The sequence below is a fragment of the Oncorhynchus keta genome, chromosome 27 (assembly GCF_023373465.1).
Source record: "Oncorhynchus keta strain PuntledgeMale-10-30-2019 chromosome 27, Oket_V2, whole genome shotgun sequence".
Classification (NCBI taxonomy): Eukaryota; Metazoa; Chordata; class Actinopteri; order Salmoniformes; family Salmonidae; genus Oncorhynchus; species Oncorhynchus keta.
Genome location: NC_068447.1, coordinates 46,029,269 through 46,090,216, shown reverse-complemented (window position 1 = coordinate 46,090,216; position 60,948 = coordinate 46,029,269). Strand labels below are relative to the sequence as shown.

Here is a 60,948-nt window from a genome sequence, read left to right as displayed (position 1 = left end):
GCAGAAATTTGACAAGCTGACTTGTTGAAAAGGTAGAATCCTATGACGGTGCCACGTTAAATGTCACTGAGCTCTTCAGTAAGGCCATTCTACTGCCAATGTTTGTTTATGGAAATTGCATGGAGCTGTGCTCGATTTTATACACCTGTCAGCAACGGGTGTGGCTGAAATAGCCGAATCCACTCATTTGAAGGGGTGTCAATATACTTTTATGTATATATAGTGTATCTTCATTATTGCCTAGTCATATGGTCAGGTGCTGCAAAGAAGTACATAAAGAAAAACGATGCTGGCCCAGAGCAGACTGGCGCGTGTTGCTCTTCACTGTGATCAGAGGTCTATATCAATACTATGCATGCAAGTCTCTCTTGGCTAAAAGTATCGGAGAGATTGACTCCATCACTTCTTATTTATATAAGTAACGATGTCTTAAATTCAGAATTGTTTTCATAGTCAATTTACACACAGCTCTGACACGCACCTACCCCACCCGACATGGCACCAGATTTTCACAGTCCCCCAAATCCACAACAAATTCAAAAAACTCTACAGTATTTTCTAGAGCCATGATTGCATGGGAGCTCCTATTCATTTGAAGGTAGCCTAGTGGTTAGAGCATTGGGCCAGTAACTGAAAGGTTGCTGGATCAAATCCCAGAGCCGACAAGGTCAACACCTATCGTTCTGCCCCTGAGCAAAGCAGTGAACAGCAAACCTGTTTTCAAAAGACTGAAAGCAACACCTCCCCTGTTTGACCTAGATATATTGTGTGTATGTGTTGATTTGTAGGCTGTGACATTTTAAATGTATGTAGTTATCTTCTTGAGCTTTTCTTTTCTTATTAATATTCTGTATTATGCAATGTTTTGTGTGGACCCTAAGAAGAATATCTGCTAATGGGGATCCTAATCAAATAGCAACATTTGGAGAACATAGTCAAGGACTATGTGTGACATAAACGTAAACAGGTTCATGATTATGAGGTATGATATCGGACACTAGGAAGTACAGTGATATTAAGTGATATTAAGGAATAATGTTGTTCATAAAGGTTTTATTGCGTGGTCAAAGTGACATATTAACATAGGAGTCAAGGGTTCCACTTTCATTTCAGACTATTGGGACAAATCGTTAGAAAAGCAGTGATTTCAAAAAGCTTGTTACAATATTTCCATGACGAACTACGAATGGAATGTAGATCGGTGCTGATGTTAATTTTAAGGTGTCTGTGTCCTTGTGTGTCTCTGTGTGTGATCGCTGCAGGAGACATACCAGTCGGTGTATAACTGGCAGTTTGTCCACTGCCTGTACCAGACATGCCACAAGAGGTCTCTTCACAGTCCCCAAGTCCAGAACAGACTATGAGAAGTGCACAGTACTACATAGAGCCATGACAACATGGAACTCTACTCCACATCAAGTTACTGATGCAAGCCGTAAAATTGGATTTTAAAAAAACAGATTAAAAAACACCTTATGGAACAGCGCGGACTGTGAAGGAGCATAAACATAGGCACAGACACATGTATACACACACACACACACCATAACATGGGAACCATACACACATCTTCACATGGATTTAGAACTGTAGATGTGTGGTGGAGTAGGGGCCTGAGGGCACACAGTGTGTTGTAATGTTCTGAACATTTTTATAATTTTTTTGCTGGACCCCAGGAAGAGTAGATTCTGCCTTGGCAGCAGCTAATGGGGATCCATAATAAATACAAATACCTGTGGCGTCGTTTTCTCAGCACGCTGCACCCCAGCAACGTCCTGCAGCCCCTCATCTACCCACTGTGCCAGGTCATAGTGGGCACCATCAAGTGGGTACACACACACACACACACACACACACACACACACACACACACACACACACACACACACACACACACACACACACACACACACACACACACACACACACACACACACACACACACACACACACACACATATAAATTATGTTTGGCCTGCTATAGAATTTCTTAATCTCTATGTGGCTCTCGAGCCTAAATGTATTGCCCACCCCTGCCCTAAAAGCAAGTTGTACTTCACACTTCAACCAGCAGGTGGTAGTGTTAACCACTGAATCCGTGTCTGTCTTGCTGTGCAGGCTGGTGCCCACGTCATGCTACTACCCTCAGAGGATGCACTGTGTGCGTGGCCTCACCCTCCTCTCTCGCAGCACACACACCGTTGTGCCTGTTCTGCCCTTCCTACTGGAGGTAAAAAGCCAAATCCATCCATCACCATCCTGAACCTACCTTATTTACCAGATATTCCCAAACTGTGGTACACAATGCCATCTGGCCAAATAAAAATGTGATTCACATTTAACTTTTTTTTTAAAGAACATATAATTTTTTCACATGTTCAAACAGTCCATTTATATTTTCCAGCGGACTATACATTTGGGTAAGTTATTTTTTCTCGCCTGAGTAGCTTCGTTTCACTTCCAAAATAAAATTAAACCATCTAGTTTTTTTTTTCTTCTTTTTTTTAACCTTTAACTAGGCAAGTCAGTCAAGAACAAATTCTTATTTACAATGACGGCCTATCAAAAGGCAAAAGACTTCCTGCTGGGATTAAAAATAAATACAATATAAATGTAGGACAAAACACACATCACGACAAGAGAGACAACACAACACTACATAAAGTGAGACCTAAGACTACAACATAGCAAGGCAGCAACACATGACAACACAGCATGGTAGCAACACAACATGACCACAACAAGGTAACAACACAACATGGTAGCAGCACAAAACATGGTACAAACATTATTGGGCACAAACAACAGCACAAAGGGAAAGAAGGTAGAGACAACAATACATCAAGGCAAAACAGCCACAACTGTCAGTAAGAGTGTCCATGATTGAGTCTTCGAATGAAGAGATTGAGATAAAACCGTCCAGTGTGAGTGTTTATTACAGCTCGTTCCAGTCGCTAGCTGCAGCGAACAGAAAAGAGGAGCGACCCAGGGATGTGTGTGCTTTGGGGACTTTTAACAGAATGTGACTGGCAGAACAGGTGTTGTATGTGGAGTATGAGGGCTGCAGCAGATATCTCAGATAGGGGGGAGTGAGGCCTAAGATGATTTTATAAATAACCATCAACCAGTGTTCAGTGAAATAACACAATGTCAAATACAGGTAGCCTAGTCAAATAATTAACATCCAATCACATTAACCGCTACTCTCTCGGGGGAATTCCACTAACGGTCTGTATGTAGCCAAACGTAGCTGCTGCTCATGTTGGTATCTGTACTGATGGCGCAAAAGCCATGACAGAGAGACAGAGTGGTATGGTAACATTCGTGCAAGCAGTTGCTCCCGATGCCACTTGGGTACACTGCAGCATCCACCGAGAGGCTCTTGCTGCCAAAGGAATGCCTGACAGCTTAAAAGACGTTTTGGATACTACAGTGAAAATGGTTAACTTTGTTAAAGCAAGGCCCCTGAACTCTTGTGTATTTTCTGCGCTATGCAATGATATGGGCAGCGACCATGTAATGCTTTTATATAACATACAGAAGTGCGCTGGTTATCAAGGGGCAAAGTATTGACACATTTTTTTTAATTGAGAGACGAGCTTAAAGTTTTCTTCACTGACCATCATTTTCACTTGTCTGACCACTAGCATGTTTCTCACACGACTGGCCTATCTGGGTGATGTTTTTTTCTCGCCCGAATGATCTGAATCTAGGATTACAGGGACACTCCGCAAGTATATTCAATGCGCTGGACAAAATTGAGGCTATTATTAAGAAGTTGGAGCTCTCCTCTGTCTGCATTAACAACACACAGGTCTTTCCATCATTGTATGACTTTTGTGTGCAAATGAACTCAAGCTTACGGACAATGTGAAATGTGATATAGCGAAGCACCTGAGTGAGTTGGGTGCGAAAATTACGATGACACAAACAACTGGATTCGTTATCCCTTTCATACCCTGCATCCAGTCCACTTACTGATATCTGAACAAGAAAGTCTCATCGAAATTGCAACAAGAGGTTCTGTGAAAATGTTATTTAATCAGAAGCCACTGCCAGATTCTGGATTGGGCTGTGCTCAGAGTATCCTGTCTTGGCAAATCGTGCTGTTAAGACACTGATGCTCTTTGCAACCATGTACCTTGGAGGCACGTAGCCTAGTGGTTAGGGTGTTGGGGCAGTAACCTGAAAGGTTGTTAGATCGAATCCCAGAGCTGATAAAGTAAAAATATGTTGTTCTACCCCTGAACAAGGCATTTAACCCACTGTTCCCCCATAGGCTGTCATTGTAAATAAGAATTTGTTCTTAACTGACTTGCCTGGTTAAATTGAAATAAAATAAAAAACCTATGTGAGAGTGGATTTTTGGCCCTCACTAACATGAAAACAAAATACGGGCATAGACTGTGTGTGGAAAATTATTTAAGACTGAGACTCTCTCCAATACAACCCAACATTGCAGAGTTATGTGCATCCTTTCAAGCACACCCTTCTCGTTAACCTGTAGTGAGTTATCCACAATTTCCAATGGACAAATAAGGTTTTATATGTAAGATGGTTAAATAAAGAGCAAAATTATTGATTATTATTATTTGTGCCCTGGCCCTATAATAGCTCTTTGTCCCAACCCAGCTTGTGGGAAGTGACAAACTCACACTCATTCATATGTTTAATAAATGTATCATATAGTGTGTGTGTGTGTGGCAGGTTTACAATGAACCACTGCTCTATACTAAGGGTCCCCCACCTTCCCCCAACAGCACTGCCCTCTTAGGCCTTTATTCACAAAGCGTCTCCCTGTGGAGGTGCTGATCTAGAACCAGTTTTGCCTTCTTTACTTTATAATGAATACGATTATTACATGGACAGGAGGGACCTGAACCTAGATCAGCACTCCTACTCTTAGATACTTTGTGAATACGAGCCCTAAAGGATTTCGCTCCAACCCTAATCTAGGTATCACACCTAAATGAACTGGTAATATGCTCACTGGACCATGCTCAGCGGAATAACCAGTAGCATTGCATAACCAGTAGCTCACTATGAGGAGGGTTGGCCACCCCTGCCCTTAGCACTTGTGTAGCCTTGATCTGAAGGGGTTGATTAGATGTGAGAAATACAACAAGAGGACAACATTTGGCAACAAACCCAATGGAAACAAACAACTTGGGTGGGAGTTATGCAACACTTTCTCAGGTATCAGTGGAAAACACAGTCCAGTGTATCAAGGCAGTTAGCGAGGTCTCAACGGCTAACAACTGCATAGGCTCGGAACGATGAGGGGGAGGAAGTACATCTGAGGGTTGTGTGTGTGCGCGTTACAAACCTTTGTTATCAGGGTAAGGTCGCAAACTGTCAACATGTTTGACTGTGTGCGTGTGGGTTTGGCTTTGAGTATATGTGGTGTGCAGACCCATATATGTCTTAGTGAGTGCTAGCCTCCTGTGGTAAGCTAACAGGAGAACGGCAGTGTGGAGGCGACAGCTTGGTTTTGTGGGAGTGGTCACCGTGATGGTCTGTGTGTGTGTGTGTGTGTGTGTGTGTGTGTGTGTGTGTGTGTGTGTGTGTGTGTGTGTGTGTGTGTGTGTGTGTGTGTGTGTGTGTGTGTGTGTGTGTGTGTGTGTGTTGATGGTCTGACCAAAGTGATAAAGACCAGGCTGTGGTTTACTCTACTCCTAACGTGCTCTGCAGACCACATCCTCTCTGCCTACGGCACAGTCGTCCACCCTCCAGCACACACACTCCAAGAACCCCTCACAGCGCACAGTGTTTATTCATGATGCACCCCACTGCCTGTTTATTCATTTTTTTAACTGTTCCCCTCGTTAAAGAGAAAAAAGGCTGAGGTGCGCGCTGCTACTGTTTTAATTAGAGCAGCAGAAAAGCACCCCCCTCGTCCTCCCCTGTTTGTGTGTGTGTGTGTGTGTGTGTGGGTGGGGGGGTGGCCGGCTGCTACATAGGCAGAGAGGATGTGGTCTGCAGAGTGCATTAGTAAACCTGTCAACCTGCACGCATTTTGCATACCATGCACACAATTTGAGGTCAAAGTACGCTGGTACGAAAAACTACCCAAAAATAGGCTTCTAGTTGGCACATTGTGGTAACTGTAACTGTCTGAAGTTGGAGCTGAGCCATTCAGAGGACTCGGATGAGGAGAAAGAAAACTCTAGTTCTCTGCTCAGGCTCACTCCTGTAGTCATAGTACTATTATTGCTTTTCCTCCCTCTACCTGGATGGCAGCTCTCCACTTCATTCGTTGATACCACAGGGTATGTCAAATGGAGAACAAACTGGTTGCCAAATACATTTTCCAAAATTATATGTGTTAGTCAAGCACATAACCACTATTATTTTGTAGTTAGTGCCTTAGCTAAGGCTTACCCTGGCAGGTAGACCCTGTAAAATAGCACATTTCATATGCTTTGATGTCTGTAGTAGGTGCGAGCGCATAGACAAGCAATGAAACATGCAGTGCTGTAGTAGTTCAGTACGCATCGCTGTGTAGATGGAAGCAGACATACAGTAGCAGAGAGCTGTTCCGCTAATATCATCCTTCACAAAAAAATGTATTTAGGCTATTAAAGATTAGCAGGCCTACGTTAATGAATCAGTTCATCTGTCCTCTTCATATAGCTAGCTATATGTCAACAGTAGGCTGCTAATGGTGTGATAATAGTTTGCCAATTACGACAAGGCATGTTGAATGAATGGTAGTCTAGTAGTCAGTTTGATTTGATGGATTAGGTCCGGGATGGAGAACTGAAACAAGCTCCTATAGGCCTAGTTCAGTTGTTTCATTTTACACAAAGCCTACAGGAAACTGTCTTAATTGAATCCAGTAATTTAATTATTCAGAATTTTCTCCCCAAAAACAATTAAGCCAGTTGACATTTTCAGTCGACTATCCACATAAATACGCCTATTATTTAGAATAATCATTACCCCAAAATGTAACCGACAAAATTTGAAAGCGTCATTGAGACACTTCAATTTAATTTAGGATCAAAAAATAATTCTGTCTTGGTTACAATGTTTGATATATTTGAAGACGCTAGGTTTCAGCGAATGTCGGTTAAAGGTTTTTCAAAAATGCTAAATGCTACAACTTGCCTGACCCCATCCGGACCTCCCCCCTAGCAAACCTTAGGCCTACAGTCGTGGCCAAAAGTTTTGAGAATGACACAAATATTAATTTTCACAAAGTTTGCTGCTTCAAGTGTCTTTAGATATTTTTGTCAGATGTTACTATGGAATACTGAAGTATAATTACAAGCATTTCATAAGTGTCAAAGGCTTTTATCGACAATTACATGAAGTTGATGCAAAGAGTCAATATTTGCAGTGTTGACCCTTCTTTTTCAAGACCTCTGCATTCCACCCTTGCATGCTATCAATTCACTTCTAGGCCACATCCTGACTGATGGCAGCCCATTCTTGCATAATAAATGCTTGGAGTTTGTCAGAATTTGTGGGTTTTTGTTTGACCACCTGCCTCTTGAGGATTGACCACAAGTTCTCAATGGGATTAAGGTCTGGGGAGTTTCCTGGCCATGTACCCAAAATATCGATGTTTTGTTCCCCGAGCCACTTAGTTATCACTTTTTCCTTACGGCAAGGTGCTCCATCATGCTGGAAAAGGCATTGTTCGTCACCAAACTGTTCCTGGATGGTTGGGAGAAGTTCCTCTCGGAGGATGTGTTGGTACCATTTTTTATTCATGGCTGTGTTCTTAGGCAAAATTGTGAGTGAGCCCACTCCCCTGGCTGAGAAGCAACCCCACACATGAATGGTCTCAGGATGCTTTACTGTTGGCATGACACAGGACTGATGGTAGCGCTCACCTTGTCTTCTCAAGCTTTATTCCGGATGCCCCAAACAATCGGAAAGGGGATTCATCAGAGAAAATGACTTTACCCCAGTCCTCAGCAGTCCAATCCCTGTACCTTTTGCAGAATATCAGTCTGTCCCTGATGTTTTTCCTGGAGAGAAGTGTCTTCTTTGTTGCCCTTCTTGACACCAGGCCATCCTCCAAAAGTCTTCCCCTCACTGTGCGTGCAGATGCACTCACACCTGCTGCCATTCCTGAGCAAACTCTGTACGGGTGGTGCCCCGATCCCGCAGCTGAATCAACTTTAGGAGACGGTCCTGGCGCTTGCTGGACTTTCTTGGGCACCCTGAAGTCTTCTTCTAGTTAGCTAGATGAAGAGAAGCCAATTACCAAGTACCCATAACAGTCTATAAATTACAATTCATACTGAGGCAGTCTTCTGCCAACATTATTAGACTAAAAAAGGGCCTAGGCAAATGTGTGCATTGTGGGATCATAAAAATGTGTCAAGTTTGGTATGTCTGAGTTAGGAGCAGAGCGTAAACCACAGCCTGGTCTTTATCGCTCTGGTCAAACTGTGCACATGCACACGGGAACAAGCGGTCACCTCCCATACTGCCTTTTTCGTGCTAGCTTACCACAGGACGCCAATAAACGCTAAGACACACTCCATATACAATAACAAACCACACCATCATACATACTTTGTGTGTGTATGTGTGTGTGTGTGTGTGTGTTGGGGGGTATACGATTTGGAGCTTCCTGCTACAGTGGCCCCCTCTGTGTATCAGGGCTGGCCCATACCCCCCACCCCCAGGCGACCACCACCACATCCGATGTCTGTACAGACAGACCTGGCCAGGAGTGCTTCCGCTCGCCTGGTGTCAACGACCTCACATGCACACACACACAGATACACAAATGAAATATACAGTTTTTGGTCAATCCAGTACACATAAAACACACAATGTGATATGCAACATGATATCAGTAAAAATACAGAAATATAGCACTGGCACATAATGTGCTGATTCTGAAGGACATGCACAATATAATTGGCATTTGTTCATTTGGATCCCCAGTAGCTTTTGCAGAAGACACAGCTACTAAAGGGTCACATCACCAGGGGCACAGAAAAACTCACTCAAAAACCACCAAGCATATAGTGTTTGATGGGTTGTAGTTTTTAATTATATGCTTTTTTTACGGACTGTAACCTTTGGTCATATATTTGCATTGATCATTTATTAAAATGTCTGTCGTCAGGAACCTCAATTCTTTTTCCATTGTACGAGCCCCGAACTAAAGGATGGTGACGTCCTGGCTTGTGTGTTTTTGAGGGCAGGAACTGTCACTGGTGTTTTGATGATGTCTAACGTGTGTAACGTTTTTGCTAATTTTAGCATGATTTCTGAAGGCACACATTTTTCTGTTCTTTTGTGTGTCCTTTAGATCATCAGTCAGGTGGACCTTAACAAGAAGCCTGGTCGGATGAGTGTGAAGCACATCAAATTTGATGTTATCCTGAAGCTCAGCAACACCAACCTGAAGGAGAAGGCCTAGAGGGAGGGTATTGCTAGTTGAGCATGTTAACTAAATAGGCTTGTATTACAACAGGAGAAGACTTCGACTGGGTAAGTATTGCTAGCTTAGCATGCTAACTAGGCTTGTTTACCACAGGGAAGACTTAGACTGGGTGAGCACTGCTAGCTCAGTTAGCTTGTCTTAGCCATGGTGGGAATTAGGCTTAGTACTACTAGATTCATAGGTTGTAATGGCTAGGAAAATGTATTTTTAACTGGGAGGCCTAGTTTTGTCCTCAAGCAGGTCAATATAGTATCTTCTCATGACACTTGACCTCTTGATACTTGAATCATCTCAATTAGTAATCTAATTAGGCTACCAGTAATTAGGCTATAAAGGAGAATGTTGCTGTATTGTTTTATTTAAATGGCATGGCATTTGTTGTTGTTGTGATTTCACTTGTTTTGGAGAAACTTACCCCAACCAGCGACTCAATTCCTCATTGTGCAGTACGGGGGCTCTAAAAAAAACATGAAATGCTCAAAAATACCCAAATACGTCCTTTAAGAAAGGGAAAAGCTCCCAGTACAGGTGAAGCATGTCTTTTAGATCAGTGGTTCTCAACAGGTTTTGCCTCGGGACCCAACCGGGTTGTCTCAGTTGCGACCCAAAACTCACATCGCGAAAAAATAATAGCCAAAATACAATCAGGAAAACAATGTTGATGCTATATTGATGGTAAACGTGGCAAATATATGACAAGGGAACAACATTCCCACCTCTTTCATTGTCAATAATTAAATGTTACCCATATTCTTGATGAAGAATGTTAAACTCACTGGTTTGAGACCACAAAAATCAACCAAAGTAGTGCTGCTACCCAGCTAGCCATGAGGAATCGACCCAGAAGCGGCCCTCTTCCGGGAGGCCGGAACTGATTGAATTGGCCTGGAATCGGGTGTCGGACTTGGCCCGGAATCAAAATGAATGACTGCCCAGAATTGGCCCATGTACACTGGGCCATTTCTGTCGGCATCTTACCAGAATGCACCCAGAAGCTGCCCGATGCAAATTTAAATAAATGTATACAAAATTATCCGTTTTAGTCATTTTAAATAGGACTATTTTACATTTTATGCATACAAATTATAATCATCCACCCCCCCAAAATAATATATGTTGGAGGAAACATCATACACCTGGTGACAGTGTCAGCATGCATGCACCTGGCCCGCCACAGCGCGATCAGACAAGGACATCCGGCCAAACCCTCCCCTAACTTGGACGTCGCCTCATGGGTCTCCCAGTCGCAGCCGGCACGAGTATCGAACTAGCATCTGTAGCAACGCAGTTTGCACTGCGATGCAGTGTCTTAGAGCACTGTGTCACTCTGGAAGCTCCACCCACAAGGTTTTTAATGCTTATTGTCTTGCACAAAGTATCAAAATACGAAAATACAACTTAAACAGGACTCTTAAAGAATTCAATTTAAATGGTAATTGTATTGTTTGATCACAGAAACAATGAGAAAATATGGAAAAATGTATAAATAATTAAACATTAATTATATAAAACAGCCAATGTAATCATCTGCCAGAGAGTAGCCCCAATCGTCCTGAGACCCAAGTAATACATTTGGGCCAGATAAATCGCACCGGAATCGGCCCGAGCCTTAAGTAATACATTTGGGCCAGATAACTCACACTGGAATCGGCCCGAGCTCAATCTCCGCATCCTAGCCATAAGTAATACTGCCTAAGGCGGCACAGACTCAGGCCACATGACATCGGCTGAGTCTGACTCTCAGCCGAGTTCCCCGAAACTCAGCTGGAATCCACAGTGCAAGCTGGGTAATAGCTCTATATTGAAAATATGATTGAATAATGTTTTTTTTGGGGGGGGGGGTAAATTATTTGACAATTTTAAGTTCGTTATGACTTCTACTGTCACGTTTTATCAAGGTGGGTGGAGTCAGGCGCAGAGAGCAGGTTTCAGATATTTGACAGTTTATTCTCCGGCGCACAAAAAACACGGTCAACCCAACACACAGGGTGAATAATCCAACACAGGATCAAAAATAGACCGGAGAATAAAACACAAGCACTACACCAAATGACATGAATACAAAAACAATCCCGCACAAAACAAGGGCGGGACAACCTACTACATATAAGGACGTTAATTAAACTAAAATACACACAGGTGAAACTAATAAGACAAAACCAACAGACAAACAAAAATGGGATCGGTAGCGGCTAGTAGTACGGTGACGACGACCGCCGAGCACCGCCCGAACAGGCAGGGGAGCCAACTTCGGCGGAAGTCGTGACATCTACACACATTCTATCTGGTTTAGCTATTAAAGTTCAGACCGGAGTATTATTTTTTCATCAAAAATAATATATATTTTTTACTCAGACACCTATGACCCACTCAAAACCTTCCGGGATCCACACTTGGGTCTCGACCTACCAGTTGAGAATTGCTGTTTTAGATGTTGTACAAATGAAATGGTGTCATTAATAACTTTATCTGCAATGTTATATTTAATTTTGTTGCGACTCGAGTGATACCCTTCTGTTCATTCTAGCTTCATGCTACTCAGAGAATGGAACATCTGGATAGGGGAAACAGCTCGAATCGCACAAAATGGAATATACTGTCAAATTGATGCACCTGTTTTATATTGTGGATAAAGTTCCGAATGACACAATTTCATATGTACAACATCTAAATGCCTGCATCACTATACTGAGAGTGTTTCCGTTTCTAAAAAAAAAAGTATTTGGGAGTTTTTGTTGTATTTGTTCATGTTCCTTTCCTTTAACTGGGTTATTTCTATGACTTGTTCTGACAGACCACGTGGAGATGCACCTGTTTTATAATGGTTGCTGTCAGCGATTGGGTGCAGAGTGAAAGTGGAGTCAGGTGCAGGACACAGGTATTTACTCAAAGAATAAAGCAAAATTCCAAAAATGGAACATACAACAAAACTCTAACACGAACACAACCACTAACGACATAAACAATCACAGACAGAACAGAAATGTATGTCAGATGGTTAAATAGGGAATGTAATGAGGGAGTGTAAAACAGGTGTGTATGTAAATCAGACAAAACAAAACGAAACAGAAAAATGGATCGGTAGTGACTCGGAACAAGGAGAAGGGCCGACTTCAGCGGAAGTCGTGACAGTTGCAGACATTGTGGTGCCTACAACGGCTTGGTGCCTTAGTACAAGAATTGATAGTCTGATAGGTCATTGGTCAGGAGCTCAGGTATTTCTCTTAGCCCTAGCTATTGTAGCATGTCTACAGGGAATGTGCAACTAGCTTAAGAGATGTTTGTTGGAGTAGCCTAAATCTACAGGATGAGAGAGGATGTCCTTTTATGTTCAACCTACGGGCATTTAGCGAAAATAGCTCTCGCTGTCCTGCATTGTCAGGTAGTTGAGTTTCATATTTTTACTGTATTAGTTGTTCTGGACTTCCTCATGAAAATCCAGTCAGATTTGATTCATATATGACCATTATACAATTCCTCACAATTCCACCCTGCTTTAAATTTTAAAAAAATGTTGGGAAAGATTCCAGATTAGATTATGGTGCACTACTCAACCTATTGTCTGTGTCACTGTAATAGAATAACGATGGCATTTACAAGGCAATAAGAGCAGCTGATGAGCTCCATGGCTCAGGCCTTAACTAATGTCTTTTCACACTCGTCCCCGACACTGTGGGTGTTAACCTCCATGTGTGCATAAGAGGATTAAGGGCAGTGGGCGAAAGCGGATGTCAGGGGCTCTTACCCGGGTGTAAATCGCAGTGCTCGTCGTCGCTGCCAAGAGGATTGCCTCAAGGCCCTCTGGGATTATCCCTCGCACTCCTCTCGTCAGGGCTGGCTTCGCTGCTGTCGCCTGGGGCAACCAACGCCACCGGCTCCACCGATTGCTTCGACCATGCAGTCAGTGTATCATGACTCTACCCTGCTACTGTCAGACCTGGCTAAACGAGCACCTATCTGCCCAATAGACCAAGTCGAGAGTGACCAACTACCACAATAGACTATGCGACAATGGGTCTTAGCTTGGCCTACAGTACAGAAATTAGCGTTATTACCATAATAGAACTCAAATGGATGGAACAGTCGGTCATACCCTCTGTGTTGTATTTCATGTATAGCCTAACTGCCGTGTTGACGGACCCACGCTAAATAATTTGGAAAAGAGGACCATGTCTTTGGATAAGCTGGTGGTAATGTGTTATCTTAACGAGGGCTGGGCGACCTGTAAATCCTATAAAAAAAACTATTGGGCCCATGTGAATGGGCGATTCACAATAATTATCGCTAAATACGCTTTGTTGTACAATAAAAGGTCAAATACACTGCATTTCAAACAGTCAGCAGTAATCTAATGAATTCCGGGCTTGTGAAATTATACCTTGGCTAGTGAAATTATACCTTGGCTACATATAAGCCTTTCACAATTAAAAATAAATACTTTTTTTACTGTCATATACACCAGGTAGGTGCAGTGAAATGTGTTTTACAGGGAGAGCCATAGTAGTACTCCGCCACTGGAGCAAATTAGGGATAAGTGTCTTGCTCAAGGGCACATCAACAGATGTTTCAGCTTGTCGACTCGGGTATTCAAACCCGTAACCTTTTGGTTACTGGCCCTGTGCTCTAACCGCTAGGCTACCTGCCAGCCACACAAAACACAATTTCTGTCTGTAGCGTCCGAACGGTTTGGTCTACAAACTATTATATCCATTTTGCTCTACAACCCTAAAAATGTCAGGGGACTTGTCTGAAGTCGGTAAAGCTGATCTGACCATTTCTGTCTATAGCGTCCGACCCGTTTGGTCTACACACTGTTCTCGGTTTTGCTCTAGGACACCCATGGAAGTATGTACATACAGAAGTAGTTAAGTGCCTAAAAAAGGGTTAAATATTTGTTAAAAATCCTGATCTTATATCTCTCGGATATATATATCGGACGGACATGGATTTTTTTTTCCATGTATAAACCAGTTATTCAGTGTGTTTCTATGGGCTTATGGCAGTATGGCAAAATTAAATGTTTCATCAAAATATGTAAATAAATGTATTTCTGATACCTAAAGGGGTACTAAAATTCTAAATCAAATAGCTAAATGATCCTTGGTATGGCCATCATAAAACAATTCCATATGTATGATGAGTCCAGCCAACTTGGATCTATTTGCTACTGTAGCTCACAAGGTAGAACAGTTGAATTGTTATGAACACACCCTTCTGTCCGTCTCCAACTGTTTTTACAGCACGCTAGCCTGTCGACTTTGCCAGCATGTCCACCGGGTGGTCTTTCATTCTATCGGTTACGTTGCCAGAGGCACGACCCAGTCGTGAGGTCTTTGTGTTCTAAAATGTTCCTTTGCCATGCAGGTTGGCAAAGTTCTTATCTAGAGGCGTAATGGTACACATATTCTTACTGGTCCGTTCGGTACAGGGTCCTCTGTTCGTCCGCACTGTGATCCCAAATTAATTTTTTTTTAAATAAGAAAAAAAACACCATGCCTATGCCTCTTGAGTAATTCTGAGCTGAAAAAAACTCACATTTCAGGTTATACAGCTAAATCAAAATTCACATTTCAAACTGTCCTTTTGCGAGGCGCAGCCCAGAACTAGTTCTGTACGATGGCGAGTGGTGGCGTCGATAAACAAGAATTAGAGGATTCTCCATGCATCATCGTTTATCTCCAGTTTGGGAACATTTTGGCTTCCCAGTAGATTACGGCGATGGAGAGTTGAGGATGAAATATTAACAGTATGTCACAACACTCAACGAGAGTAGCCTATGCAGCTGCCAACACCTCAAATATGTTGACACAACAACATCACTCCAGTAAACCGGAGCAAGATGCAAATGCGAAGAAACAACAACACAACAGTTTCTCCCTTCTGCATTTATAAGCAGCCCTTGGCAGCTGATTCTGACCCGGCCAAAGAAATCACAAGAGCGATAGGTAGGCTGTGTTTATTTTTACAGTCTTTTGGTTTAAAGCTGCGGATATGCACCCATTCTCATTGGTTGAGAATAGGGGGTTTCAGCACCTTGTGAAAGTGCTCGAGACACGTTACAAAAATCCCTCTTGCACCCATTTCAGCAAACAGGTAGTACCGACTCTATAAGCAAGACAAAGTTGAAGTTTTCAATGAATTGGCCAATGCACCATGTTGCGCTTACTAAACACTAGAACCGCCAAGATGGTCAATCTGACAGTTTTCAATTTCAATAACTTAACTTCACTAAAAACCTTTAACCCACCAGTCCTTGACTTTCCTAAATATGTGCATTTCATCCACAAAGCACAATGACGGTCAAAATGATCGTATGCATATTTAACACTAGAATAGCCTGGCCTTGAGGAGTACCAATTGCCTCCAGTCTAATAAATCCATTTAACTAGAAAAGCTTGGCTTTGTTGGACCCCTCCTTGATATGATCCTGTTATTGCACATGCTGCACATGTGTGTGTGCACATGAATCTATCAATCCAATTTTATCATGATTCGTTATAAGGGATATTATTCTTTAGTAATCCACAATTACCTGGTGATGTAAAAGTATAATGACATTATCTTCCGTATTCCTACAGATACCTTGTAACTGGAGATTCTTTCAAAACGATTACCTACAGTTACTGTGTAGGTCACTGCAAGGTTGGTTGACAAGGGCCATCTGGGACTGCCTCCTGGAGGAATTCAGATGTGTGAAGGCTACCTATTTTTTTTTAAACATTTTAACCTTTATTTTACTAGGCAAGTCAGTTAAGAACAAATTCTTATTTTCAATGATGGCCTAGGAACAATGGGTTAAGTCCCTGTTCAGGGGCAGAACGACAGATTTGTCCTGCATAACTTCATGAGGATGGACATGAGGACCAGGAGGGGATATGTAGCTTGCTCTGCAGGATGTTTCAAGGATGGGGTCCAACAACGCAGCAAGAGAGGCAATCCGTCTGCGGGAGATCTTTTACGTCACCATAACAACACCCACCCGTAGCACGCGCTCCAGCAGGTATACCTCACTGGTCATCCCCAAAGCCAACACCTCTTTGGCCGCCTTTCCTTCCAGTCTCCTGCCAATGACTGGAACGAATTGCAAAATCACTGAAGTTGGAGAATTATATCTCCCTCATTAACTTTAAGCATCAGCAATCTGTGCAGTTTACCGATCGCTGCAGCTGCACACAGCCCATCTGTAAATAGCCCATCCAACTACCTCATCCCCATATTGTTTTATTTACTTTTTTGCTCTTTTGCACACTAGTATTTCTACTTGCACATCATCATCTGTACATCTATCACTCTAGTGTTAATTTGCTAAATTGTAATTATTTCGCTCCTTACCTCCTTACGCCATTTGCACACACTGTATATAGACTTTTCCTATTGTGTTATTGAGTGTAAGTTTGTTTATTCCATGTGTAACTCTGTGTTGTTGTTTGAGTCACACTGTTTTGCTTTATCTTGGCCAGGTCGCAGTTGTAAATGAGAACTTGTTCTCAACGGGCCTACCTGGCTAAATAAAAAAATGTAAAACATTTCACCTCCTACTTCTTCGAAGAGGGTGCTGTTCCCTGGCAACACCATAGACTACACTATGCTCTATTAAGAGCCATCTACATTGCAATAAGAGTATACTTCCATTTACTTAGCTATGTCAACTGCAGTTATTCAATTCCCAGATTCTCTCCCTTTGATTTCTACTTCTCAGGTGAGGGTGCTGTTTAGGTAAGGGTGTGATATCTGTACAAAAACAAAACAGGCTACATCGTCCGATGTGATTTTTAACAGGCTTTTTCGTTGCGATGTCGCTGAAGACCCATCTGCCAGCCCTGGCCCGCTAGCTTTCTGAAAGCCGTGTCTCCCGCTCGCCTAGCATAGTAGCGAGACTACCGAATGTCTCCCTGACTCACCTATTGCTGCTCATTGGACCCTATGATCACTCGGCTACACAGCTGATGCCTGCTGGTCTGTTCATTAACACTGTATCTCATTTTGTTTATCTGTTGGACCGAGCCTCAAACTCAGGTCCTGCGTGTACCTAACTGACCCTCTCAGCCCATTCATCGCCATTTACTCGTTGTTGTAAAAATAAAGGTTGTCTTAGCTGTCCCGACCAACACCCATGATTGCTTTAATGTCAGTCTCTAATGTCAACTGCTGTTTTAGTCAGTTATTATTGTTTTATTTCACTGTAGAGCCCCCAGTCCTGCTCAGCATGCCTTAGAAGCCCCCAGAGACGCAACCTCTCTCATTGTCACTCAATGCCTAGGTTTACCTCCACTGTACTCACATCCTACCATACCCTTGTCTGTACATTATGCCCTGAATCTATTCTACCACGCCCAGAAATCTGCCCCTTTTGTTCTCTGTTCCCAACGCACAAGATGACCAGTTCTTACAGCCTTTAGCCATACCCTTATCCTACTCCTCCTACGTTCCTCTGGTAATGTAGAGTGTAGAGGTTAACCCAGGCTCTGTAGCCCCCAGTTCTACACCTATCCCCCAGGTGCTCTCATATGTTGACTTCGGTATGCGTAAAAGGCTTGGTTTCATGCATGTTGACATCAGAAGCCTCCCTAAGTTTGTTATATTCACTGCTTTAGCACACTCCGCCAACTCTAATGTCCTAGCCTTGTCTGAATCCTGGCTTAGGAAGGGCACCAAAAATTCTGAAATCTCAATCCCCAACTACAACATTTCCGTCAAGATAGAACTGCCAAAGGGGGCAGAGTTTGAATCTACTGCAGAGATAGCCTGCAGAGCTTTGTCTTATTATCCAGGTCTGTGCCCAAACAGTTTGAGCTTCTACTTTTAAAAATACACCTTTACAGAAATAAGTCTCTCACTGTTGTCGCGTGTTATAGAGCTGCCTCTGCCGCCAGCTGTGCTCTGGACACCATATGTGAATTGATTGCCCCCCCAGCTATCTTCAGAGTTCGTACTGTTTGGTGACCTAAAACTGGGATATGCTTAACACCCCGGCCGTCCTAGATACCCTCAATCTCCAACAAATTATCAAGGAACCTACCAGGTACAACCCTAAATCTGTAAACACGGGCACCCTCATAGATATCATCCTAACCAACTTGCCCTCCAAATACACCTCTACTTTAGCGAGCAGGCCTTTATAATCGACCTTGCCCGGGTATCCTGGAAGGATATTGACCTCATCCTGTCAGTAGAGAATGCCTGGTTGTTCTTTAAAAGTGCTTTCCTCACCATCTTAAATAAGCGCGCCCCAAATAATGTAATTATTTAATCATTTAAAATGATGTAGATCTAAAAACAGATATAGCCCCTGGTTCACTCCTGACTTGACTACCCTTGACCAGCACAAAAACATCCTGTGGTGTATTGCAATAACATCGAATAGCCCCCCGCGATATGCAACTTTTCAGAGAAATCAGGAACCAATATACAGTATACTTTCAGTTAGGAAAGCAAAGGCTAGCTCTTTCAAACAGAAATTTGCATCTTGTAGCACTAATTCCAAAAAGTCCATGGAGAATAAGAGCACCTCCTCCCAGCTCCCCACTGCACTGAGGCTAGGAAACACTGTCACCACCGATAAATCTACGATAATCGAGAATTTCAATAAGCACGGCCATGCTTTCCACTTGGCTACCCCAGCCTCGGACAACAGCTCTGCGCCCCTCGCAGCAACCTGCCCAAGCCCCCCCTGCTTCTCCTTCACCCAAATCCAGATAGCTGATGTTCTGAAAGAGCTGCAAAATCTGCACCCCTACAAATCAACTGGGCTAGACAAACTGGACCCTCTCTTTCTAAAATTATCCACTGTAATTGTTGCAACCTGTTCAACCTCTCTTTCGTATTGTCTGAGATCCCTAAAGATTGGAAAGCTGCTGCTGTCATCGCCCTCTTCAAACGGGGAGAAACTCTAGACCCAAACTGTTACAGACCTATATCCATCCTGTTTAAAAACAGATCACCGACCATTTCGAATCCCACCGTACCTTCTCCGCTATGCAATCTGGTTCCCGAGCTAGTCATGGGTGCAACAAACGCCATCGATAAAAGACAGTACTGTGCAGATGTCTTCATCGACCTGGCCAAGGCTTTCGACTCTGTCAATCACTGCATTCTTATCGGCAGACTCAATAGCCTTGGTTTCCCAAAGTACTGCCTCGCCTGGTTCACCAACTACTTCTCATGCTGACCACGATGCGAGCGTTGCAAAATAAATGTAGAAATCTATGTTATTCAATTATTGCTCCCACACTGCTCGTGCGCGTCAATGAGCGTCTGTGTTGACATGGGCTAAAATAGAAGTCCTTTCTATTTATGACGCAGATTGAGCTGCAAATCCTGCCTCTCCCATCTCCTCATTGGTTATAGCCACGAGGGTGATTGAAAGACGAACTGTGTTGCCGGTCGGTGTAGTAATACTATGAAAGTTTATATGCCAATCACCATATAAGTTCAAAGATGAAATAACCTGGAAGGAGGAGAGATGACTAGAAATGATTCGATTGACCGTTTTATGTGTGGATTAGTTGTCGAAGTAGAGGATCTTGTGCATTTCAGGTAAAGTAACAACTCAATGTTTATATCCCAGGACAAATTAGCTAGCAACAGCAAGCTAGCTAAATAAATGTGTAATGCTTTTCAACCTGTTCCCAAATTAATGTAATTGTTTTGATATTTTAACCTGTGTGGCGTGATCGCGTTTGGTGTATGGGGACAATAAATGTATGCACAATGGCGCACGCGCGCAGCCGGTTTGGGTTCCGTGTCAGATAGAGTTCAGTGTGTCAAATTGGAGGGCCTGTTGTCCGGACCTCTAGCAGTCTCTATGGGGGTACCACAGGGTTCAATTCTCGGGCCGAATATTTTGTCTGTATATATCAATGATGTCACTCTTGCTGCTGGTGATTCTCTGATCCACCTCTACACAAACGACGCCATTCTGTATACTTCTGGCCTTTCTTTGGACACTGTGTTAACAAATCTCTAGACGAGCTTCAATGCCATACAACACTCCCTCCGTGGCCTCCAACTGCTCTTAAATGCTAGTAAAACTAAAGGCATGCTCTTCAACCGATCGTTACCCACATGTGCCCGCCCGACTAGCATCACTACTCTGGACGGTTCTGAATATGTGGACAACTACAAATATGTGTCTGGTTTGACTGTAAACTCTCCTTCCAGACTCACATTAAGCATCTCCAATCCAAAATTAAATCTTCAATTGGCTTCCTATTTTGCAACAAAGTGTCCTTCACTCATGCTGCCAAACATACCCTTGTAAAGCTGACTATCCTACCGATCCTTGACTTTGGCGATGTCATTTACAAAATAGCCTCAAACACTCTACTCAGCAAATTGGATGTAGTCTATCACAGTGCCATCCGTGATACGTCACTAAAGCTCCATATGCTACCCACCACTGCGACCTGTATGCTCTCGTTGGCTGGCCCTCGCTACATAACCGTCGCTAAACCCACTAAACCCTAGGTAATCTATAAGTCTTTGCTAGGTAAAGCCCCGCCAGATCTCAGCTCACTGGTAACCATAGCAACACCCACCCGTAGCACGTGCTCCAGCAGGTATATTTCAGTGGTCATCCCCAAGGCCAACACCTAGTTTGGCCGCCTTTCCTTCCAGTTCTCTGCTGCCAATGATTGGAACGAACTGCAAAAGTCACTGAAGCTGGAGACATACGTGTTACTGTAATTTAATTATGCCAATGTGCTTTCATCAATTGAAAGCCCTTAATCTATTTTATGAGAATTTGTATGATTTCTTGTTTGCATAAAATAGACGCCGACCAGTCTTTCAATAATAGGTAATAGAATTTATTCTCGGAGCGCGCTCCCACTTAATCACGTGCAGCAGTTTATATACAGATCATGACGTCATTTCATTACTTTAACAGAATCCCCTCCTCTCGACCGGGACAAAGTAAGGTGAAAAGTTCATTCTAACTTACTAACACACTCCCAGATAACTTTTGACCCCTCAACATTATCGATCACCACTGAACTGACAGGTTTAATTAACAGAAAACCTAGGAATGCACTCACTGCCTTATCTCAAAACCCCAGAGCTAAGTTTCTGTAGGGTCAACCATAACCATGTAGGGTCAACCATAACCTTATCTGTTTTCACAGTCCACAACCCATTCGTTCCATTCCTAGTTGGAATGGTGTTCATTCACTTTTTATTGCTCATTGTCCGTGTCACACAATCCCTTCTTATGAACTGATATTGTTAATCACTTATAAAACAGAGTATTAGTTTACTTAGTCACAATTCTATTTAAAATGGGGATAATGTTTATTCATTTATCCATAATAAATCCAACAATATGTCCCTCACTAACTATAAGCATCAGCTGTCAGAGCACCTTACCGATCACTGTACCTGTACACAGCCCATCTGTAAATAACTACCTCATCCCCATATTGTTTTTTTGTTTTGTTTCTCTTTTGCACCCTGGTATCTCTACTTGCACATCATCATCTGCACATCTACCAATCCAGTGTTAATGCTAAATTGTAATTATTCCACCACTCTGGCCTATTTATTGCCTTACCTCCCTGATCTTACTATATTTGCACACACTGTATATAGATTTTTCTATTGTGTTATTGACTGTATGTTTGTCTATCCCATGTGTAACTCTGTGTCGTTTTTGTCACACTGCTTTGCTTTATCTTTGCCAGGTCATAGTTGTAAATGAGAACTTGTTCTCAACGGGCCTACCTGGTTAATTAAACGAGAAATAAATCAAATCAAATATTTTAAGTCACCCATTGTCACGACTCCCCTTCCCGTTCGGGTGGCGCTCGGCGGTCGTCGTCATCCGGCCTACTAAATTCCACTGATTCTTTTCTCCCCCTCCTTATGTGTTTATTGATTACACCTGTTTTGAGTTGGTTTTAATTCGTTTAGGCTTTATTAGTCAGCCGGCCGGCCCGTTTCTTTGTGCGGGATTGATTCATGTAACCCTGGTGTTTGTTACAGACGAACGTGTTTGTGTATGATCGTATATAGTGCTGGACTGTTCTCGTTCCCCGTTTCTGGGGCATTTTGGTTTTGAGCATCCAGTGTTTAGTGGGGTGGGCGTGGTTCACCGTGCGTGCATTAAAGGAGCGCAATATCGAACTCTCTGTTTTCCCTGCGCCAGACTTCACTTCATACTCACGACACCCAGTACGTTACACCCATATTGAAACAAATGTAGAACAATTAGACACCCTATAACCCACACCTACACACTCATGTATCAATCTGATTGATGGATTGTGCTGTGCTGTGCTGTAAGCAGGCTCAGGTGTATTACTGTGGCTCCTTCCACCTTCAAAGAATAGGCAAGAGGGCCAACCATTGAGAATAGTAAGACACTTCATTGTTTCTATAACTACACCATATTGTTGGTCCTTGTGTGTCAGTTCATGTTTTTCAGCATAAAGTACTCTGCAGCAACAGTGTGGACACCAGGTGAGGTCACACACACAGATTCCTGTTGAACACTTGCTTTAACTACATTATTGAGAAAATAACAGTCTCTCTCCTTCACTTCATCACTCTCTCACCTTCTCCCTAAATCCTCGAGGTCAGGTATTCCCAAACTTGGGTACGCAGAGGTTTTTTCTTGCCTGAGTAGCCTCGTTTCACTGCCAAAAATACAATTCAACCATCTCGTGCTCAGCAAAATAACAACACAATGTCAAATACAGGTGCCTAGTCAAATAATTAACATCCAATCACATTAACCGTTACTCTCTCGTGGGAAACCTTCAATCTTGCGCAGACATTTAGAAACGAAACATGACAATTTGAAAAATAAGCCACAGGAGTTTTTTGAGCGAGAATAAAGATGACTTTCGAGTAGTAAGAAATGAATAAAAGCAACAGATACCATTATTAAGAAGGGGCTAGAAGCGTCTTATATGATGAGTTACCGAGTGGCTAGGACAGACAAGCCCCATACTATTGTGGAGGACTTCATTCTTCTGCTGCCACAGATATGGCTAGGACAATGCTGGGTGAAAAGGGCCAAAAACTATACATACAATTAAATACAATTAAACAACTGTTTCACGACGCATCATTGACATGGCAGGAAATGTTTTGAAACAATTACTGCTTCGCATACAAGCTAGTGAATTCCATGCGTTACAGCTGTAGACGTGGCGGGCCTGGCACAGCTCCTGGTGTATGTCCGTTACGTTTATGGGGGATCAATTAAGGAAGACATCCTCTTCTGTAAACCAATGGAAACCAGGACATGAGAGGATATTTTTTAAGTATTGGACAGCTTTGTGACATCAAATGGACCTTGGTGGTCAAGATCTGTCGGTACTGATGGTGCAAAAGCATGCAAGCAGTTGCTCCTAATGCCACTTGGGTACAATGCAGCATCCACCGAGAGGCTCTTGCTGCTAAGGGAAGGCCTGACAGCTTGAAAGACGTTTTGGACACTGCAGTGAAAATGGTTAACTTTGTTAAAACAAGGCCCATGGACTCCCGTGTATTTTCTGCACTATTCAATGATATGGGCCGCGACCATGTAAAGCTTTTACAACATACAGAAGTTCGCTGGTTATCAAGGAGCAAAGTATTGCCGCATTTTTTAAATTGAGAGACTTGAAAAGCTTAAAGCTTTTTTTTCTTTACCAACCATAATTTTCACTTAATTGAGAGACAAGCTTAAAGCTTTCTTTTTTCTTTACTAACCATAATTTTCACTTGTCTGACCACTTGCATGATGACGAGTTTCTCACACGACTGGCCTATCTGGGTGTTTTTTTCTCACCTGAATGATCTGAATCTAGGATTAAAGGGACACTCCGCAAATATATTCAATGTGCGGGACAAAATTGAGGCTATGATTAAGAAGTTGGAGCTCTTCTCTGTCTGCATTAACAAGGAAAACACACAGGTCTTTCCATCATTGTATGATTTTTTTTGTTGCAATTAACTCAAGCTTATGGACAATGTCAAATGTGATATAACGAAGCACCTGAGTGAGCCGGGTTTGCAATTACGCAGGTACTTTCCCAAAACGGACGACTCAAACAACTGGATTTGTTATCCCTTTCATGCCCTGCCTACAGTTCACTTACCGATATCTGAACAAGAGACCCTCATCAAAATTGCAACAAGCGGTTCTGTGAAAAAGCTGAGATCAGCATTGTGATGTAGTTTTACACATTTATGTTGAAGAATAGCCGTAGGCGGCTACATTGCGCAAGTGGTCACCTGATGGCTCCCAGGGTGACTCTCGCGTAAAATACAGAGGTAGCCATTACTCCAATCGGTCCTACTGAAAAACTGATTGTCCCGATGGATATATTATCGAATAGATATTTGAAAAACACCTTGAGGATTGATTATAAACAACGTTTGCCATGTTTCTGTCGATATTATGGAGCTAATTTGGAATATTTTTCACCGTTTTCCTGACTGCAATTTCCGGGTGATTTCTCAGCCAAACGTGAAGAACAAACGGAGCTATTTCGCCTACAAAAATTATATTTTGGGAAAAAAGGAACATTTGCTATCTAACTGGGAGTCTCGTGAGTGAAAACATCTGAAGCTGATCAAAGGTAAACGATTTAATTTGATTGCTTTTCTGATTTCCGTGACCAAGTTACCTGCTGCTAGCTGGACAAAATGCTATGCTAGGCTATCGATAAATTTACACAAATGCTTGTCTAGCTTTGGCTGTAAAGCATATTTTGAAAATCTGAGATGACAGGGTGATTAACAAAAGGCTAAGCTGTGTCTTCATTTGTGATTTCCATGAATAGGAATATTTTCTAGGGATATTTATGTCCGTTGCGTTATGCTAATTAGTGTCAGGCGATAATTACACTCCATGAGTGTAATTACACATACATGCGGGATGGGGAATCAGTAGAGGTTTTAACCTGTTGTGAGTTATTGACAATTTTGACATACAAATAAGGTTTTATATGTAAGATGGCTAAATAAAGAGCAAAATGATTGATTATTATTACATGATTATTATTTGTGCCCTGGTCCAATAAGAGCTCTTTGTCACTTCCCACGAGCTGGGTTGTGACAAAGTCACACTCATTCTTATGTGGCAGGCTTACAATGATGGCAAAAAAAAAAAAAAAATTCTGAGAGTGTGCTGACCCTGGTGGTAGAGGGGGTATGCAGCTAGAGGTTGAATGTTTGAAGGGGTACGGGACTATAAAACGTTTGGGAACCATATCAACTGTGTCGGTGAACCCCTCCCACATCTGAACTGGCTACATAGAGGGCACAGCATGATCAGAGTTGAGAGGTCAGTTGGTCAGGCCAACAGGAAGTGTTTTTAAAGAGATGCTTTACATTGATGCAGTAGTCCCAGAGTTAATGATCCAAGGTCAGTTTTGTATTTCCCCTCCTGATTATTATGACCGACAGCTGTTGTTGTTGTGTTGGGTTTTGTGGGTGATTGTTCCTGTCTTTGTGTTTGTGGCACCAGATAGGACTGTTTTGTTTTTTTCACAGTTCTTGTTTTGTAGATTGTTGTACTTTCATCTTTATTAAAGATGCACAAAACTAACCACGCTGCATTTTGGTCCGCCTCTCTTTCCCCAGAAGAAAACCATTACATAGGTTCTGAACTAATATGTATACCAAATGTTTGTGTCCATACATAGATCGGGTACATAGCTAGCTACACATCCATAGCTAGCTCCATCCATAGGCATACAGGTATTTCTATCCTCCACTGCACAATAAGCAAGAACATAGTAAGCTAGCTACGTTATTTCATTTATCTGCATTGCATGGCAAATATCAGCAAGGCAGGCTTACACCATTGTACATTCAATGCGCAGTAAATGCTTTAGCTAGCTAGATTCTTTATATCCACTGTTTCACAAGACGACAGCCTGGTTTGCTGGTTGTTCCAGGAGTCCCTAAAACGTTAAACAACCAGAATTACAATTTCATACTCATGTCACAACACCCGTGAAGGCAGCCAGCTGGCTAATTAATGTTAGCTCGTCAGCTAGCTTGCAAAATCGTGATTTTTGGAAATGAACTTTATAAAAAAAATATGCATAATCGTTTGTCTCTACATTAACTAACATATTCCTGTCAACTGTCATTGTTTTTGCATGATTCGTTATGATGTTATAATCACTTACATCCTAGTATTTTTGTCAGCTGAAGAAAGTCTCCTATGGAACACCGTTTGGGTCTTTGTGTGTCAAAAAAGATACACGTCAAATTACACTATATAACGTGTTAAATTAGCTTTTAATTTGATACGTCAAATAACAGTTCTATTATAGAATGTTGTGTGTTCTGAATATGCATGTGCTAGCCAAGTTCCACCACTACTATCAGTAGCACTGTCAAAGCTGTACAAACAAGCAAACACCAGCCACGAACGATGTGTTTACAATATAGCATTCATTGTTTGACCACAACTTCTGGGGTAGCTAGCTGGCTTTAGCTTGGCACCTAGCTAGCACCAATACAACCAGCCTGAAAACAATGACCAGTAGAAACTGCAGTCATTTTCATTATTCTTAACAATAATTTAGGAATCCTTGTGAGTAAGTATTAGCTAGGTAGCCACTTGTTGTTCACCTATTGAAATTGAACTTCAGGCTCGACCGGACCGGGTTATGTGTTGTGAAGCTAGCCACAATAACGATTAGGCACAATTGTGGAATTTGCCGTTTGCCTTCAAAATAAAAGTAACTATTTGAAAGTGGTGCAGAACGCTACAATTGGTGGAATCATGACATATACTAAATAATGTTAAACAAGGTTGGAATGTGAAGCAATGAACTAGGGTATCAGTCTACTCGGTGACACCCACAGAACACAACTATGAAGAGTTTACGCAAAAACTAGCGTTGTAGCTCTTATCGCGAGACTGTGACTGTGTGAAATCACCTTACCAGTCAGCCTATTGTGTGTATTGACATTCATATTGCACTCTACAGCTTTACCTAAGGATTGGGGAACAATGAAATGGCGTATCAGTCTACACAATACCAAAGATATTTTTTCTTCTTCAGAGTTATCAGACTCCAAAACATCCACACACTATTGTGTTTCCTCTGGAATAGTGTTTAATGCACATTGTAGGTTGACAATAAGTGTGGTTCAATTCACAGTTGCTTCAGAGTCCCGCAATAAGAGCTGGGTGTCACTGAGTAGACTGATACCTCATGTCATAGATCCACAATCCATAGGTAAGGCTGTATAGTGAAATAAGTATGCCCCCAATGCAAAGTCTAATAATTCTAGTGTGATTTCAACAGATTTGTCAAATTAACAAATGATTGTCTTTGTTGATTTTACATAACAACATTCCAACCTCGTTTAGCATGATCTAATCAATTATGGCAGAATTCTACAATTTTGGATTCATTTGCATCACTGTTAATGACATACTTTTATTTTAACCTAAAAGTCCACTATTGTGGCTAATCCTTATTGTGCTTAGCTTCACATAGATGGGTCCGACCACCATTAAACAAGTAAAAACTGTCTTATAAATTAGGGTTATTTTAAATGGTGACACCTAGCTATATAGTTTGCTAGCTAACTATATAGCTACTGAAACAGATTGTCATTTTGTTATGTTTTTGGGGAAGAACATTCTTTGCATCCATCAGCTAGCTAGCTTTTTTTAATGACCAGCACTGTAGGTGCGCGGACAACTTTACCAGCATCATAGCACATGTATCGATGAATCATTGTGACATATGAAATACGAGTGATAGTGTAATCAATTTGTAATAACTACGTAACGAAAAATGTATGAACAAGTTAAATTATTATGTGACGTGCAGAGTCATATTCAGGTCTTGATTGGTCAACAAGCTTATTTGACGTGTCTTTTTTGACACTCAAAGACTCAAACGGCGTTCCATTGTCTCCAGCCTTGAGTCGCATGGTGTAAAATTCATCATGGGAACCACTCGATATGATTGGTCATCGCCCAGCGGTCGCCGCTGGTGATTTGCATAAAGTTGGAAAAAGTTTGTCCCCCCCCCCGCCCCCTCCGTGTTTCACCACGCAGCATCTTGTGCTAGTGTACATGGGTCATAAGAGACAGTATTGCAGTGCTTGAGGCATCACTACAGACCTGTGTTCGATTCCAGGCTGTGTCATAACCGGCCGTGACCAGGAGTCCCATGCGGAGGTGCACAATTGGCCAGCTCCGTCCGTGTTAGGGGAGGGTTTGACCCGTGCGGCTTTACTTGGCTCATCGCTTTCTAATGACTCCTTGTGGCAGGCCGGGCTCCTGCAAGCTGCCCACAGTTTCAGTTGAAAGGTATTTCCTCCGACACATTGGTGCGGCTGGCTTCCGGGTTAAGTGGGCAGGTGTGAAAGAGAGCGGTTTGGCAGGTCATGTTCTGGAGAATGCATGACTCGACCTTCGCCTCTCCTGAGCACGTTGGGGAGTTGCAGCGATGAAACAAGATTGTACCAAAAAAGATTATACCAAAAAATTAAACACGTAGGAGCACACAAAGAAATTTAGGAGCACAAATAAAAATATTTGAGGTAATAAGCTGTTTCTTTGTAGTAATGGTGCAAGCATAATGAACATGAATAATATGCCCAGTGTATTCTCCATGGAACTCAGGGGCTGCGGTACAGTGAAGTAATCATTTCAAACAATTATCATCTCTAAAATAAAATGCCAGGTCGCACAGCAAAATATTTAAGTGCATATGCGAGTAAAATGGTCGCACTGTAGAGACTTGACTAGTTTGTTACTGTAAGCTATATGTAAACAAAAATATCAATAGCCTAAACATCAGTATTAGCGCCAAGTGTGCTTGTGAATAGTGAAAATCAGCACAATAACTATAATGGAATTATAATGAATATACTAGTCGAAATGTCAGCGGTCAAAAATAGTCTATTGTCAGTTATTTGTGGCCTCGCTCCTGCTTACAGTATGGTGTGCGTCTTCACGCAACCGTTGGATTTCATTTAGCTGTTATCCCTTTTCGACACAAATCTTTGTCACTTTCACTTGATTTCTACACTTGCCACAAACAAGTTGCTTGCAGCTGCAACAGGTGTTGTGGGTTCTGTTCTGAGTGCATCTGCCCACCTGGGAGTTTCTCCTCCCCGGAAGCTGTGCGCAATGGCTTGCGTGGAATCTTGGTTGCTACCTTGACACTTGACACTTGTCTCTCACGTAGCCCTTGTGCCAGACTCATGATGAAGTCTCTCCTGTTCATTGTGTTGTTCATGCACTGCTTGAACAACACGTGCAAGCATGTTGTACTGTAGAGCACAGCAACAGGCGAGCGACGAGTTCCTCCTTTCACAAGTACAGCTGTGCCATTTGATCCGAAACGTTATACGGCACTCGTTCACCTGCCGCCCAATATGGATCCTTTCCCAGATATGTAAAGCTGTTCCGCATGAATAAGAATAATAATCATCAGAGATGTCATGGTCCCTTTCTTCCCCGCCATCTGAGTTGTTTTCATTCAGATCTTGTCCCAACGTTGACACAGCATGTGCATCCATTCGTCTTAGTCTTGTAAATTACGCACGCTCTCACTGTGTAGCCTACTCCAAGTAATAAGACTGCTTCGATTCAGTGGACTGATATACAGTGCATTCGCAAAGTACTTAGACCCCTTCCCCTGTTACACATTTTGTTATGTTACAGCCTTATTCTAAAATGGAGTAAATGCACTAACAACAACAACGAAAATCATCTTCAATCTACACACAATATCCTATAATGACAAAGCGAAAAACAAGTCTTTAGAATGTTGTGTAGATGGATATACAAGAAAATAAAATAAATACCTTATTTACATAAGTATTCAGACCCTTTGCTATGAGACTCGAAATTGAGCTCAGGTGCATCCTGTTTCCATTGATCATCCTTGAGTGTTTTCTACAACTTGATTGGAGTCCACCTGTGGTAAATTCAATTGGTTGGACATGATTTGGAAAGGCACACACACCTGTCTATATAAGGTCCCACAGTTGACAGTGCATGGAAACCAAGCCATGAGGTTGAAGGAATTGTCCTTTGCGCTCCAAGACAGTATTGTATCGAGGCATAGATCTCGGGAAGGGTACCAAGACATTTCTGCAGCATTGCCCACAGTGGCCTCCCTCATTCTTAAATGGAAGAAGTTTGAAACCACCACTAGAGTTGGCCTCCTGGCCAAACTGAGCAAAAATTGAAAAGTGGTGCATGCATATGTATTCACCCTCTTTGCTATGAAGCCCCTAAATAAGATCGGGTGCGACCAATTACCTTCAGACTTCACATAATTAGTTACATAAAGTCCACCTGTGTGAAATCTAAGTGTCACATGATCTCAGTATATATACACCTGTTCTGAAAGTCCCCAGAGTCTGCAACACCACTAAGCAAGGGGCACCACCAAGCAAGCAGGCACCATGAAGACGACGGAGATCTCCAAACAGGTCAGGGACAAAGTGGTTGGGCTAAAAAAAATATCTGAAACTTTGAACATCCCACGGAGCACCATTAAATCCATTATTAAAAAGTTGAAAGAATATGGCACCACAACAAACCTAACAAGAGAGGGCCGCCCACCAAAACTCACAGACCAGGCAAGGAGGGCATTAATTAGAGAGGCAACAAAGAGACCAAAGATAACCCTGAAGGAGCTGCAAAGCTCCATAGTGGAGATTGGAGTATCTGTCCATAGGACCACTTTAAGCCGTAGACTCCACAGAGCTGGGTTTTACGGAAGAGTGGCCAGAAAAAAAGCCATTGCTTAAAGAAAATAATAGGCAAACAGATTTGGTGTTCACCAAAAGGCATGTGGGAGACTCCCCAAACATATGGAAGAAGGTACCTTCCGTCTTCAAGAGAGCGAGAGTTGCACCCCTTCTGAAAAAACCTACACTCGATCCCTCCGATGTCATCAACTACAGACCAGTATCCCTTCTTTCTTTTCTCTCCAAAACTCTTGAACGTGCCGTCCTTGGCCAGCTCTCCCGCTATCTCTCTCAGAATGACCTTCTTGATCCAAATCAGTCAGGTTTCAAGACTAGTCATTCAACTGAGACTGCTCTTCTCTGTATCACGGAGGCGCTCCGCACTGCTAAAGCTAACTCTCTCTCCTCTGCTCTCATCCTTCTAGACCTATCGGCTGCCTTCGATACTGTGAACCATCAGATCCTCCTCTCCACCCTCTCCGAGTTGGGCATCTCCGGCGCCACCCACGCTTGGATTGCGTCCTACCTGACAGGTCGCTCCTACCAGGTGGCGTGGCGAGAATCTGTCTCCTCACCATGCGCTCTCACCACTGGTGTCCCCCAGGGCTCGGTTCTAGGCCCTCTCCTATTCTCGCTATACACCAAGTCACTTGGCTCTGTCATAACCTCACATGGTCTCTCCTATCATTGCTATGCAGACGACACACAATTAATCTTCTCCTTTCCCCCTTCTGATGACCAGGTGGCAAATCGCATCTCTGCATGTCTGGCAGACATATCAGTGTGGATGACGGATCACCACCTCAAGCTGAACCTCGGCAAGACGGAGCTGCTCTTCCTCCCGGGAAGGACTGCCCGTTCCATGATCTCGCCATCACGGTTGACAACTCCATTGTGTCCTCCTCCCAGAGCGCTAAGAACCTTGGCGTGATCCTGGACAACACCCTGTCGTTCTCAACTAACATCAAGGCGGTGGCCCGTTCCTGTAGGTTCATGCTCTACAACATCTGCAGAGTACGACCCTGCCTCACACAGGAAGCGGCGCAGGTCCTAATCCAGGCACTTGTCATCTCCCGTCTGGATTACTGCAACTCGCTGTTGGCTGGGCTCCCTGCCTGTGCCATTAAACCCCTACAACTCATCCAGAACGCCGCAGCCCGTCTGGTGTTCAACCTTCCCAAGTTCTCTCACGTCACCCCGCTCCTCCGCTCTCTCCACTGGCTTCCAGTTGAAGCTCGCATCCGCTACAAGACCATGGTGCTTGCCTACGGAGCTGTGAGGGGAACGGCACCTCAGTACCTCCAGGCTCTGATCAGGCCCTACACCCAAACAAGGGCACTGCGTTCATCCACCTCTGGCCTGCTCGCCTCCCTACCACTGAGGAAGTACAGTTCCCGCTCAGCCCAGTCAAAACTGTTCGCTGTTCTGGCCCCCAATGGTGGAACAAACTCCCCACGACGCCAGGACAGCGGAGTCAATCACCACCTTCCGGAGACACCTGAAACCACACCTCTTTAAGGAATACCTAGGATAGGATAAAGTAATCCTTCTCACCCCCTTAAAAGATTTAGATGCACTATTGTAAAGTGGCTGTTCCACTGGATGTCATAAGGTGAATGCACCAATTTGTAAGTCGCTCTGGATAAGAGCGTCTGCTAAATGACTTAAAATAATGTAATGTAATGTACACAATTTGTAAGTCGCTCTAAATAAATGACTTAAATGTAAATGTAAATGTAATGTACTCTGGTCAGATGAAACTCAAATGGACCTTTTTGGCCATCAAGGAAAACGCTATGTCTGGCGCAAACCGAACACCTCTCATCACCCCGAGAACCTCATCCCATCTTTGGTAGGTACTGGGAAACTGGTCGGAATTGAAGGAATGATGGAAGGCACTAAATACAGGGCAATTCTTGAGGGAAACCTGTTTGTCTTCCAGAGATTTGAGCCTGGGATGAAGGTTCACCTTCCAGCAGGACAATGAGCCTAAGCATACTGCTAAAGCAACACTTGAGTGGTTTAAGAGGAAACATTTAAATGTCTTGGAATGGCCCCGTCAAAGCCCAGACCTCAATCCAATTGAGAATATTTGGTATGACTTAAAGATTACTGTACACCAGCGGAACCTATCCAACTTGAAGAGCTGGAGCAGTTTTGCCTTGAAGAATGGGGACAAAATCCCAGTGGCTAGATGTGCCAAGCTTCTAGAGACATACCCCAGGAGACTTGCAGTTGTGCAAAAGGTGGCTCTACAAAGTATTGACTTTGGGGGCGTGAATAGTAATGCATGCTCTTGTTTTTTTGTCTTATTCCTTGTTTGTTTCACCCCAAAAAATGTTGCATCTTCAAAGTGGTTGGCATGTTGTGTAAATTAAATGATACAACCCCCCCAAGAAAAAAATATTTTAATTCCAGGTTGAAAGGCAACAAAATAGGAAAAATGCCAAGGGGGGGGGGAATATTTTCACAAGCCACTGTAGCTCCAGAATTCCTCTGTGGAGATGGAAGAACCTTCCAGAAGGACAACCATCTCTGCAGCACTCCACCAATCAGGCCTTTATGGTAGATTGGCCAGACGGAAGCCACTCCTCAGTAAAAGAAGTAGAAGAATGGGAGAAACTCAGTAGAAGAATGGGAGAAACTCTCCAAATACAGGTGCGCCAAGCTTGTAGCGTCACACCCAAGAAGACATGAGGCTGTAATCGCTGCCAAACATGCTTCATCAAAGTAAAGGGTCTAAATATAATATTTCTGCGTTTTTTTTTGCAAACATGTTTTTGCTTTTACATCCTATTCTTCATTCACAATTCCTACATAATTATGTATTGTTCGGGTCCGCTTGTCAATTTACCCATTCTCCACCCATCCATCATACATCACTTCATTTATTTAACCTGTTATATGTGTGCAATCAGATTCGGTTTAGGTTCCGTTTTTAGGCAATTATCCAGGTGATTATCAACTGGGCATGGCACTATCGGGAGAAAGAGCAACTGAGGGGCAACTGGGTAAACCATTCAAAAAATGACATGCCCTCCTAAAACTGGTTATAACTCCAGTTCTGTTTGTGGTATGAAGACTCTAACAACACAGTGTGTTACATAGACTTATTTAGGAAAAGTCAAGGGCGAGGGAGACATGACTTTAAAAATGGTCATTAACATTTAAATGAGTTTGGATTTATTATGATGCTCTCTGCCTGTCTAGTGTTTATTTACACAATCACTAAGCAATCCTTTCATATTTCGTTTAGGAAGGTCATACAAAACATGATACAACACCATTTATTTCAAAAGAACACAATAGCATGTTTTGAGTTGTATTTATCTGTGCTTAGGCTATGCCTGCGGCATGCCAATGAAATCAACTTGTTCATTTAGTAGACATCACATTCCCTACCCTACCACAGTCAACACTTATTTTAGAGTAAGAATATAATGGAATATAACAGAATAAAATAGAAGGGATATTTTTTCCCAAATGGTTATTGCTGATTGTAACCAGTAGCCTGCTCTCATGAGGAATGGTTATTCTAGGAAGAAGTTATATTTTGAAACCGAGACCATCTGCACAATATGTAGAGATTTTTTGGGGGGACCAAATAGGTCAATTAGAAACGTAGGCATCTGCTCTTTCTAATCAGGTACGCAATCAAAACATCTTGCCTGCATCATGGATCTCTGTAGGCTGATATGGAAGAAGTGCGGTTTGGTAAGCCTCCTTACCTTCTTTGTCAACTATTCATATTTGACAAATGATTAACATTGTCACCCATCAGACTGTTGTCAATTTAATCTTGTCTTCAAGCCACATCTATTATTATATGTGTGAAATTTGTTTCAATATAGTTTAGGTGTCGTTTGGATGGGCCGTTAGCTGTACAGGGAACTGTTGTCTTACACTATCGTCTTATATACACTATCGTCTTATTTTAGTATTTACAGTCTATTCACTTCTAGATCAAAAAGTACTTTTTTTGACTGATTACAATTTACATGTGGTGTCCTTAGGTTTCTTGTGACCTATTTTAACACAATAAATGCATGGATGTATTATTTATTACAGAGTATTTACTCAATTGAAATATCAACGGTCAGAATGACCGTCATGGCCATTCTAGTAGTTATGGAATTCGGGCGCCCTGTGTGTTAACGGCGAAAGCCCATCACATTACCCCGGAGTGGGAGATGTACCATGCTACAGACACGCCCCCTTTATGAGAGTCTCAATTGAGTATCTAGCCCTAAACGGTAGGGAGGCAGAGTCATGGTGCATTCGTAACCAAGTGGGAAGTGGGAAGTTACCACATGCACCTGGGAAAAATCCACTTGGGAATCTCATCTATCATCCTGGGCACCCACTTACATTTTACATTTGAGTAATTTAGCAGATTCGCTTATCGAGAGCGACTTACAGTGCATTCATCTTAAAATGGCTAGGTGGGACAACCACATCACAGGCGTAGTAAGTACACTTTTCCTCAAAGTAGCTATAAGCAAAGTCGGGGCTAGGGAGGGGGGAGAGTCAAGTGCAAGTGTTGGTTAGTATACGGTTAACGCAGCTTGTTAGCCAATCAGCATTTCTCAACGAGTTCAAATCAGATGAAAGCATCCAACTGGTATTTATTACTTCACAACTGGTAAATTCCCACCTCCCACATGGTTACAAACGCAGCATCAGAGTGGAAACTTGAAGCCCACCATAACAATACTGTCATGACAGATAATACCAGGAACATTGTGAATGGCGTTTCATTTTCCCGCTGTACCGAAACCGAACCATGACCCCAAAACCATAATAAGTACCTAACCGTGGGTTTGGGGACCTGTTACACCCCTATTCTTATCACTTTCCTGTTAGCTAGTCAACTACGGCTAACACAGCCACCTCAAACAGTGCAACCAGAATAACAGCAATGTAGCTGCATTTGTTTGTTTAAGCTTTTTCTAGTGACATTTATTTAGTATACGTCCATAAAAAAGTATGCTGATTCATGATTTTAACTGGCTGAGAAAAGATGTCTGTCCCGACCTGACATGTTCATTCTCAATGGGACGGTGGAGAATTAACTCTAATATTGAAACAATGTTGCAAATGTCAGAGAGACAGACCGCAGGTTTATACATTTCTCCACTGTTGAAAACCGATTGATAGTCTAAAAGAAAGGTGAGATGGTTAGTGTTGTTACAGGCATACAATAATATGATTATTGTGGATAGTCAGATTAATATAATAGTTTGATTAAAACGGTCACATTTTCCTTAACAATCCAGTTTACATGGACACATTTGAAATCCGGCTACCCGATGGCAGAAAATTGGCAATCAAAATAAACGTTTTACCACAGCGAACATGTTGTTTTTGGGAAGCATATTTGATTCTGAGTTCAGTCTTCTAAAGTGTGTATGTGAAAACTATTTTAAGATGCATACATTCAGTTGTTCCGAACTCACTTCAATCGCTCTAAAGAGGGAGGCTCTCGGCTGGTGCTAGGACATGCACAGATCAAATACACAGCTGGAACGCCGATTTAAGATGCTTACATGTCCTAATAATTCAAAAGAATTCTCAGAAAACCATGGGTTTTAATCGACGTATGATTACTTTGATTTTGACTCTACGCTGATTAAGATAAGCAGAGTAAGGTGTTTGCATGACTATTGCATAATCTGCCCCTGCCATAATCAGTTTAATATCGAATTATTAGTGTGCATGTAAACTTACTCGATGTTTAGATGCTTTTTACAGTGAAGATCAATTTTATAAATGGCCTGGCTGAGCTGATGAGACAGTGAATGGAATAGTAAATAGGCATTCCGCTGTCATAGCCGGCTGTAACTCGTGGAATAAACAACAGCTCGAAACCTGTTTTAACCCAGAAATATCTGTGATCCTTAACGTGTGTGTTTTTAGTGCGTTAAGATGTCCCTGCTTGTAATCTCGCATCAAGTTTCACGCAGAATTGTGACCCCTCACATTGGTTCTTATAGGTTCTTTCACCCAACAAGTCTCTCGAATGTGACGTGAAAATAAAATGTAAACGCTTCTGAGTACAAGTACTAATTCCAGTGTTGTTGTTGGTTCAGGATGGGCTGCTAGAACAGATGTATGACCTCATCCTGGAGTACTTCCACTCTCAGGCCTTCTCTATTGGTTTCCCAGAGCTGGCCCTGCCCAGCATCATCCAGGTAATATCACCATCATACCTCGTCTCACCTCCCCACAGGATGGACACTTGTCTTTTTTATTTTACACCTTTGCTAAATGGTCAGCAGCTAGCCTCTCTACAGCATGCTCAAGGCTGCAACAAACATGACTTGGTTGTACTATATATGGCGAGGAGGCCAGTTAGAAACAGTGGGAGAAAGAGGAAGAGAGATTAAGATTTTAGTGTGGTTGCGTTGAGCTTTAATGTCTCCACCAGCGGCCCTGGCGACTGACCACTGAGCCCACTTCCTGTCAGAGACAGCAAGTTGTGGGTGGGAGGCGACTTCTGCCCGTGCCAAAGCAAACAGTCACTGAAGTCCTCCTCTTCCTTTGCCCTCTTCCAGAATGGATTACTGAGTTCTTCTTGTACTCTAGTTTTTACTGTTGCTACACACAACACGCACGCACGCACACGCACGCACGCACGCACGCACACACACACACACACACACACACACACACACACACACACACACACACACACACACACACACTGGGCACGGAGTAGCAACGACACAGTCCAGGGGGAAAAGACAAGCACCAGACTAGATGATTATTTTCCTTTTTTTCTTCCTCCCTCCCTCTTTCTTCTTCCTCCCTCCCTCTTTCTTCTTCCTCCCTCCCTCTTTCTTCTTCCTCCCTTCCTGTCCTCCACCGCTCCACAGCTGAAAGCCTTCCTGAAGGAATGCAAAGTGGCCAATTACTGCAGGCAGATCCGCCAGCTGCTGGAGAAGGTACAGGAGAACAGCGGCCACATCACAGCCCGGAGACAGAGGGCCGCCTTTGGAGTGGCCGACGCAACCGCCGTGGTGAGCTTGGCTGTGTGTAAGTGTGTGTGCCCTTCCCGCCAGCCTGTGAGCAAGTGAGCCTGTCGGTGCCAGGTCGTCTGGGCTGCTGTTCCAGTGCCCTCATTTCACCTCTTGAGCACACACACACACACTTTCCCCTCAGTCCCTCTGTCTGCTACCCCAAGTATATTGAAATGCACCTATATGAGATTCCAGCTTGAATTGGGGGGGGGGTTATCAGTAGTGATGTGCTGAAAAAATGTAGGCACTTACGTATCACAATATTATACTGAACAAAAATATAAACATAAGATGCAACAATTTCATTTTTTTTTACTGAGTTACAGTTCATATAAGGAAATCCGTCAATTGAAATGAATTCATTAGGCCCTAACCTATGGATTTCACATGACTGGGCAGGGGAGCAGCCATGCGTGTGCCAGGGAGGGCATGGGCCCACCCACTTTGGTGCCAGGTCAAGACAATCAGAATGAGTTTTTCCGCAAAAAAGGGATTTACTACAGACAAAGGAGAAATGCTCACTAACAGGAATGTAAAGAAATTTGTGCACAAATTATGAGAGAAATAAGCTTTTTGTGCATATAGAACATTTTGTGGATCTTTTATTTCAGGTCATGAAACATGGGACTAACACTTTACATGTTGGTGTTTATATACTTTAAAAATGTTTTTTTTTTCAGTATACAGTACCGGTCAAAAGTTTGGACACACCTACTCATTTAAGGGTTTTTCTTTATTTAAAAAAAATTACATTGTAGAATAATAGTGAAGACAGCACAACTATGAAATAACGCATATGGAATCATGTAGTAACCAAAAAAGGGTTAAACAAATCAACATATATTTTAGATTCTTCAAAGTAGCAACCCTTTACCTTGATGACAGCTTTCAACACTTGGCATTCTCTCAACCAGCCTCATGAGGAATGCTTTCCAACAGTCTTGAAGGAGTTCCCACATATGCTGAGCACCTGTTGGCTGCTTTTCCTTCACCCTGAGGTCCAGCTCATCCCAAACCATCTCAATTGGATTGAGGTCGGGTGATTGTGGAGGCCAGGTCTTCTGATGCAGCACTCCACCACTCTCCTTCTTAGTCAAATAGCCCTTTACACATCCTGGAGGTGTGTTTTGGGTCATCTTCCTGTTGATAAACAAATGATAGTCCCACTAAGCGCAAACCAGATGGGATGGTGCTGATTAAGTGTACCTTGAATTCTAAATAAATCACTGACAGTGTCACCAGCAAAAACACCATCACACCTTTTCTTCCATGCTTCATGGTGGAAACTACACATGCGGAGATCATCTGTTCACCTACTCTGCGTCTCACAAAGACACAGGGGTTGGAACCAAAAATCTCTAATTTGGACTCAACAGACCAAAGGACAGATTTCCCCCGGTCTAATGTCCAATGCACGTGTTTCTTGGCCCAAGCAAGTCTCTTATTATTGGTGTCCTTTAGTAGTGGTTTCTTTGCAGCAATTCAACCATGAAGGCCTGATTCATGGAGTCTCCTCTGAACACTTGATGTTGAGATGTGTCTGTTACTGAACTGTGAATTGTGTCTGAACTCTGTGAAGCATTTATTTGGGCTGCAATCTGAGGTGCAGTTAACTCTAAGGAACTTATCCTCTGCAGCAGAGGTAACTCTGGGTCTTCCTTTCCTGTGGCGTTCGTCATGAGAGCCAGTTTCATCATAGTGCTTGATGGTTTTTGCAACTGCACTTGAAGAAACATTCAAAGTTCTTGAAATTTTCTGCATTGACTGACCTCTTAAAGTAGTGATGGACGGTAGTTTTCTATGTTTTTTTTTAGCTGTTCTTGCCATAATATGGACTTGGTCTTTTACCAAACATGGCTATCTTCTGTATACCACCCTAACTTGTCACAACACAACTGGCTCAAACACATTAAATTCCACAAATTAACTTTGGACCATTCACATCTGTTAATTGAAATGCATTCCAGGTGACTACCTCATGCTGGTTGAGAGAATGCCAAGCGTGTGCAAAGCCTTCATCAAGGCAAAGGGTGGCTACTTTGAAGAATATAAAATATATTTGGATTTGTTCAACACTTTTATGGTTACATGATTCCATATGTGTTATTTCATAGTTTAATGTCTTCACTATTATTCTACAATGTATAAAATAGTACAAAATAAAGAAAACGTTGAATGAGTAGCTGTGTCCAAACGTTTGACCTGTACTGTATATCGATACTTTGTGGCAAGTTAGCTTTAGCTTGCGCTAGTCAACTGTGCCTCTGCCAAGATTCCTGTATTTTCATCCTATAGCTTGTTCTGCATCTTCTTTTTAAATAGTCAGCACATTTATTTCCATGACTGATCAAAACTCGTTTCCTCATGTTCTCTCGTCTCTCTACAGCAGTATGTGTGCAATATCAAATAGCAATAAAATGGCACTACCGAATCGCAATACATATAGAATCGTGAGAATCGCAAAACAAATCGTATCGGTACCTAAGTATCGTGACATTGTATCGTTGAGCTCCCTGGCAATTCCCAGCCCTACTTATCAGACATTTTCAGCAGCCAGGGCTGATGCTTCTTCAATCGTGTGATGGGTCATCAACGGTTGATTCTTTAGTCAGGTTTGTTTCATTCCAATTAGACAACTAATTGTTTCTGAGAATTGCTTTGAAGCTTTAAATCACCCCCCTCCAACAGTCCAGTTGTGCCAAAAGGTCATAAAAGTCAGCATGCACGCGCACATAGATGTCAGTTGGGTATCACTCAAAACCACTGCCCAGATGAGTCCCACCCCCCCAGTACAACCCCTTCCCAAAAACTCATGCCCACCAGTCTAGGAGAGCTCACGTTGGAAGTGCCTGTGAAGGTCTCCTCCTGCTGAGACCATTTAACCATCATGCTCCGCCTGACCCCTAACCCCCTGACCGCTCCTTTGGCTGTGTTCGTTACACACAGACAGTGAGGAGATAAGAGGCTACGCACGCACACACACGCACACAGAGAGAGAGAGAGAGAGAGAGAGAGAGAGAGAGAGAGCGGCCACCTCAGTGAAACCCGAGTAGGAAGCGGAGGAAGGGAGAGGAATTCTGGAGGAGACATCCCTATGGAAACACTGGCGCTGGTTGAAGGACGGCTCTCTGGTCATTAGATGTTCTTAATAGGTTTGAACCAGCCACCCCCCTACCCTTCCTCACCTTAATGAGTGAAGGGTTGCGTGTGTGTGTGCTTGCGTGTGCAGAAATGCCATTTCCTATGTGTTCTCCTCTCTCTCATTGTATTGCACTCTCCACCTGCCCCACCAAACACACACACTCCCAAGGCTGCATTGCTTTGCTCCTTGACTGAGTGCCTCGCCCCGGACTCGTGATAAATATTTAAGATTGTTTAGGAGTGAAATTAGAGGGGATGTCTCCTTGTAATATAGCCTTGGAGAAATGTGTGTGTCTGTGTGCCTGCGCGCCGGTCGAGACCAAGAGACAGACAGACAGCGTGGCACCGGGGGGCAGCGCCTATTGCCACGGCTACCAGCCCAGAGGAGCCGGTCGCCATGGCATCCGTCCCCATGCTGCACTGCAGCCAGGTAGAGGCCCTTCTCCGGCTTTTGCGGAAAGGCCATTGCTCCCCTCTGGTCCCAAACACAAAAACATCACCCAGACTGAGAGGTAGCCTAACTAATGATTACCCCCTACCCTCTCTCTACTGTATAATAGAAATACGATATCCAAAACCACACGGAGTGAGCACTAGTTGTTGGATATGCCGATGAGTTGTAATTGAAGCATTGAGTGTGCCTTGTAGCACCGTGAGTGTACATTCAAGCGTTTTAGTATTATCTTTCACTCTATCTGTTAGTTTTGAATATGTATTAAACATGCTACTGAAAATGGTGTTTCATTGTCCTCAGATCACATTTGAATGTGTCTGAACTGAAGCATAAATATATTTTTTCTTCGTAGCTTTATGCTTTTTTGTATATATTTTGAGACATAGGGGTTTTGCCCAATATCCCAAGTAGGTGAACTAGGTGTGAGAGAACTGTAGAAACCAAAATATTGCCCATAATCCGATAGTATGGGTTTGAAGTGTTTTCAAAAGCCCTTGCTCTTTTTCTGTTCACTTCCTCTTCTCTTTGCGCCGGTGACCAGCCTAGTAACCACCACTGCAAATTGTCATAAATAGGTTTATCTAACTGACGAAGGAAGCCGCGGTCTATGCAGTCTATTGGATTTGGAGGTCAGATAATCCTATTGGGCCTGATCAATACCATCCGCAAAGACCTTTAGGGGAAGGGCGTAGATCCTCCAAGTCTCCTCTTTCAGCCTTTCCGCTTTCTTTCTTTCATCTTTCTCTCTCTCTCGCTCTGTCTCTTTCCCTTTATCTCTCTTAGGCTCTGTCTTTTCTTTCTCTCCCTCACTGTCTCTCTCTTTGTGATCTGTCTTTGTCTTTATGTCTGCTTTTTACTCTCCCTCTGTTGGGGCGGTATTGGGCGATGGCTTACTGAGCTCGCTGAGCTCGCAAATAATGTTTGAAATCTAGATTGCAGTGAAAAGCCACCAGAATACCTCAACGTTTTGATTGAGCCAGATATAAGGAAAAAGATGAGCACCCTTGCACTGCCAAGACAATAATACCTCAAAACAGGCACAAAAACGCAGAGTGGCTATGTAACAAGTGTGTTTGATGCTGTCGTGTGTGTGTGTGTGTGTGTGTGTGTGTGTGTGTGTGCAGGCAAAGTGGCAGAAGCTGACTGCGGAGGAGGACACTCCCCGTACCAGGTACTACAGCCAGTAGAAGAGGCTGAGGGAGAAGGAGATCCAGCTGGAGATGTCTTGGAAGGAGAGGGTAACTATCAGACACACAACACCAATCAACAAAGTAACCACTTTAGGGCCAAACACAGTATTTTCAGGACATTCATTCAAATGAGTTTAATGACCTGATCCTATTTAATGAACTATACATATGACTTGGAAAGTTTGAGTAGACAATGCATTGTTGTCAATGAGAGATTGGGACAAAAGTTTCATCCACACATCTTAGAAATGATTTGTTTTTGATGATTTTCTTTTCAGCGTGGTCAGTTCTCTACAATTTCCAAGTTTTAGGAAACAAACTGAAGTGTAGGCCAATTAATTTACTTTAAAAAAACTGTCAAAGTAGTCAATGTGGCCCCAGGCTTGTTATACATGGTCCCAAATCACCTGTATGACAACAAGCTTTCCATAACACAACATTTTGAAATGGAACCGCATATATTGACGATTCCTCTCTCGATTAAGATGGAAGACTTGCAGCTTCCTGAGATCAAACGCAGGAAAATTCAGCAGAGAAGGCGGTGGACAAGAAGGAGTTCAAGGATCTCTTTGAGTCTCACAGCGACTTTGTCGACGATGGAGTACTCAAAGTCAAAGATAACTAACTCCATTCGCATACACAGCAGGGTCCTGTTTAGAGCCGACCACAAATATGCTTCAAATATAAACTTTTTACATTGTGACATTAGTGACACATGAGAATGGACATTTGTTCAGATCAGCATGATATTCCCTTTTTTCATCATTTTGATTGATTATCGGTTTTCTGTGAAATTATCGTCCGATACTAATATAGCCGTAAAAGGCCAATATCGTCCGCAAATATCAGTGAACTGAAATAGTGGTCGGGCTCTAGTCCTGTTCATTAGTCATCAAATGGAAGGAAAACGGACCGAAACAAGGTCCAAAGCGAGGTCTTCAGTAAGGTCATTCTCCTGCCAATGTTTGTCTATGGAGATTGCATTGCCATGTGCTCGATTTTATACACCTGTCAGCAACCAGTGTGGCTGAAATAGCTGAATCCACAAATTTGTCCACATACTTTTGTATATATACAGTATAGTGTATCTTTGAGTTCCAATGGAGGCTCTTCATATCCTTCTTGGTGGTTCCAACAGAAAATGGTCTGTTTTATTCAAGGCAGGGCTCCAGACTATTTTCTACTGGTGGCACCAGCCCATGATTAGCTCGCACCAATTGTTTCTGCGCCTTCATGCAATAGAAAATATTTCTATCATCTTATAAAGTCGTTCAAATTGCTTTATTAAAAACTGTAATAGACTGAGACGGTATTGAAGAAATATGTTGTTTCATCTTTCCACGGTGTGATTCAAAATATTTTATATGCAACCTCATCCAGTGATTGTTGTGCATTTTGGGTAGACAACTACGCGATTGTTATATTTTACTGTTAAAATAGGGCTCCAGAATTGTCTTCTTTTTCTTTTTCCTTCTCCAAATAGAGATTAATTTGCCTGCATCTTTGTGCTCTAATATCATAGACACATTTTATTTGGGGCTAATTCACCACCTGACATTAGCTAGATTGCTAACTCTTAATATACTGTATTACCCACTGCTAGTAGCCATGCATTAATCTAACAGTTATTTATTTATTTTTATTTCACCTTTATTTTACCAGGTAGGCCAGTTGAGAACAAATTCTCAACTGTAAATGTAATTGTAACCTGCCGCCCAATGAGGCCTATGCACTCGCAATGGCCAATGTGCATTCCGCACGCTCAGTATCTTGATCTTGGCCAGGTCGCAGTTGCAAATGAGAACTTGTTCTCAACTAGCCTACCTGGTTAAATAAAGGTGAAATAAATAAAAAATAAAAAATATCTCAAAGCCATATCTTGTTTGTAAAATAGTTGCTATTGAGCTAAAAAAATTAAGTTGAGAAATAAAGTATTCTGACAAAGCTGAGAACATCCTCTGCAACTGTCACAACAGGATATGTGTGTTCCCCCCCTAATTGGTTTTTAAAAAATGTTATACAATCAGAACACACTTTTTCTCCCTAAGCATTTTGTTTCCCCAGGAAAGGACAGAGAGAGTGGCTCGCTCGTCACAGAAGCAGTGAAAAGGTTCCTCATTAGAGGAATCATAAGGATACTGTTTGACCAAATCATGGTTTTAGCCTCCTAAAAAAAATATGATGTTTCGAGTGACGTGAACAAACGTGCAGCTCGCACCGATGCGACCTAATATATATTTTCTACTCTCACAGACAAGTCAAAGGGTCGCAAAATGCAACTAAATGGTTGCAGTCTGAAGTCCTGCAGTCAATGCCTGATACTCGAGATCTGCCGACACTCACTACATTTGCTGTTGGGGCTGGCCAGTAAATGCCCTGGTAGACTCTCTTGTCGGATGCTCATGCTTACACTATGCCTGTCTTGGCCACTAGGAGGCTGTATTGAGTTACATAGAGGCCATCTACAGACTGTTGGCCAGCAGCACAGAAGCACAGTCTTAACACACCCACACATACATACAAGAACACACACACACACCGTGTAGTAGACTATTCAGCCCTGCCTCTATGGCAAGGATACAGCTCCCTTTCCGGGATGAGCATTTGGCCTCGCTCTTTTTGGAATATGACGTTACTTCCCTAATCCTGAGTCAGTAAAGCTGTATTAAAGTCGGTGTTAGTGAATCCTGCTCCCATTTCAGACTGGATCATTCTGAAGAAATGGACCAGGGGCCGTAGTGTTGCCAAGCTGCCCTCTTAGCAAGACCTAAGAAACCTCTGCCCATGTTGTTGATGTCCCTACTTCTCTCATTCTTTCTCTCTTTATCCTTAAATAAGAATTTGTTCTTAACTGACTTGCCTAGTTAAATAAAGGTTACATTTCTCTCTTCCCACTTTCTCTCTTTCCACTTTCTCTCACCTATATTTTTCTCTTTATCCTTCTATTTTTCTCTCTCTATCCGTCTGTATTTCTCTCTTTCCTCCCTCTCTCTATCCATCTCCGTCTATCCATCTCCCTTTCCATCTTCCTATATTTATCTCCCTCCCCCTTTCTCTCTCCTTCAATATTTCTCTCTCAGCTGTCACTCCCTTCTTCCTTTAGCCTCTGTGTCTGACCCTCTGCTCTGGGTCATCCACAGGACACGGGCATGGCAGGAGCCCTCTTTTACAGCTTTACAGTTGGATACACTCGAGGGGGGGAAAGAACCGTAGAGGTCGGAAGGAGAGAGGGAGAGAGTAGAGTGATGGAGCGTTAGGGGAATTTTTTGCATCTGGTCCTCATTGTAGGGAGAGTCCCCGCAAAACGGCGGGCAGCTGCAGGCGAAATGCCGTCCCTCCCCTTCCTCACCCGACGGCCCGCCCACCCCCTCCGTCCCCTTCCCTCTCACAGGAAGCGCAGCCTTGGATCCCGGTGGGGGTTCCTAATTCAAACCAGTCCACTGGAACTGCCAGAGGTGGCCACTCCCCACTACATTCCCCTCTGCTCTCCTCCAGCTCCCAGGGCTTAACTGGCTGCCCCTGAATGTCCTCCATATGCACACAAGCATGCACAGACACACACAAACACGCACAGACACACACAAACATGCACAGACACACACACAAACATGCACAGACACACACACAAACATGCACAGACACACACACAAACATGCACAGACACACACACAAGCATGCACAGACACACACACAAACATGCACAGACACACACACAAGCATGCACAGACACATACACAAGCATGCACAGACACACACACAAACATGCACAGACACACACACAAGCATGCACAGACACACACACACAAACCTGCACAGACACACACACAAACATGCACAGACACACACACAAGCATGCACAGACACACACACACAAGCATGCACAGACACACACACAAACATGCACAGACACACACACAAACATGCACAGACACACACACAAGCATGCACAGACACACACACAAACATGCACAGACACACACACAAACATGCACAGACACACACACAAACATGCACAGACACACACACAAGCATGCACAGACACACACACAAGCATGCACAGACACACACACAAACATGCACAGACACACACACAAACATGCACAGACACACACACAAACATGCACAGACACACACACAAGCATGCACAGACACACACACAAGCATGCACAGACACACACACAAACATGCACAGACACACACACACACACAAACATGCACAGACACACACACAAGCATGCACAGACACACACACAAGCATGCACAGACACACACACAAGCATGCACAGACACACACACAAACATGCACAGACACACACACAAACATGCACAGACACACACACACACAAACATGCACAGACACACACGCAAGCATGCACAGACACACACACAAACATGCACAGACACACACACAAACATGCACAGACACACACACAAGCATGCACAGACACACACACAAGCATGCACAGACACACACACAAACATGCACAGACACACACACAAACATGCACAGACACACACACAAGCATGCACAGACACACACACAAACATGCACAGACACACACACAAGCATGCACAGACACACACACAAGCATGCACAGACACACACACAAACATGCACAGACACACACACAAGCATGCACAGACACACACACACAAACCTGCACAGACACACACACAAACATGCACAGACACACACAAACATGCACAGACACACACACAAGCATGCACAGACACACACACAAGCATGCACAGACACACACACAAACATGCACAGACACACACACAAACATGCACAGACACACACACAAGCATGCACAGACACACACACAAACATGCACAGACACACACACAAACATGCACAGACACACACACAAACATGCACAGACACACACACAAGCATGCACAGACACACACACAAGCATGCACAGACACACACACAAGCATGCACAGACACACACACAAACATGCACAGACACACACACAAACATGCACAGACACACACACAAACATGCACAGACACACACACAAGCATGCACAGACACACACACAAGCATGCACAGACACACACACAAACATGCACAGACACACACACAAACATGCACAGACACACACACAAGCATGCACAGACACACACACAAGCATGCACAGACACACACACAAGCATGCACAGACACACACACAAACATGCACAGACACACACACAAACATGCACAGACACACACACACAAACATGCACAGACACACACACAAGCATGCACAGACACACACACAAACATGCACAGACACACACACAAACATGCACAGACACACACACAAGCATGCACAGACACACACACAAGCATGCACAGACACACACACAAACATGCACAGACACACACACAAGCATGCACAGACACACACACAAGCATGCACAGACACACACACAAGCATGCACGCAAGTAGGCGCACGCATGTTTGAGAGAATGTGAGAATGTGAGGGGGAGAAGGCTGGTTTCTGTAAATGTTGGGGAATAAGTCATAGGTCGTATGGGGTCAGACAGGCATGTAGATCCCGCTGACCCTCCCAACCCCAGTGAGGGTGTGTTTCAAGTTTGAAAGTTTATTCGCCATGTGCACAGGATACAACAGGTGTAAAACAGTACAGTAAAATTCTTATCTTGAGAGCTCTTTCCCAACAATACAGTGATAATAATAGTAATGTAGATAATAATGATAGAAAATAGAATAAAAATAAAAAGCATACTAGAATTGGGATTTAAGTTGAAGAAACACGCGATATACAGGTCCATGCCAGTAACTTATTCATTGTGCAGGGCACTGGAGTGGTTGATGTGGGTTTATTCATAAAAAGTTACTGGTAGTAGGATATACATGTAAACAGGGCTGAAAAGTGACTGTTTGTAGAAATATATACTAATGGTAATATGCAGTATACATATAAACATGCACAAAAGTGACCAGTAGCATGATAAAGCAGTTTGTGCATGTAAGTAGGAAAAAGAGGGAGGGAAGATGGGGAGAGATTGGGTGTTTTCTCTGAAAATTATGCCATATTTTGGGAGCTCCTGGGCAGAGGAAGCGGCCACATTGGTGTTGCCATGTGTTACCGACCAATTAGGCCCTTCTCTGGGGCTGGGGAGTCTAGGTGATAAGGGGAGAAGAGGATCATGGGAAGAAATGGTTGAGTGAGGAAGTGAAAAAGGTTCTCAAAGGAAGTGTCCACACCTCTCTTCCTCTCTCTCCCCCCGGCCACCAGCATCTCATCAAACTCCACCAGTCTGCAGTAGCCTCTGCTACACACACACACATTTGAAATACTTTATTTGAATCCACCAATCAAATTGACAAAAACAAGGATCCAAACATTTCAAAGGTCCCTGTATGCAAGGCACTCAAAAGGGTACAGAAAGCACCTCCTTCTCCAAACAGCTCAGCTGCCCACGACAGCTGAAACACAGCAGTACCTAGCCAATTCCTTTAGCCCTCGTTTTTGTCAGGTCCGCAATCTGGAGGCCACGCCCTGCAAGCCTGTGTATGTGGCCGAGACTGCCAAATATCAGCACCGCCAGCTTGCACCTCCACCCGGGGCTGTCCAAGCATGCCACGAGGGGCTGGTTTACGCCGCTTCTCTGTAAAGGCCTGCTCCATGTATCCACCCACTTCCGCAGTTAGCCCCTCCCCCCACAACAACACTTTCTGCCGTATTTGGCACACAGGAAAACACATCAACATCAAACCAGCTTCCCCTTTTACACAAGAATGTTTCTGCATATGTGCTGTTGGTGAGACTACTCAAATCCTTGTATGAACACCAGCCATTCACAACAAAGGGCAAAGGACTCCATTACATTTGACTCGTGTAGAATACAAAATGGGGTCATGGTTTGCAGGGTACCAGAGTGCTAGATCATATTTTGTTGGTAGAACTTGCAGCCTCGCCTTTAACAGTAAAGGTGAGAATGTCCTCACCAATGGCAGCATTCTGGTACATGGAACGGGAGACAGAGTGGTCAGCACAGTCCAGAGCAGTGTGTTTCCCCTGCAGCCTCAGGCCAGTCCAGTGCTACAGTAGCTGGGAGACAGAGTGGTCAGCACAGTCCAGAGCAGCGTGTTTCCCCTGCAGCCTCAGGCCAGTCCAGTGCTACAGTAGCTGGGAGACAGAGTGGTCAGCACAGTCCAGAGCAGCGTGTTTCCCCTGCAGCCTCAGGCCAGTCCAGTGCTACAGTAGCTGGGAGACAGAGTGGTCAGCACAGTCCAGAGCAGCGTGTTTCCCCTGCAGCCTCAGGCCAGTCCAGTGCTACAGTAGCTGGGAGACAGAGTGGTCAGCACAGTCCAGAGCAGCGTGTTTCCCCTGCAGCCTCAGGCCAGTCCAGTGCTACAGTAGCTGGGAGACAGAGTGGTCAGCACAGTCCAGAGCAGCGTGTTTCCCCTGCAACCTCAGGCCAGTCCAGTGCTACAGTAGCTGGGAGACAGAGTGGTCAGCACAGTCCAGAGCAGCGTGTTTCCCCTGCAGCCTCAGGCCAGTCCAGTGCTACAGTAGCTGGGAGACAGAGTGGTCAGCACAGTCCAGAGCAGCGTGTTTCCCCTGCAACCTCAGGCCAGTCCAGTGCTACAGTAGCTGGGAGACAGAGTGGTCAGCACAGTCCAGAGCAGCGTGTTTCCCCTGCAGCCTCAGGCCAGTCCAGTGCTACAGTAGCTGGGAGACAGAGTGGTCAGCACAGTCCAGAGCAGCGTGTTTCCCCTGCAGCCTCAGGCCAGTCCAGTGCTACAGTAGCTGGATCCGTCTGATACAAAGAAGTGTTGTCCTGAATGTAAGATGAGATGTTCCATCATGGGTGACAGAAACAACAACAACACACACTCACACTCATTAAAGTACAACACACACACACATATTAAAGTACAACATACATATTTAAGCACAGCAAAACTAGCCTTCAGACAAACTCACTCACACAGACAGGACACGGGTGGCCATTTTACAGAGGAATTTGTAGCTGTCTGAAGTGATGCCTGCCTGCTATCTCTCGGCTATTTTCTCTATTTAGGCTGCGAGGGAGTATAAAATGTGTGAAATTAGCTGTGGTAAACTGTAATGAGTTTTTTGTGCGATGACTTTAATGTATTCTCAGCTCCATCCCCATGTAGGTTATAGGGACTTCAAAGGTGGTTAGGTTCTACCTACCTACCTGCATGAACATACCTCGGCGCTCATATTCACAAAACGTATCAGAATAAGAGAGCTGATCTAGGATCAGATCCCCCATGTTCATTTAAACTTATTCATTATAATCCACAATGAAAACTGATTCTAAATCCGCACTCCTATTCCGAGACACTATGAATAGCACCTGGTATGGCAACTGCTCGGCCTCCGACTGCAAGGTACTACAGGGGGTAGTGCATACGCCCCAGTACATCACTGGGGCCAAATTTCTTGCCATCCAAGACCTCTATACCAGGTGGTATCAGAGGAAGGTCCTAAAAATGGCCAAAGAGTCATAGTGTTCTCTCTGCTACCGCACTGCAAACGGTACAGGAGCGCCAAGTCTGTGTCCAAAAGGCTTCTTAACAGCTTCTACCACCAAGCCATAAGACTCCTGAACCGCTAAGCAAATGGCTACCCGGACAATTTTACCCATTTTACGCTGCTGTTACTCTCTGTTTATCATCTATGCATAGTCACTTTAACTCTACCTACATGTATATATTACCTCAATTACCTCAACTAACCGGTGCCCTCACACATTGACTCTGTACCGGTACCCCCTGTATATATCCTTGTTACTGTTATTTTATTGTTGCTCTTTAATTATTCATTTTTTATATTTATTTGTTTACTTCAATTTATTTAGTAAAAATACTTAACACTTGTTTTTTTTCTTAACTGCGTTGTTGGTTAAAGGCTTGTAAACTAAGCAATTCACTGCAAGTCTACCCCTGTTGTATTCTGCACGTGACAAATAACATTTGCTTTAAATACAGGCCCTGAAGTGTTCAAAGTGTACATTATAAGTGTATAACATTAAACATATCTTTCAAGTTTTGTATCTGACTCTCATCCGTAAAGCCAAGTCCCAGCTAACGAGTATTACATTTCCACTGGTTCTTAAAATCCTATCTCTCCTTCCTCTTGCCAGACAAAAAGGAGGGCTCTGACGACGATGACGACCTTCTTCAAGAGCTGTCTGACCTTTAGCAATGACGAGGGGTGGAGGAAGACCAAGATGGCGCCTCTGGTTTGTGGACGGGCTTCTCTCTTACAGTATTCGACAAATGTGCACTTTTCACACTACTGAGGGGTGCGAGGCCAAGTTATACTTTGCTGGCCGGGTTATGTATTCACTGTAGTTACTGGAACCGTTCTAGAAAGGACAAGCTGAAAAGAAACTAGCAGCGTACCAGCACAGTACGTTTTGGGTCGGCACACTAGTGTGAAAAGGGTATTGCAAGACAGGCCCGGTCCAGAAACGACCCCTAGCCACCTACCACTTTTGATTTGGCAGATCTTGTAGGGAATATGATGGGTGTATGCAAAATGGTGATGGCTCCACCTCGCCTTCAAATTAAGCTTCCAACACATTGTTTAATTCTATCTTGTCTTTTATTAGGAAACCTGCCATTTTCTCCACCCAAATCAAACCCATTGTGGTCACAAATACCCACCATCACATGTCTGCATTTTAAATCCATTGCTGCCTGATATTAGCACTCATTATTTACTTAGGAAGTATTGTAGAGTGATTGTTTTCTACACACAGTCCAGTAGTCCAGACATTTTTCACTCTCACTTAAAGGGACAAACAGGGATTGATTGGTACATCCTGTTTTTTTGGACTTTGGCTTTCGTTGTTTAAATCCCTGATTGCCCCTTCAAATGAATCCCTCCTTCATGAGCTTCCTTCCTCAATAGATGGTGGTAATGGTGAGGATGACGATGTAAACTGGGTTAAAGCCTCCAAGGCGCCAATGCAGCTGTCCAGCGTGGCTCTGAAAGAGTTGGCCGAGGGAAATAAGGACTTGGTGGAAGACCGAGAGAGAGAGACGGGGGTGGAGAGGAGTAGAGCGTTGGCTAGTACATTCAGTCATTACTGCCTTCCTGTTGGACACTTTTCTACATGTATTTTATTTGACTTATTTTGGGGCGGCAGGGTAGCCTAGTGGTTAGAGCGTTGGACTAGTAACCGGAAGGTTGCAAGTTCAAATCCCCGAGCTGACAAGGTTCAAATCTGTCGTTTTGCCCCTGACCAGGCAGTTAACCCACTGTTCCTAGGCTGTCATTGAAAATAAGAATTTGTTCTTAACTGACTTGCCTCGTTAAATAAAGGTCAAATAATATTTTGTTTCAGTTTGCTCCTTCAATGTGTACAGCACAAACATGTTCTTAAAGTTATTGTACATTACAAACAAATATTAAATACTTCTGAGACTACTTGGTTGGTTTCTGTGTGAAGTACCCTACTGATGCAATGCTTTCTCATTTCAGTGAACAGGATTATGTAGTGTGGTGGGTTGTAGCCAATAATTGCGTACATGAGCACCTGTGTTTCCCTGTTTGAACTTTGGTTTCCTGAGCGTTGACCAGGATGGAATTTAGCAACGGACATTTGTTAGAAGAAAGGTATTGACTACGCTATTCTATGGTGGGCTGGACCAGGCTGTGCTGGGTAAGGGGACAGAGGAGGCTTCAACCCGCCAGGCATGCCAGTCTTCTCTGCCTGCCAGGCGTGCCAGTCTTCTCTGCCCAGGCGGTGAAGCAGAAACAGACTGGCCTGTTTCCCTGCCAACCAAACCCCCCGCACACTCCCTCCTCCACTCATTCCCTCTTTCCCCTCTCTCTAGGCACTTGTGTAGGTCTGAATGGACTGGATAGGTATAAGCAACATTCCACCTTGCCTAGCAGCAAGACATAACTGATGCTGCGAACTTCCTTGACTAAAGCTCTCCTCTTTATGCAGTGTTTGCAGTGTTATTTTTGTGTGCATTCAGTACTTGTACATGATGGCAACCAGTTAAGTAGAGCTGAAGACCAAGCCAATGAAAGCCCAGGAGTGGCCCATAAGGGATAGATGTGTTTGACAGGTTCAGTGGAAACTCTGTTTTCTTTGAAGGCTAAAGGTGGGTGTGCACTTCTCTTTGTGTGTACGTATGTATGTAGGCGGAAGGGTCAGGTTTATCCCCACAGGCAGGGAGGCCTTGGCCTGCGGCTGAACCTCACACTGACAGCTGGTGTTGACCTGAACCATGCCCCCAGGGGTCCACTCCCCTGCAAACACACACACACACACACACACACACACACACACACACACACACACACACACACACACACACACACACACACACACACACAACGACAGGGAAGAGCACACACACAGGGAAAAGCAGGGGATCGGATACTATCAGAATGTCACTGCTCCAGCAATACAAAGCAAGCGCACACCATCTAGCTGTCAGAGAAAACACACTAGAAAAGGTACTGATAAGTGAGGTGTAGAAGAAAGCAGTCAATAGTTTCCGTAGGATTTATTTTACCAAGTGGCGAATAGAAAAATAGGATCAAGACAAAACAGTGATGGGAAATCTAGACCATTTTAATTCATTGCTTACACGTAGTTAAAAAAAAAATCCTTAACAAATTCAAAGATTTGCATTTAGCTCTTTGTGCCTTTTCCCTGCAATCAAGGGAAAACCAAGTAAATGTTCTTTGGAATCCATGAAGTATTATACACATCTGTTCATCTAACGACAGCAAAAGTCCTATAAATATCATTTCCTAATTCATATTGCTGAAGTAGCATTTAAGATTGGGGCTTCTTTTCATGTCAAACATTGGAAGGAAAAAAAAACGACAAACCAAAAAGTTTGAAACAAAAGTACCACCAAAAGTTAGCAAGTCACATTTTGTTCAGTCATAAAGATTTTTCCCCATGCAACGACATTTCTTTGATTTATTTTTTAAATGTGAAAGTACCATGTATGTAACCTACAGGATGTTTTCAGCTTAAGCATGATTCTGTACAATTCGGCATGTTTGTATATCCCACAGTAGTTTAACACGATTACGCAATAACATTAGCCCTATGAGCCGAAGCCACCGTTTCGTCACCATCCTGTATCAGTAACATTTGAGTGTGTCAGAGAAAGAACTCTGCCTATCGGCCGATGGCTTATGGGCACAACTGTGGCATGTACCTAGAACACCTTGTATAAAGATTCCCCCTTGTTTCACCTTACAAGGAGTCTCCCTTGTCTTTTAAAGACAGTCATATGAGGTACTGGGCCCACTGGGATCTTTTATGTACCCCACCTCTCCCTAAGACTAGCCATTTTGCCCACAAAGCAACACAAAAAAAAACCCCACCAGAAACAAACATGGAATATCGTCCCTTATTTCACACATCTTTGGTTTTGGACTGTGGAATGCATAGTTGCAATAATGAAGGTTTTTTGGAGTCCCTTTCAGTGTATGCTTTCACTCGAGCCTCCAGAATTCTCAGTTCCTCTGAGCTGTTTGGGCTCCTTAGACTGGGAGTGAGAAGAAAGGAGGGGAGGAAAAGAGCGAGAGAAAAGAGAGAAGAGGCGTCTCTCTTTTAAGTGCTGGGCGCCGCCGAGTATGTTGGGGAGCAGACAGAGGGAGGAGAGGGGCTTCCTTCTTCAGCCCAGGAAGAAAGAGTTTCCGGTAGCGTCTGTCTGACTCAGAAGAATGTCGTAGTTCTGGGGCTTTGCTCTTTCTTTGGCAAGCTGTCTGAGACCAGCTGTCTGCTCTCTCTCTCTCGCTCTCTTTCTCCCTCTGTCGCTTCATCACGTCTCTCCCTCCAGCCCTGTTACGTCTTTGGATTCTGCTCGGCTACAACCACAGTGGAACTTGAAGTTGATTGGGCTGCTTTGATTAGTCCCTTTAGTTCATTTTTATTTTGTTCACTTTTATATATATATATTTTTTTTTTTTACAGTTTATTCCCCAAACCAAAGGGCGGTGCATGCCCAAAGGGGGAGGAAGGGGGTCAATTCAATGTCTGTTACAGAGCTTTCTCTGTACCCATCTCCCTCCCTCCCTCCCTCCCTGTGCCTTCCCTGTGCAGCCAGTTGGATCCTATGAGGGGGTCTTGGCTGCCTCGTAGCCCCCCGACACAGAGCCGTTGGCATTCTCCTGCTTGGGGGAGGAGTGACAGGCGGGCGGGGGGGCGCTGTAGGGGGAAGAGCTGCTGCTGGCGGCGGAGAGAGGCCGCAGTGGGAGCGCCAGGGGAGTGTCGGACGGCTGGAGGTCCCTGTCCGGGGGGCGCAGGGCAGATGGCGGGAGCGCCGGCGGGAGCGCCAGCGGGAGGGCCAGCGGGAAGCTGGTCATGTAGAAGATTCTGCCAACGCGCCGTGCCACCTGAGGAGAGAGAGAGAGAACGCCACATGCCGAGATTAAAGCTGCTCAGCTCACAGTCTACATCCCAAATGGGCCCTGGTCAAAAGTAGTGCACTATGTCGGGAATAGGGTGCAATTTGGGACAAACATCATGTCCTAGTGTTCTACTGTACCACCAGCCTGAGAGAGAGGAGAGGGTTAAGGGCTACAGTACGGTATGCCTGACAATCTGTGCACCGACAACGGGCCACACATTTAGACGCTACACTATCTATCTGCTTTGGCTAACTACGATGCACTACTGGCTTCCATCACTCACAAACACACTCACACAATCACTTGAGGTTTACTCACACAAGAACAGTCTACTCATACAACAAAACTAGGAACTTTGAGGCTGCACACACACACTCCTGAGGTGATGGTCCTGAGTGTGTGGCCAGTCAGTGGTGTGTACCTGAGAGCGTATCTTAAGAGCCGGGCCCAGCTTCAGTCCCATGATGTTGAGCAGGTGCTCCTCCGTGAGCAGCGGGAGGGTCTCTCCGTCGATGGCCTGCTCCCGAAACACCTTCAGGAGAGACACAGCCACTTCAGCCAGGGCCGAGACAGACACACACACTCACAAACACGCACAAACTCATGCATACACGCTCACACAGAGCGTACACTCACGCAGAGCTTGCATACACACTCACACCATTCTCAATATTTCAACAGTGTGTGTGTGTGTGGGTGTGTATTACATTAAGGGGAATGTGGTGCTGTGAGAGATAACAGTGGTCTTACAGCTATAGAATCAACTAGAAACCAACTCTACTCTACTAATAGTAGAACTTCTGATTGAGGTGACAATATTAGATACTCTGATCCCAAAGCCTTACTCTGCCCTACTCTGCTCTTCCACCAGCCCGACCCTGTTCCCTCTCTCTCTCTCTCTCTCTCTCTGGTTTAAAGGGTGGATAAACCAGACCCTGCCATCCTGCTCTGGTCCTTACCTGGTTGTACTCGGCACAGCCGGCCAGGCCTCCCACGAAGCCACACACCTCCTCCACACTCCACTTTCTGATGTCCTCCACTGGGGGCGCCGCTGAGTCCTCGCCGTCCATGAACATACCTCCCATACCACCTATGAGAGGAGAGAGGGTAGAGGGATGTTGTAAATGACTAAGTCATATTCATTAGGGCACTTTAAATCTGTCTGTTTTCTTCTATTTGGTGCCTGATGAATACAACCCAGGACAGACCTTGACCAGCAGCTAGCATACACCCATTTCTCCAGCTAGCATACACCCATTTCTCCAGCTAGCATACACCCATTTCTCCAGCTAGCATACACCCATTTCTCCAGCTAGCATACACCCATTTCTCCAGCTAGCATACACCCATTTCTCCAGCTAGCATACACCCATTTCTCCAGCTAGCATACACCCATTTCTCCAGCTAGCATACACCCATTTCTCCAGCTAGCATACACCCATTTCTCCAGCTAGCATACACCCATTTCTCCAGCTAGCATACACCCATTTCTCCAGCTAGCATACACCCATTTCTCCAGCTAGCATACACCCATTTCTCCAGCTAGCATACACCCATTTCTCCGTTTAATTTCTCGATCTCATTGTCCAAATCATTCAATTTTCTTTCACACACACTTTTTCTCTCGAACTGTTGTTTTGTCCTTGCGGTTGTTGTGTAAATGGACATTATATTTAATTGCTTTTAAAAATGTTTGCATTGAATCACATTTAATTTCACATTTAAAAGTGTACTTGATCCATGTTTGCTGATTCTCACTGTTGTTGTGCCTAACTACTCCCTCTCTCTTTTCTCCCCCCCCACCTCTTCTTCCACATGGTTGTGGTGATAACCCTGTGTGTAGAGGGGTCAGGGGGGGTCAGTGGCAGGGCCCCTTCCAGGGGGAGGTCTCCACGCTGCAGACACAGAAAGAGTACTGCTAATGTCTTTCATATGCTTGCCAAAGGGTGTGTGTGTGTGTGTGTGTGTGTGTGTGTGTGTGTGTGTGTGTGTGTGTGTGTGTGTGTGTGTGTGTGTGTGTGTGTGTGTGTGTGTGTGTGTGTGCGTGCGTGTGCGTGCGTGTGTGCGTGTGTGTGTGTGTGTGTGTGTGTGTGTGTGCATGTGTGTGTGTGTGTGGTGTGTGCATGCACATTCGTGCATAGGTGCGTGTTGGTTCCCACTGTGAAACTGGCTGTTTTGCCTCTGCTTTCCTAAGCAGTTTCTGTCTGTGTTTTCAAACGTTCAAATCTCTCTCTATTTAATAACAGTCATTAGACACAGACAACTCAAACCAGGTTTCTAATTAACCCAAACAGAGTTGCTCTAATATGAAGGTTTGAATCTGTGTGTATTTGCGAGTTTAAGCTCGGGTGAATTCAAATGTCCTCCGGAGATTCAATGATTCAAGACCTCTTGGTGTAACGGTTAAGCGTTGTCTTGACATCCGCTGGATTCAGATCCACGGCCAGTTCAGGACTACCCGCTACATTAGTGTCAGAAGTGGGATGGAGCCTGAGGCCATCCGAGAGGCATGTGCACGTGAAGGACATGGTATAGAGAAGTGTGGGGATACACCCTCCCAAAGGAAGGGGTAGTGTAGCGACCCTAACCCAACACCTAGCAAGCTTGTCAAGAGTTTCAAGTGTTGGCTTGACAGTTGCTAGACCCAGGTGCAAGCACTGGTCGATGCTACCCCCCCGAATTCGCTACAATATACCTTCAAGGTTGGTTTCATTAGGATTCCATCCAGTTTGCTATATATTTCCATGCTAGTTTTCCAAAAGCTGCTTTTTAAAAAATGCACATTTTCCCACCAGAGGTGATTTCTATCTAACTGACTTCTTCCAGATTAAAAAATCTGTGCGTCATAACGTAATGCACATAAAAAGATATTAGTCATGTAACTTTTCATTTACCGAAAAACAAAAACAAAAGTTTGATGTGTTTCCATTCTATTTTTATATCTGTCTATGTTTTTGGCACAAAAAAAGTCTGCGATAAACAGCAAATGTTCCCACTCTGGTCTTGGCGCTTTCACTCTGGCCAACAGCTCGCAGATCCAGTTTTGAGGGTACATGATGAGGTTATGGATAAGAGCAAGATCATTTGTCAATTGGCAGCCAAGCACCGATCATCATGTCACCACCTTACAAAGGAAGACCCTCACTAGTTATTGGAAAGGTGCATCAAGCTCATCACCGTGTACTTTCACCACCCTGTGAAGTTCATCGTAACTTATTTCATCTGTAACTTAATAAACTGAATGTTTTTCCAAGTCGCATTGGGAGGACTACACAACATAACATTTGACTGCAAGTTTACTTCCACATGATTGTTATATTATCAATATTATCACATATATTATCAATATTATCACATATATTATCAATATTATCACATATATTATCAATATTATCACATATATTATCAATATTATCACATATATTATCAATATTGGCACATAACGTTTCCGCTGGAATTGTCATCTATTTCACCCACAAAATAATTATCCCACCTTCTATAGCGTATTTTGTTTTGTTGACATTTGGAATGTTTACCGACAAAATTTGCTGTTTCCAATAGGCCTGCCTGCATGTCGTGACATTTTTTATTCAACACGTACAGTCGTGGCCAAAATATATGAGAATGACATAAGTCTGCTGCCTCAGTTTGTATGATGGCAATTTGCATATACTCCACAATGTTATGAAGAATGATCAGATGAATTGCAATTAATTGCAAAGTCCCTCTTTGCCATGCAAATGAACTGAATCCCCCAAAAAACATTTCCACTGCATTTCAGCCCTGCCACAAAAGGACCAGCTTACATCATGTCAGTGATTCTCTCGTTAACACAGGCGTGAGTGTTCACGAGGACAAGGTTGGTGATCACTCTGTTATGCTGATTGAGTTCAAATAACAGACTGGAAGCTTCAAAAGGAGGGTGGTGCTTGGAAATATTTTTCTTCCTCTGTCAACCATAGTTACTTGCAAGGAAACACATACCGTCATCATAGCTTTGCACAAAAAGGGCTTCACAGGCAAGGATATTGCTGCCAGTAAGATTGCACCTAAATCAACCATTTATTGGATCATTAAGAACTTCAAGGAGAGCAGTTTAATTTCAGAAAAAAAGCTTGTCTGGAGAAGACAAGGTGAGCGCTACCGTCAGTCCTGTGTCATGCCAACAGTAAAGCATCCTGAGACCATTCATGTGTGGGGTTGCTTCTCAGCCAAGGGAGTGGGCTCACTCACAATTTTGCCTAAGAACACAGCCATGATTAAAGAATGGTACCAGCACATCCTCCGAGAGGAACAGTTTGGTGACGAACAATGCCTTTTCCAGCATGATGGAGCACCTTGCCATAAGGCGAAAAGTGACAACTAAGTGGCTCGGGGAACAAAACATCAGCTGGAAAAAAACATATTTTGGGTCCATTGCCAGGAAACTCCCCAGACCTTAATACCATTGAGAACTTGTGGTCAATCCTCAAGAGGCGGGTGGACAAACAAAAACCCACAGATTCTGACAAACTCCAAGCATTGATTATGCAAGAATGGGCTGCCATCAGTCAGGATGTGGACCAGAAGTTAAATGACAGCATGCCAGGGCGGATTGCAGAGGTCTTGAAAAAGAAGGGTCAACTTCATGTAATTGTCAATAAAAGCCTTTGACACTTATG

The 60,948-nt window shown here is 43.6% G+C and overlaps 1 protein-coding gene and 1 pseudogene across 6 annotated transcripts in view; one reads left to right on the top strand and one right to left on the bottom strand.

Annotated features, from left to right (window-relative positions):
* Positions 1 to 944: 944 nt before the first annotated feature.
* On the top strand, positions 945 to 44,061 carry LOC118360350 (nucleolar complex protein 2 homolog; annotated as a pseudogene).
* A 10,346-nt stretch (positions 44,062 to 54,407) lies between these two features.
* The window catches only part of LOC118360348 (sterile alpha motif domain-containing protein 11-like), a 104,716-nt gene continuing 98,175 nt past the window's right edge, over positions 54,408 to 60,948 (bottom strand). For 5 of the 6 annotated variants that reach the window (XM_052482546.1, XM_052482545.1, XM_052482548.1 and 2 more), the window contains 3 exons: positions 57,247 to 57,377; positions 56,709 to 56,819; positions 54,408 to 56,272 (listed from right to left, as the gene is read on the bottom strand). In XM_052482546.1, the coding sequence (XP_052338506.1) occupies positions 55,991 to 56,272; positions 56,709 to 56,819; positions 57,247 to 57,377 (524 nt within the window). In that variant the 3' untranslated portion in view covers positions 54,408 to 55,990. The remainder of the gene's footprint in view (positions 56,273 to 56,708; positions 56,820 to 57,246; positions 57,378 to 60,948) is intronic. The other variant, XM_052482547.1, reaches the window with a different exon arrangement.